We start from the raw sequence: 72,089 nt of genomic DNA, 5'->3' as shown, positions 1-72,089 counted from the left end.
TCAAAAATTCATAACTTTTGAACGGATTGTCCGATTTTTCTCAAACTTTCAATGATGTGTTTTACTAATATTGCTACATTCTCTCAATCCTTATGTTAATGAAGGTGAACTTGTCCTTTAAATTGACGCATACAGGTGTAGCAGCTCAATTAAAGATATCATAAGAGTCCAAGATCTAGACTAGATTTGAGGGTGTCCATAGTGTTGTACGCCTTTCACTGCTTATGCATGTGTGGTTTGGACATCATACAGTGCTTTGTGTAATGCCCAAAATCATTTTGAGAGTTTTTTTTTTTTTTTTTTTTTTTTTTTGGGGGGGGGGGGGGGGGGAGAGCACGTGTGAAGAGCAGCAAAGAAACTATTTCACAGTTAAAATCTGAGCATGTGCCGACATATGTCATGGCAGACCTTCTCTTGGAATTGACTTGCAACTGACATCATTAAAACTGGATATTAAAGGGGATGGCTAGTAATCAATCAGTGGGAATCGGTGGAAAGCTGGAGGATGATTGTTCCAATCCTTGTGGGATTCATTTAAGAGTACATTATACATTGTATATCTATTGTTGTGTGAAAACTATTTGCTTCAGAATGGTCTCATATTCAAGTAATGTGCAGTTTAATGTTTCCAGGTTAGCGTGCCTGGTCAGTGACGGGGCATTGATCTACACATTACTTGAATATGAGACCATTGTGAAGCAAATAATTTTCACACAACAGTAGATATATAATGTACTCTTAAATGAATCCCACAAGGATTGGAACAATCATCCCTCAGCATTCCCACTGATTCCCACTGATCGGTTACTAGCCATCCCCTTTAAGCCTTCATCAAAACCATGATGACAAACATTGGTCATACCTCGCTCTTTCATCCTCTTCCAAGACTGCTATAGATCAAGAAGAAAACACAAATTTTGCACAGTGATTACAAGGATCTAAGTTGCCTTTTATTGAATGACACATTTAGCGTTTGTTTTCCAGTATCATAGTGGTGTGCAGAACCAAACGACATAGTGTGGATGTCCTCTGAACTTAGTTTTAAGTCAGACTGCATTGTGAATCCAGCCAGGATTCCATAGTACCAGGAAGAGATTGGCAGGTGATGTGGAGAGAAAGCGAAGTCACTGTGAAGGTGCCAGCGAGTTTCCAAGGGTACAGCAAAGTTCCAGCTGATTGAATATGTACAGACACTATGGTGGTGACTAACGGTACCGCCTGAGACGCAGCAGGTTTCTGCGCTTCCAGGATGCCCGTCTGGACCCTCCGGTGGTCTGCTTGTAGAGGTGCCCCTTTCCCAGTCCTCGGCTCTTTTTGCCTGAAAAGAAAGAATGCCAAAGATGTTACAGTAACCATTTTATCTGTATTCCAGCAGGAAAGGGTGGCACATACCATGTGTAGTAGCGATTATACCATCGATGGAAGATATAAAAAGAAAATGAAATAAATGGAACATAACACACAATATACTGAGGGATAGAATGTACAAATTAAGAACCAAAAATGGGATTTCAAACTGCAATTCTGTCACATAGTGCAATGATGGAGACTGGAGAAAAGCTAGCCAAACAATTTGAACATCACTAAAAGCAAATTGGCTTTGATTTTCTCACCCCCCCCCCCCCCCCCCCCCGACATCATATAAACGTTTCCAAGTTGAATTTGTCATTAAATTCTTCAGGTTTATCTCATTATGGAATCACATGGTAAAGAAATCTCATCAAAACGGAAATCCCTTATAACCAACAGTCATAATCTTACACATTCTGTGCAAAAGCGCAAGTGCTGACAAGTTTGCAACTACCAAAATGATCTGGACCAGGTTTTACTTTACAGGACAATGTAATAAAGATTATAATCTTAAAAGAGGTATAGCAGGCACAGTCACAATCACTTGCAAAATAAAAACTGTATGATGTAAAACTTTGACAAAGACTGTCCCCTACATTGTAGATATTTGGGATAAAATCCCTAATATGCACCAAATCTCTGCAGATCATACAGCCTTTAGCACAACATGATGCGATGTTACAGTGAAGCCTTGGCATGGATGTTGTAAAAACTGTGAAATTTTGGGCATACAGTATAAAAACAGGTCAAAATAAATGATCTTTTCCTGCCAAAGGGAGCGTTTGGAAGTGTTTGCTATATCAGACTTTACCTGACATCAATCAACTCTGTACAGTACAAAACGGCAAGAAGACTTGCACTTACTAGCACTGGTGAGGCCGCGGCACTCGCGGTGCTTGTGCACCGGCTTGGTGATCCATTGGGTGTCTGGGTTGCGGCGGATGGCCTTGTGCATGGGGTCGACCAGGATGACCTCAAAGTACTTGTACGTGGAGTCCTCACAGATCCAGTAGCTGTTGAGGACGCGGAGGGCGCCGCACCGGCGACCGACACGCTCCTCCGCTGTGGCCTGCAGGGATTTTTGGTATTTCAACTGGTTGACTCCCTGGTTGGTGGGCTTGCCGTATGTGGCTCCCTTGGGCACGGGCCTTTTGCGGCCTCCACGGCGAAGGCGGATCCGGTAGATGACATAGCCTGCCAAACGAGTGCAACAACCATGGAAAACGTTATCTCTTCCTTCTTAGAGTACACACGCTTTTAACAACAAACATCTATGGTTATGACTGGAAAGGTTTCAACAGAGCAAGGGCTCTGCAACAATCAACTTAGCAAAAAAACAAAAAACAAACACCATGAACAGACAACACACTTTGCTGTTGTCTTGAACATTATAATACAGTGAAACCCTGTTATAACAAGATTCCGATTATAACGAGGACAATTTTGGTGCATCATGATAAAGAAAAACATAAGCAATTTGATCAGATATAACGAGGTTTCATTTCTTGACTTGCCGCTTTCAAACACCCGACAAACGGAACATTGAAAACCGAATTCACACTGTCCATGTCTCTTTCCTGTTTTGAAAAGTACCGTTCCTTCCATGTTTTCTTCTAACCATGCGATAAGACACAAAAAAATCTTTCGATGTTCCTACTAAGTTACATAATAAAATTGTTCGTTTTTCTTTATCGAAAGATACGGGTGCGTGATAGTAGGTCAGACCACATTGCAACGGAAAAAAAAAAATATCGCATTCGAAACTTTTCATGTAGCGACACTCGTGGCTAAAAATGGAAAATTGGAATGGCATGTGCAACTCATCATTATCCTTTTCATTTTTAGTTTCGACTTCCAGTTGTTTTGCTGGCTAGTAAATATGAGTGTGTATGATTAAAGCCGTAATGATTAATGAAATGAAATGCATGTTTATCTACGTCGTTGAGTCGGTGTTCAGAAAAACAAAAAAGATAAAAAAGAAACGCATTTAACAGTTTGAATAGATCTGGGTTTGTTCATTATCATTTAACACTGGATTTCACAGTGAAGATTCTTCTTTCTCTCCAAATAGTCCACGAGGTACAGATTACAGGTACAGGTACAGGTACAGATCTCGGCCGTCGACCGCGCGATCGCAATGAAAATTGGCACACACATTGCCTGTGATGTAATCTAAAGTACCACGAAGTAAAATTTTTTTAAAATTATCATTTATGCTAAATCATGCTAATTTATGCATAATGATGCATGAAATCAGACAATTTGGTATAAATCACTAAATAAAGCTCAAAATGAGCACATTTTTGTGCAAATATTCTTTTTAGTGTCCTGAGCAAATATAAGAGAAAAAAATTGCGCCATTAGAAAAAATTTCTTAAGTATTTTAGTAGGTGATCCAGAAAGTCCTCTTCCTATCAATTTCAAACTTATACCATATATGTATCGTCTCCCAAAGACGGCAATCGAACTAAAATCAAAGTGATCAGTCGACCGTGACGTCACTATGACGTCATTATATGAAAACACATTCTCAATCATATCTCACTAATGGAATGGAATTTTTCAATGAAATTTACGTCACATATATTTCAAGTCAAGCGCATTCTACTCATATTCTCAAAATTCATCTATACCTTAGAACGTGCGCGTACGCGCGCGTTGAAATATTTGTATGCTCAAATCGAGCTCAAATTTTTTTTGCATACGTTTCAGACCATTTGGAGCATTTTTTGAAAAATTGAAAAAAATTTACGGACGCGTACGCGCGCGCGCATATACGCACGCACAGCTCATATGCAATAGAAATTTCCCGTTTTTTCACACTTATCGCCTGCCTGAAATGTCAGGGAATATGTCTACCAAGTTTCAAGTCAATCCGACTCAATATGACGTCATACGGGCCCGTCAAAGTTGAAATTCCGCGCGCGCGTCAATGGCGATATACAGTGCAACAATGCCAAAAAACTGCCAATTTTAAATCCGATTTTACTCATCAGGATGGACGGTGACCCCCCATTTTCTTGACATATTCTGAAAGCTGATGAGTTGTACATATCATTTCATGGGTTGGCGATGCTGGAAAAATGATTAAAAGATATCAAATTTCTTAATAAAATAAAAAGAGTAAATTTTCAAAATGACGTCATCAAATTACAAGTTCACTCGATCGTATCTCACTTATCCTTTGCCAATTTTCACCTAGATTTCAGTATGTTGTAGCTTATTAAATGCTCTTTCATTAATATAATAACAACATTTTGATTAGATGACGGCATCACCTCGTAATATTGGATTGAAAGTAATCTTGTCAAATTTGACCAGTTTACGTGTTATCTTAATGGGAGTGCAGTTTTTCTGGAAATGAAAATTGACATGACTATCTTTTTCGAGCACTAGCTCACCTATGCTTCGGTGAATTTCTCTAACATTTTAATATGTTGTAGCTGAGACTTTGGGCTATTGTAAGTGTGCCCTTCATTTTTTCATGCGGTATCTGGATCACGTCCAAAACTTGGTTGAAATCAAAGCCTATCTTCGATATATTTTCATATTTCTTTCTTTTTCCAACTTTCTTTGCAATAACTCAAGAAAAACATACTCTATCACCACCATATTTTGCACATGTTTAGTTCATGTCACGTACATTATTTCATAAAATAACAACTACTTGATCAGACGCCATCTTGGGTATGTAAATTAGGGTCAAAGGTCATAAATGTTTCATCTTGTATCTTGGTGAATACATGTTCTATCTTCCCCATATTTTGCACACGTAAAGACCGCGTTACAAGGATCATTTCACAAAATAACCACTTTTTGCTCAGATGCCATCTTGTCTGTGCAGATCGGGGTCAAAGGTCATATGTACTTCTTTCTTTATCTTTGTTATGACGTGTTATCTCTATGGGAGGGAATTTTTCTAGATGTGAAAATTGACATGATTGTCTTTATCGAGCACTAGCTCACTTACCCTTCGGTGAATTTCTCCCAGATTTTAATATGTTGTAGCTGAGACTTTGCGCTATCGTACGTGTTCCCTTTGTTTTTCATATGGTGTCGGGATCACGTCCAAAAACGTGGTTGAAATTAAAGGTTATCTTCGATGTATTTTCATATTTCTTTCTTTTTCCAATTTTCTTTGCAATAACTCAAAAAAATAGCCCCTATCAACCCCATATTTTGCACATGTTTAGTTAATGTTACGTACATTATTTCATAAAATAACAACTACTTGATCAGACACCATCTTGGGTATGTAAACTAGGGTCAAAGGTCATAAATGTTTCATCCTGTATCTTGGTGAATACATGTCTTATCTTTCCCATATTTTGCACACGCAAAGACCATGCTACAAGAATCATTTCACAAAATAACTACTTTTTGCTCAGATGCCATCTTGGGGGTGCAAAGTGGGGTCAAAGGTCATACTTCATTCTGCATCTTTGATAGTGTATACGGAATTCGGTACCAAAGATGGCAGGTCTGACTCCCTTTTCAAAATGAGAATCCAAACATCACACGACCAATGTCCCTAATCTCAGGTGAAAACTCGAATCATTGATTTAAAAAAAAATCGGATCACCTAATTTGTCAGTCTTGACAAATTCCGAGTCTAGTTATTTTTTGAATTTATGTATTTCCTTGTTTTTTCGACTTTATGTTCTTCATTTTTTTTTTCAATGAAACTTGTCCATGACATTGTTCCGAACGAGAAAATATGTTATGAATTGATTTCAATCAATAAAACCCCAAAATAATCATGCTTTTATGAAATTTGCCTGTAAGCACAGTTTGCATTGAAATTGTACACGAATTCACGTTTTTGAGCAATTTTTGGTCTGACATGCACATACATATTTATGCGCAACTTCGGAACCGCGCGCCCGGGCATCGCAAATTTGGTGTCAAAAGATGCGGGAGACTTGAAAGAAAAAAGTCATGAAACATCGCGGCGATAGCTTTTCGCGTCAGCGATACATCGCGCGGAACGTCAAGGGGGGGGGGCCTCGGAGGGCCCCCCCGGCCTAGTTAGGGTTAATTTTGGAGGGTTTTTAAATTTTTTTTTTCTCTCTCTATGCCCATCGTTTCAATGTTTCGACATCATTGCTTCATATCAGTTGAGTAAGCGGTGAACAATTCAATCAGTTTGCAAAGTATCTGCCCGAGTTGGCACGCATCACTTCCAATAAAAAAATCACCTCCACATAAATGCTGGGGAGGGGGAACAAAAGGAAAAACAGAAAAGAATATGGAAGAGGAACAGGGAAGTGCACGGACATATGAACAACAAATGGACAAGTTTTTAGGCATAATGCCTACTGAATGCTAAATACACAAAAGTGTTTGCATTCACCTCAACATAACATGATACTGAAGGCAGAAACTTTACCAAATGTATGCAATAATTAACTATCTGCACTTACTTGAGCTAGTATTAAACCTCTCAGCAGATCAAAAGCATACTGAAACACACTGAAAAGCATACTTTGAAAATAAAGAAAAAGCATTCCTACATATCTTTACAATTAAAATAAACCACTGTAGCTGGCTACTTTGTCAACACCTAATGAGAAAGAAAAAAAGAAGAAGAAAAAGAAAAAAAAAAAGTAATAGAGTGAGCTTCACACACCTTGCTTGGCCCGGTAGCCCATGCTGCGGGCCTTGTCCGGCCTCATGGGGCGGGTGGCCCGGTGGATGGCCGACAGCTGGCGCAGCTGCCACGTCCTGGTGCGGATCAGGAAACGCATGACGTCACTCTGCTTCTTGCGCCATATTTCCGACATATATTTGTATGCGCCCATGATGCCTGGAATCAGTGGAGCACAAAAACCAGGAATGGGAAAATTATTACTAAATTAGAATGTACATTGGTAAATGAGATCAAAATATTGACAGCCGCGTAACCAGACAAAAAATAATGATGATACTAATGTAACTACTGTATGATACAAAAATTACAACCACAGCTACAACATCAATACAAAAATAAAAAAATAAAAAAAAAAAAAAATAATAATCACAAAAGGAGACCAAATGTCACATGTGAAGGCATACAGTGTAGAACAGAAATAGTTCTATAACTAGCATGATGTGCATGTTAGTCAATGTGACGAGGCATTCAATTTTTCTGCAAAAAAAAATCTCATACCGGTACACTTTTGTAAAGTTAAAAACAAATGATGGCAAAAACAGACGGATAGATATCTGGCTAAAGAAAAACAGATTGTATGATGATGGGAATAGATCAATTTTTAATTATACACATGTAACTTGTTTTTGTATCATAATATCTTAACTACCCGGTACCCTTAGTTCCTGGGAGTGACCATGTGCTGGCTGCAAAACAAATGGTTGCAGGTTTAATCCTGTAAAATCATGACATAAAACTGTCAGTGTGACCTTCAAAAAGCACAGTAACAATAACATACAAAACTGCTCATGGGTTTGTTGAAGAACCTTTAATGTTAAAAGAAGATTTTTGTATTATAACACAATAATGGAGGTGTTGCATGGACGCTGCTTGGATTTGTTGGAAGTTGGGAGTATGAGAAACCCTAAAGAAACAAACAAAAGCATATACAGTATTGTTACTAGATCTAACACACATAACTGTTACATCTACAGGGAGGCTTTTCTTTCAACTTACAAAATTATCGGGCTGGTTCGAGAGTAGAAACTCTGTGAATGTTGAGGTTTTTAAATACATTCTACAACTTACAAACAAAAGAGTAAAATGCAATGGAACAAGATTTTGCACTCGATGAATATTGAAACTTCAAAAGAGGTGCACTAGGCCTACGTGCCGTGTGTATTCCCCTTGATCTGTTGATGAATAACGTTAGAACCCCAGAGCGCTTCATATCATAGTTTCACACCATCGCATTCATGTCATGAGCATTCACCATATGTTTACTATTTGTATACTAACGTTAGAATCAAACAGTTAAGGTTAGCAATTTAAAATCTGGAACTCTAAGACAGTCTATTAAACAACTGTTAGTAGGGCTAACGTTAGAGAAGTATGGTAGCCCTACTACATATCGACCACCCTTTTTGAAACCGACCGCGTATAATATACATTGGTGCACAGAGCGCTTAGTACGCAATTCACTGCGCGCAGCGCAGAGCACATAAAAATGGATTGGCTTTGACCGTTGATGAGGATCATACCGTATGAGGATGGTGTGGGAAAACGCGAAAATTCACTCAGGGGTCGCACTTAACTTTTTTTAAACTAGCCAGGCGGACTAGAAATTTGTCTAGGCCTACTTAGAATCGATTTTGACACTGAAGCAATATTTTGGCTAGCCAGACGGACTAGTAACTTCAGAATTTTATGATTTTTAGCTAGTCCGATGTGATTTTGGGTGGCCAATGGCCAGCGGACCATCGCCAATTTCGAACCCTGTCACTGTTCATTAATGGTTTTAATCAAGGACAAAATTTCGAATGAATATTTTCACCGAATCATAAACTAATGTAATGTCTATGGAAGTTTCTAAAATTAGTAAAAAGCTTCGTACAACACGGTGTTCAATACAACTCGGTTTGCGTGCATTACCAATGCAAAAACAGCTTTACCGCGGGGAGCTGAAACGAGACCACGCAAGTTCGACAGCGATATTTTTGCACTGAAATTTCGAATCAAAAAGGGAACAACGGCATTTGATAGAGCTGGATTTTCTCAATCACGTAGGTCAAGTTTTTTACATGAATTTCAGTGTTAAATATTCTTATCAAGCAAGTAAAACATTAGGCGGTCGACGAGTAGTAGGTCCAACCACACTACCTGCCCAGCCAACTGTCACAGGCATCCCCACATTGATTGCGCGAATTTTTGTCTGTGTTCAGCTCAGTGGCAAGTGGAGTGCTTTATTTGCAGGTAGAAGGTGGAACATGCACATCCAGTTCATAAATCAGGCTATTGCATGTAAGCTTTCTAAATATAGCTCTTGCTGGTCCACAGGGGATCAAAACATAAAAAGTGAAAACAGGCCATATCTATTACTAAATGTACCATTTGAGGTGTGATTATAAATCACACTCGTCTGCACGAAAGACTGCGGTAAGACATGCACATTCGCACGTACAATACCCGGTTTGTAGCAGTCACTCGTACAACTGTTACGTATACGGAAACACGTCAAAATTTCTTTTGACTATCGCAGTAAAGGCTAAATATTACTTGTCAAATCATGAAATAATATTACTCCATTTATTTTTGACATGTTTCTCCCCTGTTGGGTGAAAGATTATAACAGTATTCATTGATTTTGAGGAGTTCATCTCACCGATTTGTGTGGTGAAACCACTGATACTAAGAAAAAGAGGACACAGGAGGGCGCTGTATAAATAAATAGTCTCGGCGCGGCTCGTTAGTACGTGAAGCGTACAGTGTGTGTTCAATTGACGACGTGGCTTCTGCCTAGCGTCTGCCTAACTTGGTTGGAAAGGAAAGTAAGCTTTCGACATGAAATTTTTGATTTCCACATGCCAACGATGTTGATTTCAAACTATGAAGACATAGCTGGACAGAGTGGGTGAAGGTATTGTAGTATTTCTAGTCAATTTATCAATCGTAGTTCTCAGCAGCTGCAGCAGTTTGAGTAGGGCCTATCCGCATTAAATTGTCAGCTTCCACCGTTTGTATGTCTTTAGTATGGTCCCACATACTGATAATAATGTTACCCCAGCAGATCCTGTACAGAGTACTGTACTAGATCTATTTAAACTGGCCATATATGGCTGCCGGCTGGCTGGCTGGATATGGATCTGGACAATTTATGTTGTCAAAGCTGATGAAGGGAAAGAGGATTGTATAGTACATCGAGCTGTAGACAGGTAGACAGGTACGGTATAATTGCTAACGTTAGAACCATTCATATTCATGATATTCTTCATGATTCTTGGCCACACCTAGACTCGAGAAATATAGACGAGTCAATAACGAATAATAGCATTTAGGACCTAATCATCACGTGTTTTTCATCGTCAATTACCACCAATAAGCGGCACATCCATGATGCAAATTTCAGAAATTGTGAATTCTTGATATTTTTGTGTTTAGGTCCTATGTGTGTGTGTTTCTGTCTCTATCTGCACGATCTGTGTGTGTGTTTGTGTATTCGTGTGAGTTTGAGGAACTGCATTTCGCAAATGACTTTGATCATTCAACCTGCCATAAATCATATTGATCATATCTCTTGATTTCTTTGAACTTTAGAAACAAAAGTCAAAGATATGTGATAGATGGCTAACTTTGCACTGTAAACTTAGTTTCCTATCTGCCTATTGCAGATTTTAGAGTCCATGTTTGTAATGATCACTGCGAAGAATGAGTTCAGTTGTTTTGACAAACAACATGAATTATGAAAGCCGAATACCGGTACAATATCGCTGCTTCTCGGTTACTGATTCAAATTTATTTGAATGATTAAAGTCATTTGTTATGCCTCCGCCACGAAGTGGTGCCGGAGGCATTATGTTTTCGGGTTTTCCGTCCGTCCTTCCATCCATCCTTCCGTCCGTCCATAATGAATTTTGTGGACAGGGTAAACTATCAAAACGTTTTGAGGTACCCTAATGAAACTTGCCATGTTTATGTGTATTAGGGGGTGAAGTTGTGCCTATCAACTTTTGGGTGCACATGCTCAAGGTCAAAGGTCAAGGTCAAATACATAAAATTTCACTATTTCCACCATATCTATGCAATGCCTGAAGATATTTTCTTGAAAATTAGTGTATACTACATGTATTAGGCGGTCCTACCCAATTAAGATTCTCTGGTAAAAGTTTGGGTCATGAGGTCAAAGGTCAAAGGTCAAAAAGTCAAGTAAAAATATTAAAACTTCACCTTTTTTCTCTGTACTACCTTGGAAATTGTTCAAGGTATCTTCATGGAACATAGTTATACATGTACTGACTGGCAGTGATTATCTAGAGAATTTAAGGTTCATGGGTCAAAGGTCATGGGTCAAAGGTCAAGGGCAATACTTCAAAATTTTATAATTTCTGTCATGTTTATGCAATGCCAGCAGGATTTTTTTTTTTTTTTTTTTTTTTTACGCTTGGTGTATGCATGTATAACCTAATAGAGATTCTCTGGAAAGTTTTTTTTTTTTTTCCTTTTGTTTTTGCCTCAAAGGTCAAAAGGTCAAAGATCAAGTGCTGAAATAAGTTTTTCCTCCATATCTAGGAAGTGGCTCAAGTTATCTTGAAATGTACTACATATTTATGCATGTTCTGCCTGACAGTGATTTATCTTATGAATTTTAGGGTCAAAGGCCAGATGAAAATGGTAACAAAAATTTACTATTCAATACATAAATTGCACTTTTTTCTATACCTTGAAAATTACTCAATGCATTTCCTAAACATATGAATGGGTCAAAGTCAAGTTAAATTCCTTAAATCCCAAATACATGCTCTCCTATTCATCCAATTAAACCTAGGTCAAGGAAGGTGAACATTCAACACATTTGTGACAAACTTGTCATTTTAATATTTTGCCAATTTTGTGAAAATGTAATCACACATTGTCCACATGTACTGTAGACCTATTAGGAGAATTATGCATTATGGCGGAGGCATACCAGTCGCCATAATGACATTTCTAGTTATTTCATATTTTTAAAATGATTTTTGTGCAATTTGTGCCGAATTTGAGAAAAAAACAATGAACAAACATGAATAAAAAAAAAAGAAGAAAATGTACATTCCATATGCTGGACATGGTGACTTTCCATGTACAATGTGAATGGTCTTGTTGGAGTATGATCTACATACTCTACAGATTATGTGCAATGAACAATGGAGAAGTTGAACTTTTACACAGAGTGTAAGCATCAAATTCTTGTCTTTTTCCTTTAAATTTCCTTACTGCAGGTCTTGGACAGCCATTGTGTCAGGATTGTCAGCGTATTATTGGCAAGCTATGAGAACTTAGAGAATGGCATACCTACACTTTGTGGTGTATAGCAGCTTTGGCTGCCTGGTAACACTTTGTGTGGCACTGACAGTCGTCGCTAAACGCCTCGGGGTCCAGCAACAGAATACTGGAAACAATCCGACATTTGTGCAATTTCAGAGGAAGTACTTCATGGCATACTTTCTGGCTCTCGCTGCCGACTGGCTTCAGGGGCCGTACCTCTACAAGTTGTACAGCCATTATGGTTTCCTCGAGTCGCAGATCACTGTGCTATACGTCTGTGGATTTGCAGCCAGTGTCATCTTTGGCGGCATGACCAGTACACTGGCGGACCGCTTTGGCCGGAAAAAACTCTGCATCACTTTTTGCATTGTGTACTCGGTGTCGTGTTTCATGAAGCTCTCGCGGAGCTACGGGCTACTGATTATAGGCAGGATTCTGGGCGGAATTTCCACATCCCTTCTCTTCACGGCCTTTGAGGCATGGTACGCCCACGAACACCTCGAAACCCACGACTTCCCTAAAGAGTGGCTCTCAGTCACATTCTCAAAGGCCACCCTCTGGAACGGCGTGCTCGCGGTCGCGGCAGGAATCATCGCCAATGTATTTGCGGGCTTTTTCGGATTCGGCCCCGTCGCTCCGTTTCTTCTCTCCATTCCCCTCCTGATGGTAGCTGGCGCCCTCGTTGCGATGGGTTGGCAAGAGAACTACAGCGATCAGCGCGTCAGCTGCTCAAAGACTTGCGGAGAGGGTATGAGGCATATTCTCAGCAGCCGCCGCATGTTGCTCATCGGGGCCATGCAGTCGCTATACGAGAGCGTCATGTACATATTCATCTTCATCTGGACACCCGTCCTCGATCCATTCCGCCTCCCGCTGGGGGTCATCTTCTCCAACTTCATGCTCTGCATCATGATCGGCTCGGCCGTCTACCAGATCCTTACCGCCTTCCGCCAGTCGGCCGCCGTCCTCGTCAATGTGGCCATCGTCATCGCCCTCGTGTCAACGCTCATCTGCGTGGGCTCCACAAAGCCGCTGCACGAGCACCCGACTGTGTCGTACGTGGCCTTCCTGTCGCTGGAGCTCGCCTGCGGCATCTACTTCCCCGCCATGGGCTTCCTGCGGGGGAAGATCCTCCCCGAGTCGCACCGAGCCGGGATCATGAACTGGTTCCGCGTGCCGCTCAATCTAATCGCCTGCATCGGCCTCATGGTGCTCCACGACGATCCCACCAAGGCTGGCACGAGGCACATATTCATCATTTGCTCCGTTCTTTTAGCGCTTGCCCTCTGCTGCGGCCTTAAGTTTCGAGTGCTGACCAGAGACAGTCCCGAACTCATTGAACATGACACTGAAATTGAGACTGCATAACTATTAACGCTATTTATTGATGAATAGATGCTATAGAAGAGATAGTATTGGGAATTGACAAGACCAGTTGAATTTTATATGATGCTCGGCATAATGAAAAATATTTGATATCATGTAGAGCAAGTGTTATAAATTGAGATATTTCTCATATTTCCTCCAACAAAAAATAAGATTTACATAAATGTTGTATAAGAATTACATTGTAATCTAGCTATTTGTATGTGTATATTAGGCCATTGTGCTGCATCTGGCAAATTACCATCATCCTTTTAAATATAAATCCATAACATCTATTCCAAATTACTCTGTGCTTTCAAAACATATTGATTCTTTATTGTCAAATCTGAATTCTCAGAAAAAAAAAAAAAGTTTGACAGTGACACAACTTTGCTATAAATAACGGTGTATCAGTCAGTACAGAGTTTTAACTTGGAGTCAGGATTCAACACTTTGGCAGTGGCGGATCCAGAGGGGGGCACAACCGGCATACGCCCCCCCCCCTTTATTTTCGTTAAAAACAAAAGAAAAAAAATGAAATGAAACCCGCAAGTGGCACCAAAAATAATTAGTCATGCCCCCCCCCCCCCCCCCCTTTATGGAATTCCTGGGTCCGCCCCTGCTTTGGAGTGAAGTTGATGTGTATTAGAACCTTCATGTTACAGGTGAATATTAAGATGTTCTGAGAATGTTGTTTTGCAATATCCATATATTGAACAAGATGCGGTTGCAGGATTTTAGGCAGTTGGTCCGAGGAAGGTTAATCAGGCAGCCCTGGGTGGAAGTCCTGCCCAGTACAGTTGAAACTTGTTACTGTACCAAGAGGTCAGATACAATAGGTTATGGCTTGTACCAACCTTTAGCAAGATTTTGTCTCCTCCTTTGGACAAGATGTTATACCAATAATGTCCCTCTTGACCAATGTATCTGATACAGTAAGTTCCAGTAAAGAGTTTCCTGACATTAATACAGCTTAGGGAAGGGGCAGTGCAACTTACTAACACTGAAGGTCTTCCTAGGTAAAGTCCGCCGTACTGTAAAACACAATATATTCGCGGCATGAACATTTCGCGAATTAGAGCCGACAACCTTTCTCGCGGCATGAAATTTTCGCGAATTGCCACTGGCGTCCAATGCACATTGTGTAGGCAAGAACTTTGGCGAGCATTTTAATTTCGCGAATGTAGCCACTCGCGAAATTTGTGAAATTAAAATGCATGCGAATATTCCTCATTTTACAGTATACATCTTATTGTCCCCATGATTAATGCACTAACACCGTATATTACATAGAGAATGTTTTGCATACTATAATTCCTGATATTGATGCGGCTTAGTGAAGGGGCAATGCAACTTACTATTACACTGAAGGCCTTCCTAGGTAAATTTGACCATATTATACATGTAGGAATTATCCCCATGATTAATGTACTAACCCCAGTTATTACAAAAAGAATGTTTTGCACACTATGGGGGAATAGATAGATTTGCAAGTGTCCTAATATAGATACTTTGCTTATCTGTAAGAGATGTTGTCAATCATAGGGAAGTGGGTAACAAAAGAAAAAGAAAAAGCTTTTACACTTGTATCTTTATTCAGAGTCTTTCATTAATTCCCAAGTAATGAGCCAATTTTTGAGAACTGAATTCACTGAAAGGATGTGCTCGATGATGTAATCTTCATAGCTAAATATTCTGTTCTGACCCACAAAGGTACGTCATTATACACGACCAAATAAAGCAGTTTGTTTTATTACATAATGTAATCACCCAAGACAGTTTGGCGAATCTATTTGTAGCACCCTGCTCAATTTCAGTGTAGGGTGGGAACATTGTTATAAAGAGGTCAGGTATTATACATGTACAGTGTATAACCCAATAACCCAACCTTCCTTGAACATGGTTGTTTTGAAGGACAAAGCTCTTCATATTTCTGTTTTTGGACCCTGATATAGTGCAAAATGTGATTAATTTGTAAGACAGTAAATGTCATGTTTTTGGTTCTTGTATTAGCAAGGTCCCACTGTAGCAGATTTACACCCATATTCAGATTGGCTGAGATGTTGTCGTAGCGCTGATTTTCTTCTGGGAAATACAGCATGTCCTATCCTTTTCAATGTTTACAGATCATGTCACCTGACCAGGTGTGATTACAGGTATTATTTTTTCGTTTCTTGGATATGTTTGTGTTTGTCTGTCTGTTCTCTTGTTTGTTTCTTAATGTTTGATATTTTGACACCTTGTTTGTCTAATAACCTGTTCAAGACAAGCAACTTCTCCAGTGAACTGTAACATGCATTTCCCATCTACACACCTGCCCAAGCATGCTGAGGAATAGTTTTCACTGGGGTAAATGCTCTACGATCTCTAAACAGGAATTCCTACCGAACTTTGTTTCACAGTGAACAACTCATGAGAGAAGTACCCTTTACAGTGAACATTCAACTGAACTTAATTTTCAAACTATTTCTTGAGCAGTTTACTGTCAACCTGCAAGTGTGCATGTACGGGTACAGCAGACTTTGCAGAGTACAGTATATCGTCTAAGCACTTCACGTGTGGTTCAGGTTAATGACACTTATAAAATTATAGATTGTACTTGTGATAAAGACATATTAATGTTTCCAAAGTAATACATGTGTCCCGTTTATGTATTGCATATGAGCGAGTGTTAACATAAATGGTAGATATTACAGTTGGTTGGTGTCTGTATGTTTGTGTGATGTTAGAGTAGAAGCTCATCTCTATTGGAAATTCACCTGAAATTGGTATTAAAGGGCGTGTACAGTTTATGGTTGAGGCGAGGATTCAGCTTTTTACATCCTTTTTAAAATTACATGCTCTTTCATATTTCATAAGAGGTTTCTCATTGTCTCACTTTAATAGAAATGTTGTAAACCTGAATCCCCACCTCAACCAGTAGTGTAGAGTATAGTCCATTTAAACTTTTGATCTCAATATAAGATATTTACCTCTAGAATTTTCAGCTGTCAACATCAGGATGTACCATGGACAGCTGAATATTATAGAGGTACTGTTTCTTGTACTGAGATCAAAATTTTAATACCAATTTCTGTGTGTGGTGTTGTTTGTATGAGGATGCATATCATTCGCTATACACTTGTACATAGAATGTTTACGAGTGCAATGGACAGAATATTTCATGAGGTGAAAGATGAAATGATCTGTGCCTCGTTGACTGGATCGATAATTTCATCTTTCACTGAATGAAATATTCTGTCCATTGCTCAAAAGTAAAACATTATTTGTTTTATATAACACCTTAAATTGGATCCTTGTCATTTGATGTTTTACGAATTTAGACACTATCACAATCATTGTCACCTGGCAAAACTTCATGAACTGTCATCAATTTGCTCTCAGAGCAAGTGCTTTGTATCTACCATTTTGACAAAAGAAAAAATAAATAAAAATAAAAGTGAAAAGGAAGTAACATTTTTTTTCCAGGATATTTCTATACTCTATGACTATTCCTGGAAGGTGTATAGTGTGATGACATTCAGTGCATTGTACAAGCTGTTATTTTTGCGTACAGATATTTTTGCGAATGGGGAGATCATGGACATGTTTGCGCGATGTTTTTGCAAATTGCCACCAAGGGTATCATACCTGCTCTATGAACACCCTTGTGCATGGCAACATTTTTACATGTTTTCTCAATAAATTTGCATTCCAACATTCGGGAAAATTAAACACTCTTGAAAATAACGGTTTATACAGTGTTCTTTATGTATTCATACATCGTACAACAAAAAGGCATGTACATTTTACACTCTAAAAACAATTAAATACATGTATGAATGAGCCGTAAGCACACAAAGAAAAGTGGAGATGAGTAAAACAGAGTGAAGGTAATATTTGCAGATAAATGATTTTCTCTTTATTCCAAATTCAGATGCTTGTCTAATAACAAAGACAACTGATGTACAATGTATTAGGAACATATGCTCACCACTCTGTATACCTGCAACCTTAACAATGAGCTTCCTAGGAATATTGAAATTCTGTGGTTGTGCATGTACATGTATTAGGGATATAAAAAAACAAGAGAGAGAGAAAAGAATGTAACTCGAATGGGGCCTGTAAAATTGTGTTGTTATAGAGGAGGCTCCAATGACATCAATAAGCAATGCTGAGGGGCAAAAATTGCATATGGGGAGGGGCAATACGTGTGGGCAAAACAGTTCACAGCCTACAGGAGAAACTCTGTATGATAGGTAAAAAAGAGAAATGCAAATAACGCCACACACCGCCCAAGAAATAGTTCTGGGCATTGCTACACGATATCTTGCTGAAGTAGCCGCTAAAGTCCTTTCACTGATGGGCATCAAACTTGTACCTGGCCCATTGCCTTTGGCTTCACATCTCCTTGACTGACTTTATCCAGGATGCTAGTACTGTTGTGCCTTTTCTTCCTGTGGAAAAAAGAAACGAACAAATAAGCATGATTATAATACCAGGATACAGAATAATGGGGGGGGGGGGCAGAATCCGCCCCCCATCGACGTTTCTGTAACGCAAGAGATCCTCGTCACGAGGCTTCTTGGCTTTCTTCGTTTAAGTCTCGTGCAACTTTTGAGACCAAATTTGCAACGTCCGCGCATCCTTTTTCGAAGCCACGCCCATTTTTGTATTGGCATGTCGCCCCAAAACGGGCACAAGTTTGTGATCTTGTGTACATTTCCTATGGAAAACAGTGCTCTGTCATGAAAGTCATAAAAACCTGATTATTTTTACACTCAATCCCTTTCATTGATTAATTTTATGCTAATTATGATAAAAAAGTGGTCAGTGACAATTTCCAATAAAAAACAAAGAAAAAAAAAAGAATTTAAATGAGTTTTGGAAGTTTTTGTGATGTACAATTGTTGTACATGCTGAAATAGATTTACAGACCAAAAAGTAGACTCTCAACGCTTTTAGTTACTCTAAAATATGACCTTCAGCTTAATTTTCATAATTAATTAATTGAAATAATGGCTTCCAAAAATTTTACGCTGCATTCTTGTAGATTATGACGTGGGTGTCACTCGTGCCAAATTTCATCACGATCGCATCACCAATGGCCGAGATCTTGGGGGGGGGGGGGGGGGGAGCGGAATCCGCCCCCCTTTGGTGTTAGCATAGCCAAAAAAGTGCGGCCTGATTAGGGCTAATTTGCAAAGTTCTGCACTGAGGTAGTAGTACTCAGTAATTCATTACTGCATGAGATTTTTTTTTTTTTTTTTTTTTCTGCTATATAGGACGAAAGTGGTGCATATTGTAAAATTTCCCCCTCCTCCCGTTTTACCATAGCCAAAAAAATCCTGGCCTGATTAGGGTTTAATAAATATAAAGTGTACAGAGACTCCAACCCCAAGCACCTTCTGATCTGGAGATTCTCCCGCCTGAAACCCCTAGCAAACGAGACTCCAACTTGATGTGCGATTCGTGAAGTTCCTTGTGGCCAGGGTCCAGCCCTAGGGTTTTAGATGTTATCTCATGCTATCTTAGGCTTATTTTTCAACATACGATGACACTAAGTTAGATATCATTTCAAGTGGGAGATATTAAATCTCAAGAGGGAGAACAGGAGATTTTGCAAAAATGGGCTTTCGGCGGGAGATCTCCCGTCGAAAGCGGGAGAGTTGGAGTCTCTGAGTGTATAACAAAACTAAAGTTGGGTGAAAGAAAGCCAGTCCGACCATTTGCACCTCTGCAAACCAATTCAAAGAGGAGTTGCAAAAGATTTAGCCCCATTACAAGGATGCATAATGTTTTTCGATCACACGTAGCTAATTTTATGATACATACAGTGTAATTTTACATCGCATACAATGTATCATTAAACCAAAAGTATGATAATACACCCTTTTGGTGGACTGTACTGGAAAGGAAGAAGAAGATCTCTCCAGCAAGGGGGGGGGGGGGGGGTTGGTGGGGAAACATCTCGAGTTTGAGTTTGAGACACAAAGCTTAAGTGGAAGAAAAGGAGATTTTGCAAAACTGGTCTTAAATCGGAAGTTTTCAGACACAAAATGCGAAATTACAGACGGGGCGAAAATCAAGACTCTGATCACGGTATGAATGTGACCTACATGTTCATGTGTATACATTTCTCTGTCAGTACAGTACTCCTAGATTGCAAATTTAACCACTCACGGAATCGTCGAGAAGTCCCGAATCGCGAAATTTAGACTCGCTACATAATCATCGCTTGGGCGACAAGACCTCGTATCTACAAAATGTCAAATGTTCAGGAGAGCAAAAAAAATATGGTAGTCAAAGCACTACCGGTATATCAAATGGGAGAGCATTACCTTTGACATGACGTGTTGGCTTCATTTTTGGGGGGGGAAAGACAGCTGTGATTTGGGCAGGACATTACTCACCTGATTATCTGACCATTAATCAAAAAAGTCTTTTTCACCAAAATTTCAGATACAAGATCTTGTCACCACAGCAACGATAGTGTAGACAGTATTCTACATACACCAATGCTATTCCTGTATTACTATCTTCAAGGGAAAAATCACTTTACCTTGAGGAGGGAGGGAAGCTCTGAGAGCGCCGACGTGAATGACGGCACCAGCGACTCCAGGTGGTCAGCTGACACCTGGTGTCGCTTGATGTTCTCCTTCCCAGCATTCCTCATCATCTGCTTGAACTTGGTCACCTGATGAGGGCGACAAACAGAAATCCAATAATTTTGAGTAAGTAGTAACATTGGCATCTCTCTCTCTCTCTCTCTTTACGTCTGACAAAAATTCAATAAATTTCACATTCGAATGGCTTTCTCTTGTGCTGTTCGATCTACAACTGTATATCTACTCACGTTAACCCCTTGAGGACGGACTGATTTTGCTACAACGCGCATTTACCATAGACACCTGCCCGAGTATACTCAGGACTCGTCCTCAATGGGTTAATAATGAATTACACAAGCTTACAGACATACTCAAATTTCATGCTTATGATTTCAATTTTCAATTTCAAAATTTCAACATAATTTTCATCACTAGTGTTAACCCATATCGGGCCATCTACGGGATATTCCATAGTTCGTCCGAACGCCGCAGGGGCAACATACGGAATATCCCGTAGTGAATAAAATGACATATAAATGACGTCATTTACTTCCGCCGAGTACTATGACTGTACTATGCATTGAATGGCAGCATGTTATATACCATATTAAAGAGATTTTTTTTCCTCTTTCAAATGATACATAACTTGTCTATGTCTTTTTCATTGCTTGCTAATGAAGAGCGAATGTTTGGAGAATTGTCTGTTTATCGGGGAGTGTGCGCGAACGGTGCTGGGCCACTTGGGTTAATTGAATAATTATTCTTCAGCATTTGTTGCTACAAAGAGTAGCAGGATTTTTCTCCCAATCAATGAGGAAACACATCCATCAGGCTCCAAATAACAAGTTTATTAACCCGTTGAGGATGAGTCCCGAGTATACTCGGGCAAGCGTCTATGGGAAATGCATGTTGTAGCAAAATCAGTCCGCCCTCAACGGGTTAACCTAAAAATTAAACCACTAGCTATTGCAAAGAACCAGAAGGATTCATTCTAATGCGTTCTATGATTTGAGCATAAAAGAAAATGAAGCAATCAATTTCATGATACTGATTTTTTTTTTTTTTATCTTTAACATTTTACTGGAGATAGAACTACATGTATCTGAATTTGACAACACCATGTAATTGAAGTCTACAATGTGATACCAATAACTCAAAACCCCTATGAATTGCAGTAACGCCCTTCTGGTTCTCAGCTGACGATATTCCCCGAGGATACAATAGCGAGCTTTCAGTGAACCTTTTCTGACTGAATGCATCTTAACACTTTATTCAAGACACTGTCTTCAAGCATTGGTCATTACAATGAAGTAAAAGTCTCTCGAAAACCTTCAAGTTCAATATCAAAAGCATTCTCCCTTTAAATATACAGTCAAACCTGTCTATAGCGACTACCTGTCTATAGTGGCCAACTGCCGTATGCAATCACTAAAAAAACAATATTCCCTCCAAGAGAAAAAGCATGTTTAATAATGCCTCCAGCACCACTTTGTGGCGGAGGCATAAAAACATGTCTATAATGGCCATCTGTCTATAAAGGTCACTTTTTTTTTGTCTCCCTCGGGTGGCCACTTTCGAAGGGTTTGACTGCATACTGTGTATATTATAAAAAAGTTTGTAAACAAGTAAACAGTTAACTATGAATGAACAGTGGAGAAATTCAGAACAACCTTGAGACGTAATGTGCTGGTTAATAACTTTTCTTTGATGCTGTAACAATGCTGATGTTCCACAAAAGTTTAGTATTAAACAGAGTCTAATAGGAAGGGATACCAGCGATGTTGAAAATACGCCACTCTCAACTCACCTCCTTCTTGCGGACGAAAGAGAATGCTGTGCCTCCGCGCCCCGCCCTGGCGGTTCTGCCCACCCTGTGGATGTACGTGCGGAGGTGGGGCGGCAGGTCGTATGATATGACACACTTCACATTCTCAACGTCCATCCCTCTCGCCATGGCATCGGAGCAGACGAGACTAACAATTTTTAATTCAAAAAAATATACAACAGTAATTTCATAGTTCCTACAGTAATTTCAGTACTTTGTACACAGTATCACATTGACCACAACACAAATGATCGTAAATTGGGCACGGTTACACATGCCAGTAACTAGTGGTCTGACAGACAGGTTAGACCAGTAGAAAAAAAAAAAAACAAAACAAAACAGGTTAGTGTGCAGCCCTCCTTTAGAGTGCACTAAATATTGACAATAATGATATAAATAATAGTATTAAAAAAAAAAAAAAAAAAATTAATAATAAAATAATAATAATAATAATAATAATAATAATAATAATAATAATAATAATAATAATAATTCATCAATAATAATAATAATAATAACATTAGTAATAACATTAACACTGACATTAATACTGTATTAATATCAATACAAGTCTTCTTTGTCCAGGGTAGCTTCTTCGGTGTTGCCACTGTTCTACCAGAGAGCCCTGCCAATATTGATTGGCATTTGAGCCCCAAACTTAGTATTTGAAGTGAAACTCATAAAGACAAGTTTCATATTCAAAATGAATAGAAGGAGATATATTCTTCAATAACTGTAGACTATAATGACAGCCTACCTGGTAAGTTTGATAACTGCATCTATGACAATACTCACTCAAATTCGTAAGCATTTGATAGTGTTATCTTTACTACCTCATCCATCCTCAATAAAAAAACAAAAACAATGAAATAAACAAGAAAGAGGAAAAGTCATAAAAACTGCTGAGTAATTTTTTTTCGTTTTTTATGAAGACTTTAAAAACTGAAAAAAAAAAAAAACATTATCTGCAGATGACCACAAATTATAATCGAACAAAGAAAGATATTAAAGATATATGGAGAGTAAAACAAACTCATATTAAAAGGTATGAATCCTGTGCATCCTCCAACTTCTAATCAGGTGACAAGATTTGTCTTTTTCCTTTCATATTTGTTTGTTCTTCCTTTTCAGGAGCACTGATGAATTCTACTAGAACTTGTAGGCTCACATTTGAATCTTCCCAGCCTTGAAACGTTTCAGGATGTCCTGCCGCTCAGCATGACCGAGGTTGGACGAAAATTCTGCAACATCCACGGAAGCCATCAATTTTAGAAGCAAGTATAACCTGCCACAAAAAGAAGAGGAAGAAAAAAAAAATCAATAAAAATAATATATGTCATACATACACGTCATACAGTATACATCCCTACATACATACGTATACATACATTCACATGCACAGTAAATCATTTCTTGTATACCAAGATATGCAATGTTTTGCACAGTGGCTTCATTTCATGTGAATTTACCAATTTGTCTGATATTCACAAAAGTATCAAAATGACACATATTATTGCCTCTACCTGAGCCACTGAGCCACAATGCCACATAGCCTTTTGTCAAGGCCCTCTCGCTGTATGGTGAAGACAACTCGGCTGAGTGGGGGTGCGCGAGGGCCTTTTGAGATCTACTTCACATCCTTTTGTTAGCCCTTTGAACTACCGACTTTTGCTCCATGATTTCTGGAGGAAAATTCGACCAATCAATGTGTCTGTCTGCAGAAGCCGAATTTGCACACAGCGAATGCATGCTACGGACCTCAAATGGTGGTCAGTGATGCATGCGAACAGGCTGGACAACGCCAAGACGAAGGATGTTGGGAGCACGCCATTCCATTGATAGACCCGATAACCCATTAATATGACTATCATTAGGGTTCATGGGTCATGAATAATAATGAGTGAGGCACATGTCAAAAGGCCCTCGTGCTGTAGCACTCGGCTGGTCTCGCTTTGGTCGCCCGTTACAGCAAGAGGGCCTTTAGGCTTGTTACCTTTTACAACTCAGTCAAGTTTGAAGAGAATACTGAATACTGATGAAAGAGCTTACTGACAAGTTATCAAAGCTAAGTGCCATGGGACATAAAGGGTTAATGGATCACCTGTGAGTGGCCTCCACTGTGTTGGTAAAGCACAAGACCTGTTTGAAGTACAGGTGGAGAAGAAGATGACAGAGCACCAGAGGTTTGTCCCCGGCAGTGCACTGGATGAAGTATTCCTGGGTCAGGGAGGAAAGCAACAGAGAAGCAATCAGTGGAACTGTTCGGCAACATTTGAAGTTTGTGAAAAAAGCTTGAGCTGCATGGCCTTACTTGCGACCACTGTCTTGATACTGTCTGAACAACAACAACAAAATGTTGCTTCAAAAGAATAAAAATAATTGACCTTAATTATCTACCTCTTTGTGTTCCATGTTCACACGCCCGACTCAGTCGACAATGTGCCAACTTCGCATATTCTGCTCAAATGCACAAACCCGCTCAAACCGATCGATAAATTGCCAGATGCGACAGAACGATGTACGCATTTCTTGCAATTCTATTCCTGTCACATGTAGCTTTCATTTTATGTTGTGATTTGCAAGTAAATTCTAGGTTTTTGTCACTGTTTTGTGTGCAAAAGTGAACAGTTAACAGTTTGATCAAAAACAATGTTGTTACAATAGCATCTGTACTGCAGGTACTTCAGACACAAAATGAGCCTAAGTGTTGAAAACAAAAGCACAATTTCTCATTCATTTGCCAAATCACGCATTCTTGCAAGTTTAACAGATATCTTGTATTCACTGAGTTATTGTGGTTACAAATGAACAATTGAAATTCACCATAATTGCTTTGATGCCATTACAAACTTAAACGCATGTGTAACTATATTTTCTACTACAGAGCTATCACAAGGGTGGTGAGTTGGCTCAGTCGGGAGCGCATCTGCCTCCAACCCAAGTGACCCGGGTTCGAACCTGAGTCTGGACTGAGCAATGTTGTGTGTAATCATAGGGTCCCCTCCAGCAAGAGGCCAAACACTCTGTCCCTCAGATAGGATATAAAATGGAGGTCCCGTTTGTGAGAGAGTTACAACTCATGCACGTAAAAGATTCCGCTTCATTCATTCATCGCAAAGAGCAAGGCGTTTAACACAGCGAAGTGGTCCCACCTCACATCCAACTGGACCCCAAGGAAGGCCAGCTTAGTGTAGCTGAATATGGGCTATGCAGCCCTCATCTCAGATGGAAATTGAACAAAACAAAAACATTTGGGTACACTCACAGACAAGCCAACTGGAGTGGTGTACTTCCCAACAAAGTCTGCTTCTCCCTCTGCAAACTCCTCCTTGCCATCAGAAACTTCTGTGTCTTCCACACCTGTCCCCGCCCCCTGCTGGTTGCCAGGGGGACCGTGGAGTGGGCGGAGTCCCGAGCCTTCCCTGGTGGTGATGAGTCTCGGCTGGAAGAGTCGCAGCTGGGTCAGCTTCTCTGGGTTCTGTGACAGTGTGGCAGAGAAGAGGAGCTTCTGAAGCTGTATACAGGAGAGAAAATATTTTAATCAAGACATTAATATGTTGTAGGAAACAAAAACGTGAAGATGTCGTATATTTCCTCTTCTTCTTTCTTTCTTTTCCTAACTTTGAAGACTAAAAGCTCTATGAGCATCTTTTTGATGGATTGTTGTGCTATAGAAGTATACACTATTATTGTTATTAAAGTAAATTATCCTTTGCATACTGAAATATGTAAACTACAGAGCAGGAGTCTTCTTACATAATGTCAAAAAAAAACAAAACTGAAACAACAGCAGCAAAGGGAATTTGTGAATTATAAGGAAAACTTGGAATGAGTATAATGCCTTGCTTTACACAATACCTGCACATAGCCATCCTCCAAACCATTCACATGCATGAATACAATGTAAATAGAAATGGGACTTTGGCACAGCAAAATTTGCATGTCGTTATAAGTCCACAATCATAAGCAACATAGTTATGAAGAATTGAGGGGGGATATTGACATACAGAAGACACTCTTACAGCTGACTTGATCTTTCTAAAAGTTCCCTGTAAGTGTCAAGAGTTTTGTTCTTGCTTTTGAATGAATAAAGATTAATATCTTCAACAACAACAACAAAAAAACACAAACATACAAGCAAACAAACAAACAAACAAACAAACGAACAAACAAACAACAATAACAAAAGGGCTGAGTACAAACTGCAACTTGCAGGTATTACTTTCAACTACACTACGTTATTTCCAAGTTAAAATTTAAATTAACTGTCCATAGAAATACTCACAGGTAGCTGGTGTAATGATGATCTGTTGAAAAGAATCACACACAAAAAAGGAAACTTTAAATTGTTATATACATATTACCATCATGAGATCTTACAACCATTGTAACTGCATAAAATGCCTGTGGCATTATGAGGAGTTTTGATCAAGAAGATTCAACAGCACCACAGCTCTTTAAAGAAATAAAAAGTGAGAACCAGTATCATAACAAAAATGTCATGGTCATAATGACTTCCAACATATACTCATATCATCATAACACTATTTTTTGGTGTTCATACATAAGTAAGATATAATATAATGCAAGATGTAATCTGAATTTCTTGCTTTGATGTTGTTGTTGTTGTTTTTTTCTCATTACATACAATCTTGAAAAATCACTCTATTCATTACTTTTCCTTCCTAAAATTTTCCTTTACTTACTTTGAGGCCCATATCAAAATTCCTCCTTTCTAATATACAGCGAAGTTAACCTCCTCATTTTAGGCCTAGGCAATTCTCCATGATTAAAAGGACTCTGTGAATGCAAAAGTCAATATCTATACAAAGCTATTTTGAGGTAATAAATCACAATTTTTTCACAAGAGTCTGTAAGTGCTGACATAAAGCTAGACGCATGCTCATTTTATAATTGGTAATTCAGAATCAGCAACAGATGTTGCAAATAAAGTAAAAAAAAAAAATAATAATGATTCAATATTGTGCATAAAGCAAACCATGATAGTTAATAGGAACCTATCATTTACACTTCAAACATACCATTGTCTGAATTTCCCTTAATTTTGTTCTCTTAACTACAATGTTTCAATCTAATTTTACAGGGCTCGCTTCTTGCTCAGCACCCCCATGCTGTTGCTATTCACTCTTTTCCTTCTTTTTTTAATTCCTTTGTTGTTCCTTATCTTGTTTGATGTTGCCTCCCTATAAGCCAGTTCGGGGTTCCACTTTGACCATGAGCAGAAAAAGGTCATCTGTACCCGCAGAGCATGTTGGTTTTTTATTCACTGAGATAAGCATCTGTGATGTAATGATTATTCAAGTGATCATTATGAGTGGTGCTTGCCAGCACATCCACCTGCCAGCAAAAGTGGTATTTGACAATATCAATAGAAAAAGATTGTTGATGCATTCAATGCAAAATAATGAAATGGATGCTTTCCAAAGTGCTAATTGATGGATCATTCTGGTCACCTGGTCTACGCAAGTTCATTCTTTGTTTGAACATGACTGATGAATTCCATAAATTGTTGCGTGGGGTAAGCTAAAATACCTTCTCTCACTTGAAAACTCGTGGAGTGCCTAATCAACTGAGAAAGAAGAAAGGTCATTTGTACCGATGTGCCCATGAGCTAACCCCGAACTGGCTTATTCACTCTTATCCTTCTTAGGTTATCCCCCCTTCCCCCTCCTGGTCCCCTGGATCATCACTGACCCTCCTCTGCCTTTTGTCTGTCTGCCCTCCTGCTCTAATCCCCCTCCCTTTACCTGCTGGGCTCCTTGCCTGTGACCTCCCACCCTCTCCTTTGTTTTCTTTGTTATGTGTCCCTAGCCTGTCAATGACTGTTCTTGTTGTGTGAGGTCTTTATTATGTGATTACTTTCCCTGCCTGTTTGTCATTTTGCCTCTATACAGAAGAAAATTCTGCTAGGATAGAATGCTCAGGCCCCTTTTGACTCAATTTTACAGCAAATTGAAAAGTGCTGCAATAAGAAACATTCTTCCTTTAGAAAAAGAAAAGCATTAAAAGTTCATGAATCAGAATTCACTCTTTGAAAGAGCCATCCAATATTTTGTTGTCATTTATTGTCGATCCCTCATAAGTGGCCACGCACTATGGTCTCACCTCTTCACAGTCAGTGGACCTGGCTGCTCTCTGTGGCCAGCATGCCTAGAGTGGATCGTTCCATTATGGGAGGCAGGGGTGTCTCCCCCATAGGCCGACTTCTCCACCTGTGCGATCCAGTCTTGGGAAATGTGGTCCATCATCCGATCAGCCTCATCAATCACCTTTTCAAGAATTGCAGAACAATAAACTACCAAGTGCTCTCAAAATAAAAAAATAAAAAATAAAAATGCTCAAATAAAGTGCTCTCAAAACAAAAAAATAAAGAATAAAAATGCTCCAAGAAAAAAAAAAATGTAAAAATTATTTGACACTAAATCTGAAGAAATTTTGTAAGGAGAAAACCCAATTCATACCTTCCTGAAAAGGTATCAAGCTATCTATTACTTTTCACATCCATAATAGTCACAATGTTTATCTGCAAAGGCAGCCACACATTGGATTTTGACATAATGTAGTCACAATTCAGATATTCTTTTCACATTCGGGTCCGGGGTAATTGTCCAGGAGGAAATTGCCCTAGAACCCATACATATACAATGTAGGTTGGGTGCTACAAATACCCTTACCAGGAATCTGAGATGCTTCAGTGAAAAGCCTGGCGTTTGGTTGAGATTGTCGACGAGTCTTCCAGGTGTGGCGACTACAATGTCAGCGGCTGAACGCAACTCACCATCACTGTCAGAACATATTCCATGATACAAGGAGAGAGAGAGAGAAAACAGACAGACATACAGATAAGATAGACAGACAGACAGACAGGCAGACAGAGATTACAGAAAGGAAGAAGGAAGGTTCAATGTCATGTGATATTATACTTTCTCATTTAATAGCATTCAGTAAAATTATGCAAACCTGATGTGATAGTATGTTACCTAAACACTCAAGCATAAGAGCATAGTTGTACTTCCTTTCAACAGCCATAGTGACCCAAAATTAGATATCAAGAGGATTGGGCTCTAGCAGATATCGTCGCCGGTCACACAAACCGAGGAATCACTCGATTTTGGGTCAAATTTTCGATTTTGAGATTTTCAATCATTTCGATAGGAGACATTCCATACTAAATATTCTGAAATTCTCAGTGTGTAATTCGGTGTAATTTTTACGTAGTTATCACTTTTGTAGAAGTATGTAATTCCATGTGTGAAAATTATTTGTTTTCCCCATAGACGCGTGTGTTAAACAATCAGGCGATTCGACGGTTCAGTGACCGCGCGTACTAGTACACGCGGTCACCGAACCGACAAATCAGTGCGCATTGACTTGCGTGTAGTTTTTGAGATTCAACAGTTCATTGACCGCGCGCACATTGCGCGTACTATGTAATACATGCGTTGACAATGACAACGCTCAATGTACATGTACATATGGACACACATGGAAAATGACAATGTTCTTTGCAGACCGAAAATACATGCATGCAGCTCTTTGACGATTTCCCACTTATTTGTTAACAATACAATTCGATAAAAACTTCACAAGTTAGAGCAAGAATTGAAGTCTGATGTACTACAAAAATAATTGGAAATTATAGACATGAAAGTGTAGCAACCATAAGTCAAAAATGGGTTAACTTCAAACACGATTTTCTCAAATTGTCATTCTTACGCAAACCTGAGGGATTCGTCGGTTCGTGTGACCGGCGACGATATGTTAACCTGTATCCTACAGGAGCCTGGTGACCTGTGTATAAAGTCTATGGGGATTTCAGAATTTAGTATGAAATGGGTTAATTGGTGAACAAAGCACAGTAAAGATAGAAAATGGATGATATCTGTATTAAAATACTAATAGAAGTAGATATTATTGACAAGAATTTAAACTTGTTTGGAAGTTATTTAATACCAGTTAGCTACAGAAACTTTTTGACATCTTTTTCTCACAATTCTTCAGAACTGAGCACCTCGGCAACCCAAATATACAGGCAAATTGTAGCATCTGGACTGACACAGCATCAGCTACACCTACACCTAGTGTGTATGTCCTACACTACATACTGAACACCTAGCTGCCACACATCTACACCAGACCTTCCCGTAAAACACATCTTTTGCCTCTATGTGTACTTTACACCATCTGTGTACATCTTACCTCTCCTTCACCAATAGACTTTGCTCGTGGGCAAAGGTTTTGGTTCCTCCAATGAGAACCGACTTCAGCGACGTGTTCTGACACAGGGATGCCATGACCTTGTGGACTTGGGTCGCAAGGTCGCGGGTCGGCAGCACAATCAGAGCACGGACTTGTGGAACAACCCGGTCAAGCAGGGCCTATACGTTATACCAGGCAATGGAAAACACAGGGTATGTATATATGACAGAAAAAAATGCAGCGTAAAATTCCAGGCAACAGGCAGTATTTGAGAAAACCAATCAGCAGATATGATGGTTCTCTCATTAAATCAACTTCCCTTCAAATGCCAACCATGGTACATTCAAAACGAATGATGACCACAAGCCTGCTAAGTGATTAATTGCTTGTTAGCAAATAAGTGCACCAAAGAGAACTGTGATGAAATCCTGCCATAAAGACTAGGAATTTGGACCAAAAATGTCCGTAACCATACAATTCTCAGTTCCATACCAGGCTACTCACAAGAACATGCTGAGTGAGTGTTTTTCAAAATCATTATGGGTGGGGAATTTTGAAATATATTCTGAGTCAGGCCAATCTTTACAATGAAATGTCTCCCCATGCTACATGACTCGCTTTCTCATGATGCCAATGATATACGTGTAAACTGTATACTCTATATAATGTATGTGCTGGAGGTGTTTTTTTTTTCCCCTTCTAAATTTGCAGAGCAACAAGACAGATATCATAAAAGTCATGTAGAATTAAGCCTATTGAAAAAAACAAACAAACAAACAAAAAACATAAATCTACTGACATGTATGATTGTATCCAGAGAACACAATTTTTAATCAAGTACAAGAAGTGTTTGCATTAGAAAAAGGCACATGAAACTTTTGTCTGATTTCACTTCTACATCAAAGCATGAGGCCAATCTGACGAGGAAGGAATGTATACCACAAATATGTTCTGGTAACTTTTCCTGAACTATGCTCACAAAGGTCAAAAGGGGAGTTGGCAGCAGACAGTTCCATTACCTGAACAATGGGAATCGCGTATGCCAGTGTCTTCCCACTCCCTGTCGGTGCAGAGACGCACACGTCTCGCGGTCTGAACCCCGCACATCCCGCATGAAGGCCGTACTTCAGGGTCTCCAAAATCACTGGTATGACATGGTGTTGAACTAAGAGAAGAGGAAAATATTATGACCAAAGATGAATAACAATCTGATGTTTTGATAATAATAGTGGCTACTTGTATAGTGCACAGGTCCATTTTTCAGTGCTCATGGCCCTTCAAAAATGAAAAGATATATCACTTTTTACTTGCTATGAAGTTGAATGCATATAAAATGAGAAAATAATGATAGAGTCTTCAATCTTGGCACAGAAAAATACTTTTCACTACATTCAACTTGTCTTCACTTAATTCTTATCTCATTCTACTATGACTGGTGCAGCAACTCAAAATATCTCACATTTCAATAAACTATCCATCAAGTGCAAACAATATTTGAAGAGAATGCAGATAACTTTGTAGGTCAAGTACAAGAATATGGGGTATAAATGCTAATTACAAATTTTCTCCACATTATTTCAGTTGGAATCAATAAGGATAATCTTCTAGCCATCCAAAGACAGCAGAGTCTTTTTCATTTCATACAACTCTTCATATTATTGACCATGGGGTAATGAACTGCAAATCACACCATTAGCTTAGTCACACTACCAGAGAAAGAGAGAAAATCAAATAAAGAAGCAGACAGAGGCACTTTCATTGGCACTCTGTATCAGTATAATCATGTGCTTGAAGTGCACTTGAAGTAAACATTGCTTGTGATCCATGGACAGACACCTACTGATTTCACAAGTATGGTTTTGGGGACTGTATTTGATAAAAATTACATTAAATGTAAAAATAACAAAATGATCAGGGAAATCACTTAAGAAATACATGTGCAATGGCTACATGAGTAAATGCATGAATACCAAAATAAGTGAAAAGATACAATGCAAATTGTAAACTGACCTGGAAATAACTTTTCTATTTTCAGCGATGAAAGGGTTGATACTAGTCTCTTGTCCAGACCTTCAACTTCAATCACATTCACGCTGTTTTCTGCCAGGTTCCGCTCAATGACCAAGGGGTTGGCAAGCCAGTGTGGGAGACTTTCTCGCACTTTCTAAAAGTTGAGAAAACAAAATGTGAAAGACTAAAGAAAGATGCGAAAAAGCACTGAGGACAGTTTGGGAAGAATGAACACATAAAGGCACAAAAACTACAGATTTTACTCCAAATTTCTGCTTTAATCTTTTTGTTATGCTACATACTGCATAATGACAACAATCTTGACAGTCTGTAGGTTTGGTTTAGTTTCCTCTGAAACGAGTGTCAAAAAGCCTGTCCTGCAATCAACAATTGGTGCTTAAAATATTTTGAAACCTTGCAGAAAATTAGGTGCCACTCTACACACACAGACAAACAGACAAACAAAGAAACACACAACTAAAGTGGTTATAGCCATGAGGAACATCTCAACACACGTACACAGTTGTATGCAGTATGAAATACCAAAGGATGCTGAAAATGTTGAGGATATCAAGTGCAAGGATCTCATTTCAGGCTTACAGAGTACCTTGACACAGTGGACTCCCATTATAATGAAGTCCCCGGGACCGGCAGTTTTCTTTCGTTATATTGAAAATTTTGTTATAGCTAAACAAATACACAATAATAATACATAGAGTGGATAATGTTGCAGCCCTAGTGCACTGTATTCATCTCATGTGTATGAGCAGGATCAATTACATTTGGGCAATTCCATGGGAATGTGGACATGGCACTAAAATTTCAAGTTTATTATATTGCAAAAGAATTACTCATTATATATTACCCATATATTGAAGTTGAAGAAACTCAAAGAATTACATCAATCGGTCAAATATTTCCCGAGAAACAGCTACAAATGTTCAAGACAATTTTTCAGTCGTCCAAATTGCTAAAATGCATGCTTAACCCTATTCTAACTGGGCTATTTGAGACCAAGTTTTTACTGAGGGGGGGTCAATTTGACCCCCCCCCCTTCAGATCTCGGCCGCCAATCGCGCGATCACCGCAAAATTTTGCCTGAAGATAGAACTGGATGTCAACTACAAGATTACATGGTCATACAATAGAAAATTATTGCCTTTCTATTTTTAATAAATTAATTATGCAAATTTGTGCATGAAATCATATTTTCACCTATAACTCAATCAAAAAGACTGGAGGATTGTTAAATTTTTGTGTCAGAATTCCTCAAGACACATCAAACAATTTGCATGCAAAAAAATAGCACAATCGAAATCAATTTCTTTTGTTATTTATTGTTTTGTTAATTTCTTATGTATTTTATTGTTTTTTCGACCTTTTGTTTTCTATTGTTCTTTGGCCAAAATTTGTTGCAGGCACTTTTTCAGGCTTATCTACACTAGAATTGATTAATTTTAATGGTTAAAAGTTGAAATAATCTAATTTATATCAGTTTATCCCAAAAACACAATTTGCATTGGATTTGCACACGATATCATGAATTTGAGCTGTTTTTTGGTTGACATGCATATGCAAAACATTACGTAACTTCAACACGGTGCACCCGGACGTCGCGAATTTGGTCTCAAAATATGCGGGAGACTTCAATGAAAAAAGTCGTGAAACGACGCGGCAAAATCTTTGCGCGTTGCGAAATCGTGGCGTGAAATGTCGAAGGGGGGGTCAATTTGACCCCCCCCCCCCCCCCGTTAGAATAGGGTTAACTTAATATACATTTTTTTTAAAGAAAAATTCTGCTAGCATTTCAGTTAATTCATTTTAAAGAAGCAAATTGGTTCTACTTCAGTCTCCCATGAGAAAATTTCTATGCCACCTTCAAAAAATTTTTATCACCACCTGAAAGTTCAGCCCTTGAGCCATGTAACGCGAGTTACCGAAACAAGAAATATTTTTCATTCTGAAGGAAGCAGTGGAGGTAATTTGTTGGGAATCATAATTTTCTAAATTCATCACACCCTGATACTGTACACAGGATGTTGACTTGAATAAACACTGTCATCACATTAAAAAATGTCAATGAAAAGTGTAACGCGAGTTACCGGTATGTAACGCGAGTTACCGACTATAAACACAAGTTTCCACCAACGTAAGCAAATTTTAACACTTAATTGAGCTATATCATGGTGAAAACAATCAAATCTAGTGTTATACACACTATGCTGGACTGAAACAAAGGAGAGTAGCCTAATAAACTGTGATTGTATAATACTAGCATCAAGGCCACTGATCACATGCCACATTGAGGGTCTAGCCAGGCTTTCACTGCATGTGTACATGTACATCCAGCAGTGAACGAGGTTAACCTAAAATTTATCTTCTGAAATTCCTGCATTGAAAATGACGCCTGTCCGGAGATCAGGAGGTTGTGGGTTCGATTCCGGCCTGCTCAAGTATGTGTGCCCATGATTTTTTATCATGGCTACTAATAAAACACTGATCAATTCAGTTTTTATTATGTTGATGTAGGGCAATTTGTCAATTAGTTGCAATAATAACATCTCAACGAAAGAATTTCATGAATTTGAATAATTATGCAGTACCCGCTGCATGATATAAGGATTAGAACCAACACTTCATGTCGGGCGGAAGTTCGGTGGTCTAGTTCCGAGATGATGCCGTCCGGAGATCAGGAAGTCTTAGTAATAGTTCGAATACTGCTCGAGTATGCACGCCCATGACTTTTTTTTTTTTATCATGGCTACTACTAAAACACTGATCAATTGAGTGCTTATTTAAGTTGATGTAGGGTAATAAGCCAGTTCGTAATTTCATTGTAGCTCATGTACACATTGGTACAAATGACCTTTCTTTTCTCTCATTTGGTTCGGCACTTCACTCTTTTTCAAAGCGGCATAATGCATAAAACTTGCCCGACATAACAATTTATGGAATTCATGTTAAAAAAAAGAATGAACTTGCATTTGGATCAGGGGATCAGAATACTCCCATCAGTTTATAATTTAGCAAGCATCCATTTCATTGTTTTGTATTGAATGCAGTAACAGCTTATTTCCTTTTATATTGCAAAATACCATTCTTGCTGTCACGTGGATGTGCTGGCAAGCATCATTTAGATGAGGACCATATGAATAATCATCGCATCACAGATGCTTATATCAGTGAATTTACAAACCAAAATGCCTGTTGGTACAAATGAACTTTTTCTGCTCATGCACAAAGTGGAATTACGAACTGGTCTATTTGTCAATCAGTTGCAAAGAAATTAGAGTTTTCAAAAAGACAGGATTTTAATTTTTGAAAGATTGTAGGCTTTTTTGTAAACTTGTCAATAGGGTTTGATACTTTTATGTTTTGTTTTTAAAAGAATTTCAACATCTTTCATTTTTACACTCTGAAAATTATGTACTTATACACCTAAATCATCTGGGTATATATAGGGTCTCTTTGAGGAGTGAAGCTCTTTTTAGTCTTAAACACATTCTTCTCTATCAATTGGGTTGATTAGTAAAATATTTGTTTAACATTTATTCATTTTACTATGTAATAAGCATCTCTCAAAATATTCAACACAAGATTCAGTGCCATCAGAACAGTTGTATGTCATCAATTTGTGTCACCCTGTGTTAGTGGACATAATGTAACGCGAGTTACCGTAACGCGAGTTACCGATATAAAGGCTCCCTACATTTTACCAGGTCATTGTTGCTCAACTTTGATAGTGTTAATTCATGAGTCCTAACCCACTATCAATTCAAGGTAGGAAAACTTTTATCAGGATTGTCTAGTATGAGGAGACTTTCCAAAAAGAGGCCTTTATAGAATTGAACATGTCCTTTTTGTGTAACGCGAGTTACCAAAATTAAATGATTCAAGAATCCCAACATGTTTGTCCTTTATTTTTCTTTTTGGATTCATTTAGTTGGTGTATGTCTACTTAACCAATGATGAAAAAAGTAACTTGTGGATCCTTCCAATTACAAAGATATTGGCACATTATCCCATAAATGTACCCATTATTTGTAACGCGAGTTACCGTGGAATTGCCCATTTTGTATTCTCTGATAAAATGCAAAAGACTGAAGTGGGAAGGGAACAACAAATTAAAACAGAGAGTCGAGGTTGGAGAACCTAGACAGAAGCTGATGGGGGAAAAAAAATGGCTGGTGCGGCTGGGTCAAGGGGTGAGAACTGAAAGGGTGAATGTTGCAAAGAAGATGAGGGTGAAAGAGGGAGGTAGAGGTGTACAAAATGAATGTGGAGCTGAAAGCTGCAGCACGGAGAGCATGGAGAGCTTTAATTATGGATTCCAGGGACAGCGGAGGTGTATCCACCCTGGTGATCCAGCCTGGCACGAATAAAGCCTACAGGGGAAAAAAAGAAAAGAAAAAAAGACGGATGCTTCATTTCTTGAGCCACTTACCCGCTTTTGATTTCTCCGTTCGTACTCTCCCAGTACGGGAAAGCCTGTTCCTTCATTGTCATCTACTGCATCACTCTCAGAACAACTGACATCTTCATCTTCTACATCTTTGTCTTCTTCATTCTTTATTCTCTCTGCATTATCATCACTCGCCATTTCCACCTCATTTCCAACATCTGATTTCCCTTCTTCATTCTCATTTCCACCACCATGCATTTTTGTGCCACTGCCTTGCAACGTCCTTGTCAATTCACTGATCTCCTGGGTGGAGGCCGTCATAGAGTTGCTGTCCGCAGCCACTGACAAATCTTTTCTTTTCTTCATTTTCTTTCTCATTTTGTCTTTCTTTTTCATGGAAGTGTCTGCCCCTGAAGTCCTCAAGCTATGCGTACTGGATTTTTCAACATTTGCATCTTCTTTGACAGACATCACTTCTTTCTTGTCATCTGACGGACATGGCACTTCTTTGCTTCCAGTGCTAGTGTCACCCTTTAAAACCTTGCCTTTCTTTTTTGAAAGGGATAGAGCTTGCACCCCCTCGCCATCTTTGGCTTTCCTCTTCAGGGACTTCTTGGAGGACTTGGTGTCTGGTCTGTCTGTTGCAGTGAAGAAATCTTTGGTAGCGTTATTCCTAGCTTTCTCCGGAGATACATTATGGCTGTCTATCTCTGGGGGCTTCTTCCTTTTCTCTTTCGAATGAGGTGCAGTCTTCGGTGTAGCAGCATCAGACAGACGCTGTTTTTCTCTGCTCCTTGCCCTAGCATTCAGCCTGTCTAGGATGGTCTGGGCAGACTGCTCACTGGGCTGAGGGGAAGAGTCCCCAAGGTACCTGAGCGAAAGTAAGAAAAGAAAAAAAAAAAGTCTGAGTGTACAGGTACAATTGCAAAGACAGCATATAAAGTTTACATTTAAAATGTATTTCTTGGTAATGTCCCAGGAATCATTCAAGACAAGTTCCACATGCCATCCATGATTCTACTAAACTAGTGACTGATAATGTACAATGTATAGTGTAGAAGTTTTTGGCTCAACTGATCACTTGAAAAAAGATATGCGACATAAATTTGAATAATAACCTGTTAAGTAAATTTATCTGATAATTCAACAGCTAAATAATAGCACTTTGGCAGATTGTGAAGTCAGCATTCTATTCTCCGTCACAACTTCAATTCAAAAGAGTGAGATGTTATTTCCAATACAATGCCAATGTGAATGACAATGCTACATGTAGGCCTACCGCTACCGTAAACCAAAATAATTTTGTATTATATTCTATAGCTTGTTTAGAAATATAACTCAATTTATAGAGCAACACGAAAAAGTCGGCAGCATCACCGATCGATCACATCCTAGTAGTAGTACACCAACATAAAGTTAAACTTTATTTATTAAAAATCGGTTTACGCTTACTGACGCAATATATAACGTATGGGACTATGAGGATGTGTCCCACGCGTGCATAAGGCAGGGTCGGAATCCAACATTGTCAATATTTTTAGTGTTGGTTGACATTATAAGAAATAATAAAAAAAAAAAAACTTGCTTTATCTGACTGAGGAATAAGATTACCTGTTGACAGTGAATAATGACATCTTCGACAATCGACTTGAACCAAGAAAACAGCGGACCACGCGTGCTTATTAGCTACATGGGCGCTGCCATTTTGCTTAATGACGTCAAATAATATCAGCCAATCACACTGTGACAAATATGATATTGCGTAAGATCGCAAACGTCGTTCTCTCCCAATTCCGTCAGCTGTCAAGTGAAGTAACAGAATGCCGACTCAGGTCTGCTCATGCCGTAAAGATATTTCGATTGTTTAGATACGCGATGATTAAAAGAACATGGATGACAGTGGGGACAAAGCACCGAAGGATGCAGTTCTGACTATCCACGTAACTCCGAGCGCGTTTGGTGTGATTTTCTTCCTATTCGGCGGAATCGTTAGTGCAATATTGGTTTCCAACTTGGAGGTGATATTTCCAACACGAAACTTCATTAGTGGGACCACGGAGTTGTCGAAATTGCCGAACTCTGAAGTGCAGAAATTTGATTATGGAATTCGAAACTGGCCAGTGTCATCTCCTTCACAGAAAACATCTCTTTCACAAGGTAAGAAAATTATAAAGGGGGCGAAGTAATCCCTTCATTAGATCCATTCTTGTAGAATTTACATTCATTGACTGCAGCTGCATGAGGATTGAGGTTGATTTCCCCCCCCCCCCCCTTTACCTACTTTTGGTAAATTTTTACGTTACGCTTTAAAGTTACATTTTCCAGATAGATTTACAGTAGACAGAAAATCATCTGCCCGGATCCCGCAGGAGTCTTGTATTATTATTATTTTTTTTTTTTTAAGTTTTTAGGCCTTTATTGAATTTACTTCATTATATCGGGTAAATTACAGAATACCGGCAACCAATCACGGAGAGCGCCGAAATTCAATTTTGTGATAAGTGAACAACTTTAAAACTAAATTGTATTGATTTATTACGTTGTCTTTTTTTCTGAAGTTCTATTCTCTCTCTTTACCCTTAACACCATGCAAGAGTTCAATATTGTTAATAAAAAGCAAACAAAACAGATAAAATGCTTATAACTATCAAAAACAGAAACTTGGTTCCATTGAATTCTCAATCAAATTTAATAGTTTACTAAGATCAAGAAATTTCAAAACACTACAAAACAAAAATTCAAAGACAGAACTGAGGTAAAAACTGTTTGTTTTTTTTCTTTTTGAAAAGCTAGGTGAACATGATATATTTGATACCAGGGACATGCAAAGTATTTCTTTGTTTAAAGCATTCATTTATAGTAACATGAATCTCACACTTGCGCTCAATACAGTAAAATTTATTGTGCATTATAGATCTCGTAGGCGAAGTGCAGGCAGCAGTCCACCAAGCGCTGGAAGCAAAGTACCAAGGAAAGAAGGCCAAAGCCCACAAACTCTTCCAGCATGCACTGGCGCTGGACCCACACCACGCCGATGCCCTCAACGAGTATGGAGAGTTCGTGGAAGAGGACGACATCGTGCACGCAAACCACCTCTACTCGTGTGCGCTGGTCGTCAATGAATCTCACTCAAGGGCTCTCATGAACAAGTAAATTCTTGCAACATCCATATACAAATAATGAATGTTTATGAGTGCAATGGACAGAATATTTCGTGAGGTGAAAGATGAAATGATCCATTCAACGAGGCGAAGCCGAGTTGAATGGATCTACATTTCATCTTTCACCGAATGAAATATTCTGTCCATAGCACAAATGAAAAACATTTATTATTTGTTTTATATAACGCCTAAATTAGATCATTGTCATTTGATGTTTTATCAATAAAGTACCAAGAGAGAATCTGAGATTGCGAGAGTGTTCACTGAGCGCTTTACCCTTAGCCTAGCGCCTAGCGCGCTGTCGCATACACACACTGCAAACGCATAGTGTGCCGGGCTCTCAGCGAGCGTGCAATGGAGCAAATCGTATGGATCCAAAATTGCACGGTAAATGGAGCCGCAATTGCACGGGTGATGACGTCATAGTGAAATGGGCCGAATGACCAATGTCAAACAACAAATCAAATGACAGGGATCTCTTCAGGCGTTATATAATATATACTATAACTTGTTCTATTCCTCATTTTTCTATGCACTGAATTTTGTCAGTCTCTCATTTCATTTTTATGCCTCCGCCACGAAGTGGTGCCGGAGGCATTATGTTTTCGGGTTGTCCGTCCGTCCGTACGTCCGTACGTACGTCCGTCCGCTTTCGTTTACGCGATAACTTGAATAATATTTACTGGAATTTTACCAAACTTGGTCCAAGTATGAAGTATGATGGGGCAATTATTTGATTAGATTTTGGGTGAAATCGGCTGAAGGTCAAAGGTCAAAGGTCAAGGTCAAATCATGAAATTGTATCCGTTTACGCGATAACTCAAGACTGGATGGAGCAAATTTCACCAAACTTTGTTGGAGGATGATGTATGATGGGACAATTACTTGATTAGTTTTTCAGTGAAATCGGACAGAGGTCAAAGGTCAAAGATCAAGGTCAAATCCTAAAATTTATCTGTTTATGTGATAACTCAGAACTGGATGAAGCAGCTTTCACCAAACTTGGTCCAAGGATGATGTATGATGGGACAATTAGTTGAGTAGATTTTAGTGACATTGGCAAGAGGTCAAAGGTCAAAAGGTCAAGGTCAAATGCTACAAATGTTGCAATTTCCCCCATATCTATGCAATGCCCGAAGGTATTTTCTTGAAACTTGGTGTGGACATGTACTACTGCGTAAAGATTCTCCAGAGAGAGTTTCATGTCATAAGGTCAAAGGTCAAAAGGTCAAAGGTTAGGTGAAAATGTTGCAATATTACTTTTCTCTCAAATGCTTCAATGTATCTTCGTGGAACTTGGTACATATATGCATGTACTGTCTGGCAGGGATTATCTAGGGAATTTAGGGGTCATGGGTCAATAGTCAGGGGTCAAAGGTCAAGGTCAACTCCTCAAAATTTTACTATTTCCCTCATATACTAGTATATGCAATGCTTGCATTATTAGTTTCAAAACTTAATACATGCATTACCTAATGGAGATTCTCCGGGAAATTTCCTGCCAGAAGGTCAAAGGTTAAGGGTCAAAGGCCAGGTTTCAATGCCCCCCCCCCCCAAAAAAAAAAAAAAAATCTATTTTGTACCGTCATCACACTCTTTCTTCGTACCTTAAAAATTACTCATTGCATAAACTTTCCCAAAATTCCCCAAATATGTGTACCTGCACTCTTAGAAAATTATAGCAAACCCAGTTCAAGACATTTCTGACAAACCTGTCATTTCAATATTTTGCCAGTTATGTGAAACTGTCATGGATCACACATTGTGAAGACATTGTACTATACGCCTATTGGGAGAATCATGCATTATGCGGAGGCATCAGTCGCCATAGCGACATTTCTAGTTTTTTTTAATTTCTACCATGCATTTTTAGTCCCCACTAGAAGTCGCAATTTTCACATTCTATGAACATTGCTGTACAATCAGCTCTACTCCAGAATAGACACATGTGAAAGTTACAGTTTCTGTATCCATTGTATGAGTTATGACTGATGTCTGCCATACCATTGTATGTATATATGTCATTAATAATTGAAGAGTTTGTTTGCAAAAACCGACAAGTCCATACTAATTTTTGAAGATTTTGAAGTACGGCCTCTGTCATAAAGTACAAAATAATACCTTTTAAATGATATATTGGTCACTACATATAATGGTATATTTTTGAAGTTATGATCAAAAGAAGCAAAAATTTTCTTATTATTCTCTTTATTTTTCATGACCTTTAATCGCAAATATCTCCATTAAGCATATATGGACTTATCGGTTTCTGCAAACAAACTCTTCAATTTTTTTTTTTTTTTTTTTTTTTTTTTTGCTCTCTGTGAATTACTTGTGTTCAGAAATGATAAATTTTATTACTCAATAATGAGCTTGTATCATGGATTCATTACTTTTTCTCACACTGCAATTTTGTGCTCCATATGTATTAAGATCAACATTGATGAGTTTGATTCCTGAAGCTATTGTACTGTAGCATGATCCAAGAATCGACTTGCACCACATGATCTCTTCATTAAAATGGTTTACTAGTAGCTCTTGCAGTACTATTAAAGCAATAGAGTCCTGCACTCTATGAATTGGTATACAGTGTATAAATTATTATTTTTTTTTTTAATCTGTGACATAATTCTGCAGGGAAAGGACATCTGCAGCTGTTGCTGAAAACGACAAACGTTTGTTTGCCCGTGTCGACGAAAAACGAGAGTTGCTTGGCCAACAGATGCCGGAGCACAGTCGGGCTCTCCAGCGGGCCCGGGCCGAGTTCTACTACCTGCAGATCTACCACACGACGGCCATCGAGGGCAACACCCTGTCGCTGGAGCAGATGCGCAGCATCCTGGAAACTGGGTTCGCCGTCGGCGGGAAGAGCGTCCTTGAGCACAACGAGGTGCTGGGGATGAACGCCGCCCTGCGGTATATCAACGAGACCCTTATGCACCGCTTCGGCGCCATCTCGCTGGACGACATCCTCAACATCCACCGCCGCGTCCTCGGCTTTGTGGACCCCATTGACTCAGGCACGCTGCGCACCACGCAGGTGTTCGTTGGCGGCTACGTGCCGCCACCATCCAGTGAGGTTGAAGACCTGATGGAGGAGTACATCACGTGGTTGAACTCGGAGGAGGCCTCGGCGCTGCATCCTGTGGAGTTTGCAGCGGTGGCGCACTACAAATTCATCTTCATCCACCCGTTCCTCGATGGGAATGGAAGGACTTCACGGTTGCTCATGAACCTTATCCTTCTCAAGGGGGGCTACCCGCCTGTCATCATCAAACTCTCTCAGAGGCAGGAGTACTACGAGACAATCAAACAGGCCAACATGGGCGATATACGGCCATTCATTCGATTTATATGCCGGTGCCTCGACGACATGATTGATGCGTACCTGTGGGTTACCTCAGACTCCTCAAGTAATCTTTTTGAAATTGAGGAAGGGAGACGATTGGTGACGGAAACATGACACATGGCAACGTAGTTTGAGTTTAGAGACACTTCTGAATTTGTCAATGTTGAACAAGAGATATTCATATTTATTTCCTTATATTTTTTATCTAACAGAAGATTACATAAAAATATACCCACGGGTCATTGGCTTACAAATAACAGCCAAAGTTAATCATGTGTCTTGGGAGAAAATGAATGGGAATAGTGCAAAGATTAATTGTTACAGCCTGGCTCCAAACACACAAAAAGTCACAGATTATGATTCTCATTATTTTTCTCCAAAACGGTAATTTGGGGTGACTGAATCAAATTTTTTAAAGTTTGTAAAATCTCTTAAAAGAGTAATCTTTTCTCCACCTACTGTCTAAATTTGGCAGCTGAAAGCAAAACAAATTTTCCCAAGTTACCATTTTAGACCTTTGAGATTACTCTTTCAAGCTATACACTCAAATGCTGGAAATGACTACATTTGTACTGTACTGTATTTGCACATCCGTAAGCCCATTGCCACATATCGGTAATCTGGATAAAGTCACACACTTTGAAGGCAGGGAAACTGGTAAATGGTAGATGATTTGTCTAGAAACTGATCATTGGATAATCAGACGATTAATATCAGTCCAGATTTTATGGGACGAATGTCATAGAAATGAAAATATTTTGATATTCATAGATTGACCTTCCTCGCATTTAGATTTATCAAGGTTCTAGAGAATGGAGTCACAACTGTCGTATTTCCTTTGAAGTCACGTTTGATGCCGCCACTCGAAAGTATTTGAAGCATGTGGCAAACTGGATCTGCCGCGCAGATAGGAAGACAATTGACTCATGTCTCATTGCATAATCATCAGCCACTTTTAACGAAAACATGTCGTTGTGATGGTAATTACTTTTCACCATCCCTACTTATAAAAGATAGGTGGTATATACTGGTAAAGACACGGGTATGTGCGAATAGAAATTGCGCAAAAAATGATGAAATAAAAATGAAAATTACTCGACTGGCCATGCCGGGCCACTAATCTGATGTGTCTATTAATATATACATGTGTAATTATACTCGAATATTATTCCATATCAGTTTTATTTGGAGGAATCAAGTGGAAAAGCGATAAAACCGGCTTTCCAGGAGAGTACAGTTTTAAACACTTTCACATGATACAGCTCTGATTTACACTTTTGCTTTATCATTAAGTGAGATTTTGTTTCATTTAATAGATAAACAAGCAAAATATAGCCAACATTAAGTTAATGTTCAAAATGAATCTTCAGATTGCTCAGCAAGACGGCGGCATCAAACCCTGTCATCAAAGGCACAGATGCAACTGTGGAATTCTTTTGTACATCAATAGAAAAGTGACAACTGTTTGAATAATTGCAGCCAGTTGGAACTCCATCTCTTAAACCTCCTTGGATCTCCTTGAGGCCAACATATGGCTAATTTTCTGGTACACATTTTCAGGGCAGGCTTCTGGAAATGGATGATGGGCAATTTATCTTTATCACTGTAACGTATAGGGGCCTACTATATAATATCTAAACATATGACAATTTAATTTGATGACTTCACAAGACTCTAGGGGACAATCCACACACAAAGTATTTAATCACTTTTGGTGCTCTCTGTCTGTAACTTCTTGCTATGTCTGTGGCAATTGAGTAATATGGAGAATATGTCTTTGTAGAGAGAAAAATGTAGGGATTATGCATTGATAGATTCTAGCCATCTTCGGGAAACCTCTCATTTTTCCCTTTTTTTTTTTTTCATTTTGTGAGGAAAGAAAAAAAAGAAAGAAAGAGGTTCTCTATCTTCTGTCATATCTTGCCAAAATATTCGATTTCGAACACAAAAGGGATTGTATAGTTCTGGTTGAGACCTAACTTCAGGTTTCTAAAATTTTTGTTGAGATGGTGAGAAACCTCGTACGAAATATGAAAGAGCATGTAATTCCAAGAGAGATTCAGTGTTTATGAGATGAAAATTGGTTGTGACATGGCTAAGATGCCATGGTACCCACCTTTTATTAGGATTGCTTTTTTCCCCTTTGTTTTAAAGGGATTTCCCAGCCATTCCAAAACCAATTTTCATGTAATGAATTTTGAATTCCTCTTTATTTAGAATGGTATGCTCTGTATTATTTCATAAGTGGTTTGTTGGTATCTCTCACAGTGTGAAACGCCCAATCCTCATCTCCACCAATATACATCTACCATCCCTTTTTGTGGAAGCCTGATACTCTGTCAATGCATTACTGCACTTTGAATGTCACTGTGGTGTAGTACTTGGCCTTTGATACTTGCCAGGCCTGTCTTTAATTTCGAAATGTTACCATGGTTACTACTGCAAATCCTCTCAGTTGTTCTAATCAGAGGTACTATTGGACTCTTGTGATACCAAACTCCATTGGACCAATGATGCTGATATGCTATGTTGAAATTGTGTTTTATCAGGGTTTACAAAGCAATACCCATGTTGCATAATACAGAAAGTCTGATCTGCAATGTAACATATATTACAAGGGTCTAGAGAAATTACTGTGTTATAGCGGGACTTACTTTGTTGTATCAGTATTCTGTGTTTTGAGATTACACTACAACTGTATGTTCCAACTGTTGGGTAGAAAACAGATTGAAAGGCACAATGTACCTTTTTTTTATGCTGCATTCATGTTACTTTTGCAGGGAATGTTCTATCATACATCCCTAAATGTATCATATTAAGTGAAAGAAAATGTTTCCGAAAGCAAACATTTGAGTCCACATTTTCTCTGGGTGCAAGATGGCAATGAAAATGTCGTACAAAATTACAACTGTACTTCTGAAGACTATAAATTGTTCCAAATGACCAACCAGAGTGAGCATAAAAGATGCATACCAAAGACATTGAATTCTAATAGTGCTGATTATTTATAGAGTCTTGAGTTTTTACACAATCAGTGGAGAGAAAAGTACTTGTTCAAACAACTGTCTTAGGTTGCACTCTTTAATATTTGTTTTGTTTTACTTTTGATTTGTCTTCTTTGTTGTTTGAAATGCTGGTTTTTGTTCTTGTCTCGTTGAGGCTGTTCTGCTTTGTTCCATTATGGTTTGTTGGCAATTTTCACAAACTAAAGTCTGCATGTTAGTTTTGGTATTGTACCACAATTCTGTCAGAAATAGAATGCTCAGGAGCAATCTATCATAATGTATTCAATATGTCAGGGTCTTTTGAGCTACCATACAGAACGCATAACAGACCAACCTCGGAAGTGATGATTTTACTCTTTGAATTTCTTATTTCATCAATGATGTCTTGGCACATCCTCCCCTCCCTCTTGGTGACAGATATACTGTAGGCATAGTCAACATTGATTAGGCCAAGAGTTGATAATTTTCACCTTTGTCACTTGATACACTCGAGTCTATATAAAAAATAATGGTTTTTGTGTCGTGCCAAGGCTATTGTACGCTGTATATCAAATTGTTTTATTAGAACAGAATATTGTACAGAAATTTTTATTGCACCCAAAGCATATACAGCTGTATTTAGTAGTGAATGTATTTATTCTTTGCACCTGGAAAGGAGAGTACTATATTTTTGTCATGAAGTTATACATGTCCTGAGTTCCATGATTAAAAGCAAAATGTAATTCAACACAGAAAGTACATACAAGTGCAGTTTTTGTAGAGTTTGGTCTTAAATAAAGTTGTTTATTCTGCATCCTTTTTGACATGATTGGATTGAGCGTTTGTCAGTGAGCAGCTCCCAAGGGTAGAATTGTAACACACTGAAAAATTCTAAGTCACAGATAGTACATGTGTTTGAATCATTTAACAACTATATATATATATTTTAAGAGAAATTTAGGAAAGATTTATGGGTCGGTCAATTGGACACGTGCAGGGACATGACACACAGTTCCTGACTTGACCTTATTCAAGTAGTATACATGTGGTTGTGTTCTTATGGCTTCTTTCCTGAGAACGTATAGAACTTCAACATTCTGCACATTGCACACTTGGCTCAGGGTAATTAAAATTTGATGAAGTGATCTGTCGTTCTGCTTTCTTGAGTTTACTATTAAACATGTTAAAGGAGAAAGAAACCCAAATACAAATGTAAATCGAGGAAATGCAGCAACATGTAACACTATTTAACGGGAAAGTATGAAGAAAATTGATAAATAGATTCAAAATCAATGAAAAATGTAAAGTTTTGTTGCAACAACTGCTGGATGAGAAGACTACAACACTTTGTGAAATCACATATGGACAAGATTATAAAAGTGATTATAAAGAAAATTCAAGATATTTTCACTTTTTTTTGACAAAACAACAGAGCACTTGATCTTACCTCTTTCAGAAAGCAGGGGAATATTACTATGTCAGTAACAAGTCAAGTGAAAGTGTACTTTTCATTAGATAACTGGAAAGGCACACTGAGAGCACAGACCTCCACCAAGCAGCTACTTTCCACTGATGATCTTGCTTTACCATAGAGATCAGTGATTTCCACCCATATCGCCAGATTTCCCAAATTAAAAGCCTTTGTTTCGTCATAAACCCTCAGCTGCGTGGCGCTTTTCGCCCTAGCAGAAACTAGAGCACGCACTTTAGTGTGCGTCTGAAAACCTCAAATATGCGCAGCTTGAACTCCCAAGTTCATTGACCCTACCTACCAAAATATTAAAAAAATCCTTCACAAAATCCATAAAAATTTCTGGAAACTACCAAAATTTAATCATGTGTTCTTTGTGTCATTTTCAACCTTTCCTGCAAGTTTCACTCAAATCTGTGGACAATTGAATTTTTTTGAGTTATTTTGCACACAGACAAACATACAAACAAACCAACGGTAATGAAACCATAACCTCCTCCCTTGGCAGAGGTAATAATGATAATAATAAAAAAAAAGGAATGATAACAACACTACATTTTGTGGTTCTTGTATTTTCTTTTTGCATTATTCTCACATCATTGCCCATACATGACGTCAGGAGCTGCAGTAGTCTTCTCATACCATGATGACTGCACTGATACTTTGAAAATTCATAACTTTTTAATGGACTGTCAAATTTTCCTAAAACTTGGCTGATGTGTTCATCTAGTAATTATTGCTGCATTCACTCAACCTATGTTAACCCTATTCCAACTGAAATTGACCCCCCCCCCACGACATTTCGTGCCACGATTCCGCAGTGCGCAAAGATTATGCCACCTCGTTTCATTACTTTTTTCATTTAAGTCTCCCGCATACTTTGAGTCCAAATTTGCGACGTCCGGGTACACCGTTCTGAAGTTACGTAATGTTTTGCATATATGCGTGTCAACCAGAAAACAGCTCAAATTCATGATATTGTGTGCAAATCCAATGCAAATTGTGTGTTGTTGTTGTTGTTGTTGTTGTTTTTTTTTGGGGGGGGGAATTGATATGCCATTGAACCCTATAGGACAAGTACGTGTCAAGCACTTGACTTATTAAAGCTTTTTCATCAGCATTTATCGAACCACCAAACCTTGAACTAACTGCAGAGTTGTAGTGAGCCCACTCTAGGAGTACATTGTAGCATACATGTCATGTACTATTTGGTCCAACAGGAAGGCTGTGACACAACATGGGTTATAGGGATTAGGTACATGTGGTCTCTATTCAATTATAATTACTTTCCCCCACAACTGTGCCAATCAGTGAAGTAGACCACTATACAAGGTTCTGTAAGCTATAATTCGTCATGTGCATACAGCCCTGGATCCATGCCTCATACAATGTACTTGAATACAAGGTATGGTGTACTACATATACAATTGCACCACTGCTTCAAAGCCTCCAGGTCCACTTTTATGGACTCATCAACAAGTTCTATCACGAGACCCAGGAAGAAGGTGCATATCCCTTCATATGTTGCTGAGGACACAACTTTGAAAGCTGCCGCTTTACACCTCTAGGCATGCATAGCTTCAAAGCTCTCATATACAAACAAAGTCTTCAAATGTTGGTATTCCTTGGACACAATTACCATCCATACAGCAGACGGACAGACAGTGCCTACACACAAACGCTGTCCTCTCCAGAGTGAACGTACATTAGTCTCCTCCAAGCTTGCCTGTCTTCAATCCTCTTATCACCGCTCAGTTAAAGCATCACAAGCAGATGATGCGGACTTTTACGTCACAGACCATCCACAGCCAATACATCAGGTGCCTTCCTGGGCAATTCTCACCACATTCCACGTCACGTATCATTCATTTCTCTCAAAGTTCTCCAGTTCGCCACAGCACCGTACCCCTCACCAGTTCATTCTGGCGTATTGTCCGCTAAAGCAGCTACATAGTCGCTGCACAATTCACTTCTTCTTTTTGTGGCGGGGCCGCTTCGGTTGCCGTAGGAACGGATTGTCGATGGCGTCTGGGTCGACCCGCTTCTTCTGCGCCCCGCCCTGCGACCCTTCCTCCTCCAGCTTGGGCTTGGTGTCCCCATCGGCAGCGTCCTTCTTCTCCTCCGCGTCTTCCAGGAGCTTCTGTTCGCTGTCATCCGCCTCTCCCGTCTCCTCCTCCTCTTTCTCCTGGAGGATGTCATGCTGGGGTGGGAGGAGGGCATCCAGGTAAGGCATGGGGCAAGGGGTGCAGGCAATCACTGGTGGAGGGAGGCAGTGGGGAGTGGTAGAGGGGTAAAGAGAGTGATACACAGTGAGAGTAATGAGCCTTTTGAGCACCAAGCAGTTAGGTACTCTCTTTTTTTTCTTCTTCTTCTTCTTATTCTTTCTTTAGGCAGTGCTTCCATGAAGCTTGAAGTGCTGCAACGCATACAACACAATAACTAGAATGTACGTTAGTGCAAGAGTACACAGCTGGCAAACCTGCCCCTCCCTACCCAAAAAAACAACAACAAACAAACAAACAAACAAACAAACAAAAATATATATGGAAGAATGTCTTTGCAGATTCTCAAAGCTGCTAAGACCCTTGTTCAGTCTAAACACATAATAAACTGAATCATTTCAAAATGTTATACATCAATGTCTTCCGGCACAATCTGAAAATAGGATAAATGTAGCATCACTAAACATATGACTTCGTAAGCATCACAGTTCAAAGGTCAACATTTTGATACAGGTCAGGACCCATGTCTCCCAATATATATATTTTAATGTATTATAAATTCTCAATGTTGTAATTTGTCTCCAACTGCATTTATACGTATCATCTTTTCATGTCATTGGGTTAATGAAAAATAATAATGATACAGTGGTAATAAAAACAGTAGGATAATGGTAATGAAATAACAATATTTTTTTGGGGAGTATGCTAGCTACCCAACCTGCTGTGTTCAAGTACACAAACCCCTCAGTCCACCAGTAAGTACACAATGTACACAATGCAATACGTAAATTAAATCAATATAGACAACAAACTTTGAACATGTCACTTCGCAAACGAGTAACACACACTGTGTCCAGTGGCCAGAAATACTTACGTGGAAACAGGTTGCTGTCACCGGGGAAGAGGGTCTGAGTGTCGCCCGTCTTCGCGATAAACCGTGTCAGGGCGCGCTCAACATCGCGGCGCTGCGAGGCGGCTTTCTCCCTCACCGTCTTGTATTCGTTGTCTTGCAGCTTGAAAGTCTGTTTCCCAGAAACACATATTCAGAAAGAAAAAAGAAAATTGAAGAACAAATGAAAGTCACTCAAATGGCACCTGGCTTGAAAGGTATTATCCTATTTTCGCATTCTTATTCTAGATCCGTTATGCTACATACTGATGTCTTGCAGCTTGAAAGTCTATTTCAAGAAACATGTATTCAGAAAGAAAAAAAGGAAAATTGAGAAACAAATGAAAGTCACTCAAATCGAAGCTGGCTTGAAAGGTATATTTTCGCATTATCATTCTAGATCTGTTGTGCTACAGTATATGAGTGTTCTGAATGGCACAATGCGATAGAGTCATCTTTAATGAAACATTGGAAAGGAAAACAACAAACTTCTATGTCTCTGTCCCTTTCTTTCACATTCCTTCCCCTCCCTCAATATAAAAATGGTACAAAAACAAAAACAAATTAATTCCATTCTTCCTTGGTTCATGGATAAATACACAAGTCACACTTACAACTTCATTGTATACTTTTGATACTGTTCTTCCAAAACTGATACTCAAAGCAAAAACAACATGATAACAAGTAAAATAGCATTTACAGCAATTGACCCTATATGTACCACATTTGTTGCCTGTCCACAGGTAATGTATGTGTGTAGAATTTGTGCACATTTCACTTTTTAGCAAGGAACAGGGTGGTCCACAACTTGAAATTTGGTGCACAGCACGGAGCATGTTGCAGCGACATGCTCAAAACCCTCTTTGACCACCCTGATAGATTGGGTCAATCTGGTTTTTGTTTTGTGTTGTTTTATATTAAATTTCATAAAAGACAACAAGCATTGTACAATTACGACTCTAGGGCATAATCGATGAGGAATTCTTCTAGTCTGAAAATCTGCATCCCTTTTACAAAGATGACTTTGTTTGTTTTGGGGCTTTGATTATGGCTTTGATTTGACAATAAGAAATTTGAAGAAGAGAAAAAATTGGAAAATTTTGTATATATTTTTTGTTTTCTGGTGTACAAGACTGAACTAATGTAAGCACCAAAGATAGTAGATAACAAGATACGAAGGCGCGCGATAAAAATGGACACAAAATGGCTACCCTACATGACGATACAAAAGAGAGCTAAGTACAAACTCAGTACACTTAGGAACATCACTCATTTCAAAAGGTAGTGGTATTTTTATTATCTTAAAAAGATTTAAAAATTATAGTCGTAGCTTTTTTTTGATTAAGGGGATTAATCTGAAGAACAAGATTTTAAATTAATAAGGATTATTTCGTGGAGGTAAAAATTTGGCAACAACATGATCTCACAATCAAAGACGCTTGATAAACAACAACAACATCTTCAACGACAGCGCGTCTCAGGCAAAGACACACATCACCTGAGACGCGCTGTTCCTGAAGCCGCTGCTGTTGTTTATCAAGCGTCAAGGCAGCGCGTCTCAGGTGATGTGCGTATAGGCTCGAGGACCGCGCGCTGTCCATTTGTTTTGTACAGGATTAGCGCGCACTTTCGTGTCTTATTAGTTAAGCGTCTTTGGTAAGCACACAGAGAAATCTTTTGGATTATCATGGGCTGTATACATCTAGATTTATTGTTATTATTTCAATTTTAATATGAAAAGATTTTTATCGTACCGGTGTCCTTATGTAGGTGTGAGCGTCCGGAAACACAGGCAGATGGTCTAGGATGTAAGATGGGTGCTTCACCCTCTGACCAACCTGGAGACCCGAGGGGTCAGAGGTCGGCCTCAGCTTGTCCTCTGCTCTCAAGAACATTTTACATAACAAATAGTAAAACACCATTAGATCAACAACTTACTGAAGGGCTGCTCGTTGATTTCAAGCATTCATCATGGTGAAACTTCAATTGAAAAATCAATGATTGCAGCTTAAATTTATATCAATTTCAAATGTCTGCAAGTCTATTCTGGACTGAGAATTCATCACAGAACCATGTGCACAAGTTTGTAGGCATAGCCACAAACATGACAGTCTCTTTCTGAAAGACACATATTTCCAATGGTTCCCTGTGGCTGACAGCCCCTTACCAATGCCACTTGTGTGTAAAGGCAATATTATTTATCCCATGAATAAAGTTGTAACATGGTGTACCATAGCACCAAGCCAGAGCAAACCTGGAAATTAATGTACGTGTAAGTAATGAGTAACTCAGCATTTTCCACAACTCCTGGACTGGAATCTTGTCACTTGACGTTCAAACCAGTACATCTGCTTGTTTGTTTGTACAATGTTTGTTTGTATGTTTTGTTTGTTTGCTTGTTTTTTTTTTCTTCTTCTTCTTCTTCTTCTTTTTTTTTTTTTTTTGGGGGGGGGGGGAGGAGGTGGTAAGGGGAGGGGACTGATAAATATTTGAAGTGAGTAAATAATTCATTAGAAAGACCTGCAGTACAAGTACCTGTGTAGTTTTTCCAAGATTAATCAAAGGTACCCTGTAAGGCAGGTAATGCATTGCTTGATTGTTTCTTTCTTTTTGAGATTTACCACAGGCAATACAATAACAGAGGATTGTACATTCATCTAAAATATACAAGGGCTTATTGATTTAGGAATATTTGCTGATTTCCTGTATCAAAAAGTAAGTTGTGCGTTGATTTATTTTCTAAGCCCTGTGCATCTTACCTACAACCTGTAGCTTGAGGCCTGCTATGCTTGCCATACAATGTACACGTATGTTTTACCGAATACAAAAATGGACCATGTAAAATTCTTGATGGGCCATGGTGGAAACACCCTGTGTGCCACATTATTCTGAGATACCAATGTAGTCAAACTTTGAGAAAACATTCTCTTTTTCAAATCTATGTAACTTTTACAGATTTCTGTTGAACTGGACATGTAGTGTACAAAGTTGTAAAGAAAATAGCAAGCTTTGCTTTGATGTAAATTGTATGTTAAATCTTTGATTATTTTTCTTTCAAATGACCAGTAGCTACATTTTGAAAGCATGGGTTTTGCACACAATACAGTGGAAAAAACTTAGAATTTACATGCAAAAGAGAACATCTGAGAGGAATGGAATCGCGAAAAACACTTTCATTGTCTTGTGCCATTTGGTGATTTATCGATCAGTTTGGGCGGGTTTGTGCATTTGAGCAGAATATGAGAAGTTGGCATGCCATCGACTGAGTCGGGCATGCGAACATCGGACATAAAGAGTTAATAGAGAGTAGACTTACGTTTAGGGATCATTATCTTCGGTTTCATTCTCGCATACTTCATGAGGCCAGAGACATCTGAGCCCATCTGGGATATTGCCATGGCGATGTCCGTTACCATGGGGAGTGTTCTGCAGGCGAGTTCGCTGTAAGCCCTGCTGCTCTGTGCTAGTTCGGTTATGTCTGTGTAGAAGACAGGGAAAAGACACACGTATTCATAAAGTGCATGGAGTTGATGGGACGGTGTACAGACAAGCTGGAATCGTGAAGCTATCACATCAGCAGGTAAAGAACTGGTCATTGGTCAACTGGATCAAACTTTATCTAGAGTTCATCGGGCAAACTTGGTAAAAGGAGATTATTGGGACAAAGTACACTGTATCTTTACCCTCTAGACCAGACCTGATTACTTATATAATCATGACTAAGAAAAAGAAATAAATAAGATGAGACAAAGTTAAAGGGATTGTACAGTTTTGGTTGAGACCTAATTTCAGGTTTCTAACATTTTTTGATGAGATAATGAGAAACCTCTTATGAAATATGAAAGAGCATGTAATTCTATGAGAAAATTCAGCGATTATTTGATGAAAATTGGTTTTGAAATGGCTGAGATATCCAAAAAAGAGCGATTCTAATAAAGTGTGGGACCCACACTTTATTACGATCGCTTTGTTTTACTTTGTTTTTGGATGTTTCAGTCATTCCAAACCCGATTTTCATCAAATAAACTTTGAATTCCTCTTAAAATGGTATGCTCTGTACTATATCATAAGTGTTTTCTTGGTATCTCGCAAAAAGTTAAAAGCCCAATTCTCATGTCCACCAATACTGTACTATCCCTTTAATTCAACTACTCATTTACCACCCCCCCCCCCCAAAAAAAAAGTAGAAAATCTTTTCAAATCAGGTATATTATCCTACATATATTTCTTTATTAATACTGACTTTTCCACATAACAGGCAGGCATGAAAATTGGTTAAAAACATTTAAGACCTTACACGACATGCATTTCCTAATATGCTAAAACAACAATGTAGTCTGTGAGCCAAAAAACAAACAAACAAAATAATAACAATATAATCACATTCACTCCTTTGCACAAATTCTGGCATGAAGTGCATTTCACAGTGGGTAACTTAAAATAAGCCTCTGCAAGCTTGACTGAAGAATAACCAATACTTGACCAGTACGTCCAGCCAGAGAGTACTGACCAAGACACTGGCACAATATAACATCAGCTGCATACTATCACAGACAAAATTAAGGTTAGCTTGTGCAAGTAATACTGAATGTACAGGGTTTTACTATACAGTACTGTATATATACGGGTGTATTTCAACTTGTCCACTGCACATTTAGGTATTGGAAGGGCTGCATTTTTTTTTTACTTACATTGTACATCTTATTTGCCAATTGTGTCTACTTGCCCAATCAACAGGTTTTACAGTTGCTTAGGACAGATGGGCAAGTGAGTTTGTTATCATGATGGACAGCCTAATTATGCTTTCAAAGAAAATTGCATATTCAGGTTGTCAGGCTTTAGAGGGCAAAAAAGTAATCAAAACAATGAAAACAGAAAAAATACAGATTATTAAAGTGTACTGTTGAAAATTTTGAGAAAAATAGACAGAAAACATGAACTTTGAAAGTTAAGGGCGTAAGTCGTTAGTAGGCAATGTAGATGTGTTCCACTTGATTTGTACACAAAAATTGTGAAATATTTTTTTTTTTTTTTAACCTTTGGCGAGCAAAATTTTCTTTAAACTCTTTCTCGAGGTGTATACATTGTAAAAGCAATACATTTTTTTTTTTTTATTTCCCCTTCAGCAGTTAAGCTCTGACTATGTAAAAATAGGAATATAAAAAACATTAGTGAAATTTTGTATACAAATGAAAACCTGACTATTTTTGTTTTCATTTAAAGCAGATAGTGGTATGGACACTGGACTGACTTTTGATTGAAAGGTGGCTATACAAAAGAGGACAATTCAGAAGAACTTATCCCCATATGTGACTCACAGCTCTGCAACATTTCAGTCAGTGTTTCAAGACAGTCTTTGTCGGCAGCAGTAAATCCAGCCTCCAGGCTGATTGCGGCCACGGCAACATAGAGGCCCCTGCGTTGTGCCGCAGCAAGGGGCGAGTTCTCTGTGGTCGTCATGGCAACTCAACCTTGGACTGTTCAGCAAGACAGCTGTGACATTAGAAAAAAAACCAGAAATAGATTATCAGACAAGTGTCCAATCAATTCATAATCATACCATGAGCTCCAGTACAGCTGCAGTTGGCCCATCTCAGAAAAATGCTATCTTATATACAGGTCTACTCTAGACAGCAGAGACTCCAACTCTCCCGTTTTCGACGGGAGATCTCCCGCCGAAAACCTATTTTTGCAAAATCTCCCGTTCTCCCGTTTGAGATCTAATTTCTCCCGCCCTGGCTCTTTGTCTCCCGTTGGAAGGGATTTCTTACTTATTTCTATCGTATGTTGAAAAAATAAGCCTTAGATAGCACAAGAGAGCATCTAGAACCCTAGGAACTTCGCGCTTCGCACACATCAAGTTGGAGTCTCCCGTTTGCTAGGGGTTTCAGGCGGGAGAATCTCCAGATCAGAAGGTGCTTTGGGTTGGAGTCTCTGAGACAGATGTACACTTTGTACCATAAAGGAATGCAAGAATAGGTGGATTAAAAGTGTACTGTTTATTTTCCACTGTAGCTAATTTGTAGGTTATCTACTGTTTATTTTTCCACTGTAGCTAATTTGTAGGTTATCATTTTTATGGCTACTCAGGCTAGGTTAGCAAAATTTGTCAGCGCACATTGTGTCATAGATCTATAAACACATCGAATCTCCCAAACTGAATTCTGAATGTAGTTTATGTACAGTACCGGTATTTTCTGTGTCACTACGTCACAGATTGCTGTAGAGATGTACAACTACCATCTCTACTGAGTGAAATGTGCATGCAGCAATACCTGCCTTGAAGTTGAACCGGGCCATGTAAGTTCATTTTAGACTATCTTGTTAGAGGTCATTTTTTGGAAGTTTAACTGGGATAGGGTGCTGGACAGGTGCATTATGTGTGTAGTCAATGGCCGACCTAACCCTAGCCTTTTGGCAAGGCCTCGTGGCTAAAAGAGAGACTATCTGCGAGAGAGCGGGTGAACACAGGACCGAGCGGCGCAGCCCCCGAGGCCTTTTGAAACCTGACATGAATTTCTTATCTTGAGCTTTCTTTCTCGCCGATTCTGCTACCAAAATGTATGGGTAGCAGCCAATCAGCGACCGCATTGCTCACCACACTGTTGCATCAATCTTGAGCCACGAGGCCTTGTCAAAAGGCTAACCTAACCCCGGCGCGGGTTGCTGTAGTCAGTGGTAGTTGGTGCGGTTCACTTATCAATGCTTATGGCAGCTGCAGACCATGTTTAATATTTGCATCGGGAGCTACGGGAGCATTAAGAAACAATAAGTGAAAGATGTCAGCATTAAAAATCATGGCTGCCCCGTTTACAGTACATGTGTGCCCAATTCTACGATGATTTAAAGTAGGGCTTAGACCGTCTATACCTAGAGGTATAGAGTCTAGTTACAGGCCTAAAGTTCTAACGTAACTCTGTTACCGATTACAATTTGCATTACCAGCAATACACAGGACCCAACGAGTGGGTCTACACTATTGAACCCAGACTACAAACACGACTATGACTACAGACTGCACTGCTGTCTAACCCCAGCTAGGTAAGTAATGTGCTACAATTATGAAGCATGATCATAGGATATAGTGAAAACAACTAGGCTAACGTCATCTAGAGAGTATAAATGCGATTTTAACGTCTTTAACTTACATGATCCTGCAGCTGTGATAGCGTCTTCCGTCAAATTTGATTTTTGGCACAAGGGCGCCGCCATGCGTTGAGCACTGGCAGACAGGCGCTTACATGAAGATGACGCACGATAATTTACTACAATATTGCATTTAAAAACAAAGCGGGGTGAGAGAGGGAGGGGTGCAGGGGGATGAATTTCCTCTTCTTCCCCAGAAATTTATAACTTTGTTTAAAAAGCAGGTGCTTTTTTTTTTATTGTCAAAATAATTAGGCCTATATGCATCGAACACGTGGGCATTTATCCACAAACTCGCAACCTCATTTTCATGCCCTCATTGAAAACTTAATTCTTATGATGATGACGATGACGATTATAACGGTATGTGACACAATATATGTTTCTCACTCATTAAGTTAAGATGAAATATAAGCTGAGCACCCAACTTCCTCCAAAAGACAAAGACAAAAAAAAGAAAGAAAAAAAAAGTTGCCTTGCCGGATAGTCTTTTAAAGCCCCACCCATTTACACCTTAATCGCTCACAATGGTGGTCTCCTGCATTCAACTAGCTCTGATATTTACTGGAATTTTTTTAATGTTTTTGAACAACATCATGGCTTTAACATGTTCATCTCTTGCTGTAATGTTATTGAATAAAATGAATTGAATTGAAGAAATTTTATGTTATCATTATAATTGCACTAGTTTTGTATATTCTTTGTGTATTATTGGGACACCCCTCCCCCCGAGACTTTTCAAACTCTGTCTTGTCCGAGGTATACGGTGCTAATACAAAACAACAACAACGAAATAGGTCCAAGCTATAATGCCGAAAAGTGAATGGATACATGGCATCAATTATCACGAGTATGTCGTCAAGGAATATTTCTTGTTTTTGTACAATCTGTTTTCTACAAAAACTACGATTTATCTGGCCTTCATAAAATATTTCCGTTTCACATATAAATTCATTAATGATAATAATAATAAAACATTACGGGGGAGACGTAAATTATTTTCAGTTATTGAGTTTTCCTGGAGACTAAAGACAAAATCAATTCTTAAACACTTTGGCCCGAATTCACGAAGGTGGTACAAATGAAACCATGGTTTAAGCCATGGACAAAAACCATCGAGCGCCAAGTGTCGCATGGAATATTTCGTTACAAAATCAGTCATTTCGTCGATGAAATGATTATTTTGTAATGAAATGACAACACTTTGTAACTAAATGAACATTTCGTCCACGAAGTGATAATTTCGTTAACGAAACGGTCATTTTGTCGACGAAATGACCAATTTCGTAACGAAATATTCCGTGCGACACTTGGCGCTCCATGGTTTCATTTGGACCACCTTCGTGAATTCGGGCCTTTGGGGTAAGTTCATTTTTCTCTCTCTCTCTCTTTCTATCTGTCTTCTCTCATTTCCCGCTTATTTCCTTTCTATTTGTATATTTTTTTTCTCTATCTCTTTAATCGTTCACGGATTAAACTACCACATCATTATAGAGAGCAATATGTGTATGAACATTGATTATTCTGATAGGTGTGTGGGGTTTTAATCCCACAGAAATTACAGTTCTTGCCGACAATGCAATGGGATAAAATTATTTTCTTCCCTTTAAAGTCGTTTGCTGCTGTTTGACCTCTGCTGTAATCATTTTAAATGTTTTCAGTCTCTTCAAAGAGAACAGTGTCTTTCTCATCTGTAAGTTTGCAAAAAGAAGCAGCAAATATAAGAATAAAATGTTTTTCTTAAAATTCCACTCTAAAACTGGAGTATTGTTGTTTCACTATCCATGCATACTTATGTTGAAACAATATTGAGCGCGTACATATTGACATTTTGAATAAAAATCACCAAGTTATCATCATTTTCTAAATTTCTAAGGAAAGGACATTATCACAAGTAGCGGAAAAAGTAATTGCATTGGATTATAATAATTGAAATCGTCGCAAAACAAGACACATTCTTAAGACATCATCAAAATTATTGCATAATACCTTAGATAATTACCTTTTCTTCTTCTGAAGTTGTTTAAATCGATATGATTTCTGCACAAAATAAACCCTTCAAAAAAGTTTGGAAATCTGAGTTTGATCAATCATATCTCAGCTTTCCTTAGAAATAATTTACTTGTGCTTAACACCACACAAAGATTGTTTAATTCTATTTAAAATGATACCACACTTGTTATGAATATCGTATACATGGAGGTGCAGTGCTTACAAATATGAGGTAAAGTCAGAATTGAAAAGCTGCAAAATGGCCAAATTTTCAATTTTTGACGTCCGTAATGCAGTTTCTCGTGATGAGTGAGTTCCCAATTTTTTCTTTGGTGTTCATTTACTGTAACATCAGCATTTTTATGGAGTGAAACATGTATGCGTTCAACCAAACAGATAAACACACACACACACACACACACACACACTAACACAAACCATTTCATCTCACAGAACCTCGTCACATTAACCGCAACAAAAACATAAAGAGGTGAAATGGCATGGTCTTGATTTTATTGGAGTTTCATCTTTAGTTTGTCTTCATTTTGTCGTTATTTTGTGTTTACTTTATGTTTACTTTGTCTTTATATTGTCAATGGATATGATCGGGGCTCAGCATCTGGTGGACGAGCCAAGTGCTTGCACCACCGCCTGGCACCGTGTTCTCATGCTGTTGATTAGCGTCAACCAGTATCTGACGGAGTCCTGCCTGTGTCGTTGCATCTGCGACCTTCTTCCCCACAGCTCAACCAAGTTGATTCCAAAAATGTTCTATGGGCTTGAGGTCGGGGCTGCATGAAGGCCAGCCCATTTCTAATGATGCCCTCTCTCTAGAGAGAGAAAGTTGCCCACATGTCTCGCTCTATGTGGTTTTGCGTTGTCATCTTTTTGAAGCATCTCAGCTTCAATTTGCCCGTACGTGTCCGTGTTGGAAACAGATGACGTACTGATCAAGGAAGGCTTATGCGAGGCGCTAGATCTCTCCCTCGTACATCCGAATATCCCCAGTAACCGGGGGGCCAAAAGCTAAAAACAGAGGTCGAGTTGCACTCTCTCTACAAACTAAGTAGACCATGCTTATTTTCAAGTTTTTATTGTAACAAACAACATTCCACTGGTCTACCTCAAAAAATTTGTTGCGAAAGCCTCCAAATCCAAGATGGCGTCCAAGATGGCCGCCATATTTACTGAATTTGTTATTTAAATGATAGAATTCGATAGAAACATTAGATTTCAACAAATGAGATGTCATATGAAAGAGAATAAAATTATCTACAAGTTGATACCATTTTTCTGGGTTATTGTTATAACTGGATTGAGATTTTAAGGAAAAAACACTCATTTTTTGATATTTTTCTGAAAAAAGGAAAATCATGAAAATGCTTGATTCAGCATAAATCAAAGAAAGACTGAAGGATTATCTTGAAACGTTTCAAGAATTTTGTTTGACATATAATTAATATTTGGAGAAAATTAAAAGACAGTACCATTTTCGGTTCAGGAGTTATAATGTCTCAAACTTGAAAACTCACTACGTAAAAATGGCCACTTTAGTTGTGACCAAGACCTTGTTGGTCATAAAAAAGTCTGCGCGCGCCAAGACTACTACACGCACCACTGGCACTGGCGCTTGTAGCAGTGCCAGTGGTGCGTGTAGTAGTCTTGGCAAATGCAGACTTTTTCTTTGACAAACAAGGGTTTGTGCCTGCAAACTAACTTTTCATACCAAGTGGTAGCTCAGGTGATACTGATCGCTATCATTTCAAAGTAGATTGTTCTGAAGCAGATGAGATGAAGCAAAAAAACACATTTCAAATAGAGGTAATAGCTTGAAACTTGGCACCAATCTCGTTGTAGATAGTTTAAGACAGAATTTAGATCAACCGCTGAAAAAAAAAATCAAGATGACAGCCATCAAAGTTGACATAGTGTACTGCGCCAAATTAAATGTATTATTTCGATTTTGATACAATTTTGTCTGTTGCGCTATCTTAAACCGTCTTAAGTTTTTATGGACATATTTTTAAAACCAGTGATATTCTACTCTCCGAAAAAAAAAAACCCAAATCGAGTGGAAGTTTTTAAGTTTGATGTGAGGATTGAATAACAGAAAACGGTGAATTCATAGTGAAATTGGAGTGACTTTTGAGTGAAAATGTTCATTTTCACTCATTTTAGAGTGACCTTAGGCAGGGCCTCACACTAACTTTTATTTTTGGTGGCCCAAAGGCAAATATCCGACCGTTTTCGTTGGCCCGATCAGGCCACCAAATTCTTCATTTCTGACATTTTGTTGGCCCGACGTGCGTTTTTGGTGGCCCTGGGCCACCGGACCACCGTTAGTGTCGAGCCCTGCCTTAGGGATCACTCGTCACTCTTCGAGTGATCCACGAGGTCACTCTAAAATGAATGAAAATGAACATTTTCACTCTCGAGAGATCCTTATGTCTAATATGGGAAAGCATCTAGACATACCAATGGCATAAGTTCAGATCAATTGTGACACTATAACCCACATGAAATCAGCCTAAAAACAATGTAAGAAAATCTGATAACAGTAAATACAGTTTCAGCATGCTTATTTGTAAATGTGAATATACAGCACGAATAATAAATTTGGACAATTTTATTCGAACAATATACTGAAAAGTAATTTCGCACAAGACATTTAAGAGCAAAGTTGAGAAATTGCCGCCTTGTTGGATTTGTTTTGTTTTGTTTTGTTTTGTTTTGTTTTTTTTTTTTTGGGGGGGGGGTTCGGATTAGAAGGGCTTTCAAAGACATCTGCGGATCAGACATTATTACACATATACCATCATCATTCACGTTTCTACAACAGCAGAATAACATACAAGTAAAAAAGCATATCTTTGATACAGAAGCATTTCTTTTTTTTTTTTTTTATCAAAGATTGGGCCTTACCCAAACACTGGAATGAGCTCCACCCCCCCCCCCCAAAAAAAAAAGACCCTCAATATGGTTTACACTAGTGCAATATCGTTCGGATGTACAGAAACATGTAATAGACAGCAATATAAGAAGATTTAAAAATATATCAAATTATAAGTTACAGTGTATAAGTTGAGATTTAACTTTTACGCAACACACTAAAAGTATTGTTTACCATTGGGAGAAATATCACATTCGATTTATATATGCAGGTTAGTTGTATCACAAAACATTCTACCATGTAAAAAAAATATATAATAAAGCCTAAACCATACGGAGATAACACCATTTCTTTTCAAGAAACCATAATCATGATAATTGTTAACAATTTAGTATATAAAACAACATTCTTATCAGATCTATTTAGTATATCTAACAATATTTAGCATTAATTATACTGATTTAAGTTTGTACATTAGTTGTTCTATCCCTAAGTCACAGTTTAGAACTAGTTTCAGACATTATAAGTAAAGCTGGGTTTTTGTTTTACGTGCACTAATGGTAAATAATGCCTTGAATGACAACCTTGATTAATTACCGCCATCTTGAATTTTGTGTGGATACTATGTTTATCGCTAAATATTACACATTGGCAAAATTTGTGTCAAATTCCAAGCTCCTATCTCTTTTGGAAAATACTTCCTGTTCAATCTTATCTGCCTCAGAACAATCTACTATGATGAAATGCCACAGTATAGCGACACCTATATACCACTTGGCATGAAAAGTTAGTTTGCAGGTACTTGCAAGTCACTAAATCATAACAATATTGCATGTGACCATGTAAACACATTGTATGCAAAATTTATAATGCATAGATATAATATTTTCAAGTCTTAGATTTTAACTTGTCAACAGTGTATGATATTGCCTATAATTCCAGAAATATGTATTATGTCTCAATCTCAGTAAATCTCAAGCTCAATCGCAGGTTTCAAAACAATTCTTCAGTTTTTCTTTGATAAATATCAAATCATGCTTTTTTACATTTCTTCCTTTTTTTCAAAACAATATAAAAATATGTATTCCCTCCCCCCCCCCCAAAAAAAAGAGAAGCAAACAACCCCCCCCCCAATTTATCACAATACACAGCTAAAGTGGTATCAACTTTTATGAAGTTTTGCTCTCCTTCATATGACATCAAATTTGTTGCAATCCAATGTCTCTATCAAATTTTATGTTTGAAATGTTAAATTCAATAAAAATGGCGGCCCTATTGGACCGCATCTGTACTTTGGAGGTTTTTGCAACAAATCTATTGAGGTGTGCTTACGGAACATTGCTTAGTATACTAAATTATTATATGTATGATCTTGTTTATAGAGAGAGTGGAACTCGAAAAGTAAGCACGATCTTGGATTTGACCCTCTGTGACGTCCTTGGGAACAGATGCGTGCAAATATATATTATGTAAAATTGGATTTCAAGTTTGAGACATTATAACTCCTGATCCAAATACAATACTGACCCCTAATTTCTCCAAATATTGATGATATCATGGGAAAGATGTCAATTTCTGCATGGTTTTCATAAACATTTTTAATTTTATTTGTTTTTTACTTTTTAGAGAAATATTCATGGTGCATTCTGAAAAATGTCTCCATAAAAACCTAAGATGGTTTGAAATACCATTAAAATGTTCAGAATATATAAAAACCATATAAATAGACAGCAAAACAGACAAAATTGTATAAAAATCAAAATGATACATTTACTTTGGCGCAATACACACTATGTCAGCTCTGATGGCCTGCAATATTGAATTTTTTGAGTGATTGATCCAAATTTTGTTTTAAACTTTCTATAGCAAGGTTAGTGTTTGAAGCTTCTACCTCTATTTGAAAGATATTTTTTGCTTCATCTCATCTGCTTCAAAACAATCTACTTTGAAATAATAGCAATCAGCGTCACCTGAGCTACCACTTGGTATGAAAAGTTAGTTTGCAGGCACAAACACTTGTTTGTCAAAGAAAAAGTCTGCGTTTGCCAAGACTACTACACGCACCATGCACTGCCAGTGCCAGTGGTGCGTGTAGTAGTCTTTGCGCGCGCAGGCTTTTTTCACGACCAACAAGGTCTTGTCACAACTAAAGTGGCCATTTTTACGTAGTGAGTTTTCAAGTTTGAGACATTATTACTCCTGAACCAAAGATGGTACTGACCCCTAATTTTCTCCAAATATTAATTATATGTCAAACAAAATTTTTGAAACGTTTCAAGATAATCCTTCCGTCTTTCTTTGATTTATGCTGAATCAAGCATTTTTATGATTTTCCTTTTTTTCAGAAAAATATCAAAAAATGAGTGTTTTTTCCTTAAAATCTCAATCCACTTATAACAATAACCCACAAAAATGGTATCAACTTGTAGATAATTTTATTCTCTTTCATATGACATCAAATTTGTTGAAGTTTGATGTTTCAATCAAATTCTATCATGCAAATAACAAATTCAGTAAATATGGCGGCCATCTTGGACGCCATCTTGGATTTGGAGGCTTTCGCAACAAATTTTTTGAGGTAGACCAGTGGAATGTAGTTTGTTACAATAAAAACTTGAAAATAAGCATGGTCTACTTAGTTTGTAGAGAGAGTGCAACTCACTCCTTAAGTAAGCGACTTTTTGGGGTTTGGCCCTCCGGTTAAGAGCCGTTTCCACTTCCGGGTTTGTGCGATCGCGATCGCAATCAACAAGATATTTGATATCGATAGCAAAAAAAATAATAAAAAAACATGGGGTCGGCGGAATTTTTAGGGTCGGGCGGGTTACGCCAATGCAACAATTTTTTTTTTTTTTTTTTTTTTTTTTTTGGGGGGGCCCTAAGTTGTAGGCCTACTGAAGTACTTTTACTATCACAATTCGTACTCCCCGCCTATGATAAAATTATTAGGACGTCTTCAAGATGTCGAAGCAAACAAACAAACAAACAAACAAAACGGGCAGAATTGGACTATGTATGAAACATGACATGTCAAGTAGCGATTGTTTGTCAGGGAAAAGTACAACCCACTTAAAAACAAATGTGATTTCAAAAAAAAAAAAAAATACAGACATAAAGAAACTTCTCTTGTCCCTGTAACGAGGGTAGTGATGAAGTGGGTAATCCCATGTCCGAGCTCCACACCCAGTAGTCATTACAGCCAACGAGTTAGGTATTAAAATATATGATATAACTCCATGAGACACGCAGCCCATAAATCATAGCCCGCGAGCTCGGCACAAGGAAATAAAAAGGCTCACCTTGTTCACACTGAGCAAACAAGGCGCATGGTCGTAATGAGAGGCCCACGAGACCGACACCAAAATATCTCCAAGCTTGAGAAGCAATATAATAGGAAAGGAAAAAAAAAGGGGGGGGGGCACGAAACCGACACTCTTAATAAAAAGTCCCGTGGTGTAATGCCAGTCTCGTTGGCTTTTTCCTGTCTTGGGTGCCTCCTGGGCATTATTTGCAAACAGCAGTCTGCAGTGTCAGACTTTATTTGCTTATATGTCGTGGTCTCTATAATGGGCCGGGGCCGTATACAGCTGGTAGGCCTAAATTACTTCATGTCAGGCTCACTTTCTGTAGTCTCTAATAATAGCCAGTGGGTTGTATGTCTCCTGGGTTGTATACCTCTGGGATGTCGAAATCATGACGTACACCCCTATTGGAGTAAATGTAAAAAAAAAAAAAAAAAAAAAAAAAAAAAAAAAATCACACTGATAATCTTAGCAACAAAATGTCATGCCATTTGCGTAATTGGCATAATCATACAATAGAAATCGTTTAGTAATAATGTAGCGTGATACATTGCATCAAATCTACTTTGCTACAATTCGTCATGTATATCTGTATATCACAGACGCTTAACTAGTATTGTGAGCATGCGGGATGGGAAATGGATATTCGAAGGATTCCGACGGTAATAATGTACCGTGATAGATTATATCAATTTTGATTTGTTACAATACGACATGTATATCACAGACGCTTATATTGTGAGTTTAATCATGCGAAATAGGAAATGGATAATTATTCGAAGGGTTAGTTTAGCGATTCACTTCCGTCAGTTTCAGGAATGAACGACTTGTTCTTCCTTGGTCAGCTTTATGTTATCTAGATCAATGGTTCCTCCATAAGCGGAGCTGATCACGGCCTCTATGGTCACCACCAGTACTTGCTCGGCAACATGAAGCGATGAATGAATCTGGAAGAAAAAATCAGAATGAGAAACGCAGTAAACACACACACACAAAAAGCAAGAAATTGCCTATGACGTGCAGCAAATATGTTAATAATACAGATAAAACCTATTAGAACTCAAGAGTTTTATTGTCCTTTACGCTCAAAAGCAATTTCTTTCAGCAATTTTTTGGAGCATAAAATACAACGACTACAACAACAGCAAATAACAACAACAACAACAAAGACAAAAAAAAAAACCAAGTCAAGAAGGAAAATAAGACAGTTCGAATATAGAACTGACGTTGTTGTTATGCATGCATGTGATGCGAGATATTATTACCGAAGCGGTATACCAAAAGCTGCTGTGTAGTAGGTTCATCAACTGGCTGTCCTTCTCTTGAAATGTAGATTTTAAGCACGTTTGGTGTCGAGCCCACTACTTTATAATTAAGTCTCAGACGTATACCCACAATTATATCCCGAGTCACCCACACGGGAGGGCTTTTCAGTCGCGCTCTGTTCTCCGACTGAGAGGATGAAAGCATAACGTACAGATACTGCTGGTACATTGAAGCTCCTTTGATTAAAAAAAAAAAAAAAAAAGGAACAGAAATGATAAAGATAATATTTACTATCAGAGAATATGAAATAGCTTCTTTTTTTTTTTCTTCTTCAAGTCGACTCGTTCCTCTTCCGACAAATTCTGGATTGCTTTGTACACTTTCTTTTTCCTATAGTAAATCGTGTAACATGCATATAACATTATACTTAAAGTTAATTTCAATGAATCGTAAATCATAAGCTGGCAAAATGACCTTTTCTTCGAAGGCATGGCAGAACTGTCATGAAATGAATAGTCATTTATGTACAATAATGTCGTTGTTGAAAGTCTACAAATTGTAGATCTGAAGAAGTACTGTTTTGATAAGCTGCCGGAGCTCGGTCCTTCTTCAGATCCACAATTTGTCAACTGACATCATTTTTTTTCCCCCAATGGACGTCCCCATGTTTGCAGCATATCCATATTCAAATTTCATGACAATATTACTCAGAATAACAGTAGGGAGTTTAGCAAGGAGGTAAAATCATGGCATAGTGGTTAAGACTCTTGAACGCTGTTAAATATATTGACCGATTCGGGTTCGTTGAGGGCAGCAGACATTTTATGGCACTGGGCGCAGCCATGACTCAAATTGCGGTGTCTCAGCCGACCCCCCCCCCCCCCCTGCTCTCCCCCACCCCACGGGCAACATGTTTATCGCGCACTTGTAACAAAGGTTCGCGCACTAAGCAAGCATTCGCGCACTCAGTACGAGATGCCCATTGGCTAAAACAACCACGCATCAGTTTTTCATTCTGCGCGCGTAAGAGGGGTGGGGAGAGAGGAGGGGGGGGGGGGGTCGGCTGAGACACCGCAGTAATGGCGCTGCCCATGCCAAAAATACACATAGCGCGTCACATAATCGGTCAATAGATAGGAGAACCCGGATTCGATTCCTGCCTACTGCTGCTTACGTCCTTGGGAAAGATTTTCTTTTTTCTATACCCATGCACCATGTCCCAAGTGAGCAAGGTGTATATTAGGGTACCTGGCAACTCGAGATCAATAATGATAACACTACACACAGGCATTAGAGGGTCGTTTGGTTAAAGAGGCCCTCAAGGCTAAAGAAGACCATTATGCTCATCATTATCTTTACTGTTATAGTTATTTGTAGTAGTATGGTTTGTCATATGTTATCATTAGTATTATTTTTATTTTTATTATTTTTATTATTATTATTATTAGTAGTAGTAGTAGTAGTAGTAGTAGTAGCAGTATCATCATTTCATTTCATTATTAGTATTATTATTATTATACTCATCATCATCATCATCATCATCATCATCATAATTATGACCATCATTATTTTAATTTAATGTCCCAGTAAGCAGTGTGAGGAGTTTCTGATACCTGTTGTCGCGTCCTGACTCACACCACCTGTAGCAAAGCTCCAGTCCAGGTCATCGGTGTCGTCCTGGGTCCAACCGCAGAGACCATTGTTGAAGTTACAATCGAATTCTCCTATAAAACAGGTGAACGAAGCAGCTACCAATAATACCAGTACTATAATATGAAAGCAAAATCTGTTCTTGATGTTGAGATCTCTGCAAGCCGTAATTCCAACTGTTGCTGTCACCTCTGGAATTAACGAGATTTAAACTTTGCGCAAGGACTTACGGTTTTATATATATTTAATCTACAGGCATGTATACAATATCAAGCTTATATTACAAAGGCTTATCCTAACATAACAAGCTGATAGCGACAACTCAGCCATCAAATTAGTGTTGTCCCCCGGAACAGGTTCATCTAATTGTTGTTCTGTTGGAATTAGGCACCCCAAGTGAAAATGCGACAAGAATTTGAAAAAATAATAATAATAATGATCAAGTCAGGTGGTTGCTTGACGTGGTCCTTTCATCCCAAAGCAGGAAGTGAAATAGTGGGAAAATTTCCCCAGACTAAGAGAAATAGGAGGAATCGATGATTCATACAAAATGCTGAACAAATGTACGCAAGTATAAAGCTATATCTCATTTAGGTAAATTAGGTCTATGTCAAAAGAGTCCGACAAGCTAGGGGCGAACGCAAAAACACATGAATTCGATCCACACTCATTAGTATCACAGTTGACAGTGTTGTTCTCCACCCCCTCCTCTCGTGGAGGAGGGAGTGGTGGATAAGGTGGGTTTAGGGGGAAGTTGCCCCCTCCTCATGAAAATATTGAGCAAACATAATTATCACCCATCCCCATAATTACTGTGGAAATTATTTCGCTTAAATATTCGTTAGAAAACTCTCCAATTTTTCAATCAAAACGTGCACCAGATTGTTAAATTTCAATTCTGAAAATGCAAAATCTTCTTTGATCGTGGGAGAAGGATATCCCTCTAGCATCCTCCCCGTTTATTCCACAGATTTGTACTCTTTTTATCGGCAAATTTCCCAATATTCCATTAAAAGTGTGCGTCAAGTCTGTCACTTCAGTTGCAAAATAATAATAACAATAATAATGATAATAATAATAATAATAATAATAATAATAATAATAATAATAATAATAATAATAATAATAATAATAATCCAAAAGGTCCCTCTTGTCAGAGGTGAAAAAGTTACCTCATGTGTGAGGGTGATAATAATCTTCTCCAACATCCTTTCCGGCTTGAACTCCCTCCACCCATAGATGACAGACTTAGGCCTACTACAGCGGCTGACGCAAATGTCCGGATATTCCACCAAAGTTTGTGCGCAAGCATATTGAATTTCTATTCTAAAACTGCAAAGTCTCCCTAAATTGGAGGGGGGGGGGGGAACTTATCCACTTCCGACCCTTCCCTTACTTGGCTCTCTTCGATAATTAGCTCCGTCGTAGAAGTAATCATAGGGTTACCCTCTTCTACACCCTTCGTAATCTAATGCAGCCCTATACAATAAATGTATTTTAATTTAGTGCACAGTAATGGCCCACACGCACAAAAAAAAGCTGCAACTTAGTCATTTAAATTTCTGTAAATTGTGTGACTTCCCTTTCTATATATAATATATAAAAAAGACCTAAGATAAAACACCAAAAGTGTGCACCAGATGGCTAAATTCCAGGTCTGACATGGAAGATCTCTCTCGATTGGAAGGGGGAATATTCCTTTGTTTCCACCCCCCCCCCCCCCTTCGCTTGGTGCTGTCGCATAGATATTTCAATCAATGTGTTACCTCTTATAGCTCCCCTTCCCCCCCCCCCCCCCTCCCCCAAGAAAGAGCATGGAAAGATATTGACCCCCCGCTTGTGGGCCTTATTTGCATGTATGATATTTTCGAGCTCAGGGCTATATGTGACTCGTGGGAGTCAGGCTCGTGGGATGACCATAATAGCACTCCCTAAGCATTTCCGAGGTGTCTTGCACAATAACTTATTGTGACCCAGCAACACAAAAGGAAACAAAGAGTCTCCAGAGACGGATTTCTAGTTAAATGATATATTTTGACAGGACAGATTCTAAGCTTTAAAATGATGTATAACTCAATTCAAATGAACTCTTCTAACCTATGTAAATATTGGAAAGAACACGTACACTCTTGAAAAGTGTCAACTGAGTAGTACAGCGAGTCTATTCAAGCGCTTAATCTTTACCAAACCGTGCTAACTGTGCGATGAATAAAAAAAAAAAAAACAAGATGCAAACCACCTCAGCAACAACAACGAAGGGATTATAAGATAAGGCTGAAATCGAGCATGCTCTAATATTAACAATGTAATTCCATGATTAATGCCAACTTTCAAAGCAGTAGCATTATTCTTCCAAAAGTTAATGAGTTGAAACTGGAGAGTGTGCAAAGGATTTTCAAAAAAATGAAAAGGGGCCTCCAAGACATACCTGCATGATCTCATTTAAAAGGGTTGGAAAAAACGTGCTGAAAACACATTTTCCTATTCATTTTATGATCCCAACCTTGGAAATAATGTGGAAGAATCATATCTCTTTCAGAAAATAGGAAAACCTCAATACTGCCTTGGTTGGCGCGTTTCACCTTTTTGGAGTCCGAAATGTAAAATCAAGGTGAGCGACGTCTTGTTGGTTGTGTGATGCACGATCACAATATTATTACTACTAGTATCCCATAGGACCCGCATCATGTTTCCGTCTCTCGTAAGATCTGAACCATCAAAATCAATGAAAGAATTCTACTGTCTGCTGTCTTGAGCCTTAAAGGAGACCTCCGGATGATTTTCAGATTTTTACATTTGATCAACTATAAATTAGTTATACTGAGGACAGAGTTTCAGAATTTGTGATGATCGGGATGAAGAATAAGAATATTTTCAAAATTTTGGAACAAACTGCAATGAACAAGGATGATGACATGGCAGAGTCACCAAAAGAATGCATTAGTTGGGGCTCAAGGAAGCAGAACAAGAGAAGAAGGCATGCATAGATTATACACAGGTGAACTCGCAAGCAAGCGGTATTGTAATGGAATTACACTGCTACATTTCTGAAATATGTGAACCTCCTATGTCATCATC

At 38.6% G+C, this 72,089-nt stretch overlaps 5 protein-coding genes across 6 annotated transcripts; 2 read left to right on the top strand and 3 right to left on the bottom strand.

The window, feature by feature from the left end:
* Nucleotides 1–928: 928 nt before the first annotated feature.
* LOC140226328 (large ribosomal subunit protein eL15-like) lies at nt 929–9,721 on the bottom strand. The gene is made up of 4 exons (XM_072306822.1): nt 9,642–9,721; nt 6,980–7,156; nt 2,215–2,544; nt 929–1,318 (listed from the first exon to the last, which is right to left on the bottom strand). Exons 2-4 carry the CDS (start codon nt 7,149–7,151, stop codon nt 1,206–1,208), a joined length of 615 nt encoding a protein of 204 aa, XP_072162923.1. The 5' UTR covers nt 7,152–7,156; nt 9,642–9,721; the 3' UTR covers nt 929–1,205.
* Nucleotides 9,722–12,245: 2,524 nt separating this feature from the next.
* LOC140226327 (molybdate-anion transporter-like) lies at nt 12,246–14,121 on the top strand. The gene has a single exon (XM_072306821.1). The coding sequence runs from the start codon at nt 12,299–12,301 to the stop codon at nt 13,646–13,648; it is 1,350 nt and encodes a 449-aa protein (XP_072162922.1). The 5' UTR covers nt 12,246–12,298; the 3' UTR covers nt 13,649–14,121.
* Nucleotides 14,122–17,428: 3,307 nt separating this feature from the next.
* Nucleotides 17,429–38,394, bottom strand: LOC140226325 (ATP-dependent RNA helicase DDX51-like). 2 transcript variants are annotated; one of them, XM_072306818.1, is made up of 14 exons: nt 38,301–38,394; nt 36,732–37,560; nt 32,288–32,441; nt 31,297–31,442; nt 30,278–30,456; nt 28,753–28,861; nt 28,184–28,347; nt 26,343–26,364; nt 25,323–25,571; nt 24,159–24,274; nt 23,226–23,342; nt 22,040–22,205; nt 20,187–20,321; nt 17,429–18,081 (listed from the first exon to the last, which is right to left on the bottom strand). In XM_072306818.1, exons 1-14 carry the CDS (start codon nt 38,321–38,323, stop codon nt 18,058–18,060), a joined length of 2,433 nt encoding a protein of 810 aa, XP_072162919.1. In that variant the 5' UTR covers nt 38,324–38,394; the 3' UTR covers nt 17,429–18,057. The 2 variants fall into 2 exon arrangements, with proteins under 2 accessions (XP_072162919.1, XP_072162920.1); XM_072306819.1 differs by lacking the exon at nt 23,226–23,342.
* Nucleotides 38,383–43,433, top strand: LOC140226326 (protein adenylyltransferase FICD-like). Its single transcript, XM_072306820.1, has 3 exons — nt 38,383–38,846; nt 39,604–39,838; nt 42,488–43,433. The coding sequence occupies exons 1-3, from the start codon at nt 38,579–38,581 to the stop codon at nt 43,311–43,313; spliced, it is 1,329 nt and encodes a 442-aa protein (XP_072162921.1). The 5' UTR covers nt 38,383–38,578; the 3' UTR covers nt 43,314–43,433.
* A 3,540-nt stretch (nt 43,434–46,973) lies between these two features.
* LOC140226568 (transcription initiation factor TFIID subunit 8-like) lies at nt 46,974–56,255 on the bottom strand. Its single transcript, XM_072307024.1, has 5 exons — nt 56,084–56,255; nt 54,082–54,243; nt 52,520–52,644; nt 50,751–50,898; nt 46,974–49,910 (listed from the first exon to the last, which is right to left on the bottom strand). The coding sequence occupies exons 1-5, from the start codon at nt 56,223–56,225 to the stop codon at nt 49,621–49,623; spliced, it is 867 nt and encodes a 288-aa protein (XP_072163125.1). The 5' UTR covers nt 56,226–56,255; the 3' UTR covers nt 46,974–49,620.
* Nucleotides 56,256–72,089: the final 15,834 nt, after the last annotated feature.

This window comes from Diadema setosum, chromosome 3 (genome assembly GCF_964275005.1).
Source record: "Diadema setosum chromosome 3, eeDiaSeto1, whole genome shotgun sequence".
Lineage (NCBI taxonomy): Eukaryota > Metazoa > Echinodermata > Echinoidea > Diadematoida > Diadematidae > Diadema > Diadema setosum.
The sequence above is the reverse complement of the archived record's forward strand: the minus strand, read 5'-3'. Positions and strand labels throughout refer to the sequence as shown.

Bases quoted from the DNA above. Each gene is read 5' to 3' on its own strand.
- LOC140226325 (XM_072306818.1), bottom strand. From the start codon at position 38,323: ATGTCATTATTCACTGTCAACAG. The intron at 32,442-36,731 runs GTAAGTGGCTCA...CTCAACTTTTAG, and splicing joins AACGGAGAAATCAAAAGCGG to AAAGTGCGAGAAAGTCTCCC. The intron at 28,862-30,277 runs GTAAGATGTACA...ATGTTCTGACAG, and splicing joins AGTCTATTGGTGAAGGAGAG to TGATGGTGAGTTGCGTTCAG.
- LOC140226328 (XM_072306822.1), bottom strand. From the start codon at position 7,151: ATGGGCGCATACAAATATATGTCGGAAATATGGCGCAAGAAGCAGAGT. The intron at 2,545-6,979 runs GTGTGTGAAGCT...CTCGTTTGGCAG, and splicing joins GGGCTACCGGGCCAAGCAAG to GCTATGTCATCTACCGGATC. The intron at 1,319-2,214 runs GTAAGTGCAAGT...CTTTCTTTTCAG, and splicing joins CCGCGGCCTCACCAGTGCTA to GCAAAAAGAGCCGAGGACTG.
- LOC140226327 (XM_072306821.1), top strand. From the start codon at position 12,299: ATGGCATACCTACACTTTGTGGTGTATAGCAGCTTTGGCTGCCTGGTA.
- LOC140226568 (XM_072307024.1), bottom strand. From the start codon at position 56,225: ATGACGACCACAGAGAACTCGCCCCTTGCTGCGGCACAACGCAGGGGC. The intron at 52,645-54,081 runs GTAAGTCTACTC...TCTTGAGAGCAG, and splicing joins GAAGATAATGATCCCTAAAC to AGGACAAGCTGAGGCCGACC. The intron at 49,911-50,750 runs GTAAGTATTTCT...TCCCTCCACCAG, and splicing joins TGACAGCAACCTGTTTCCAC to TGATTGCCTGCACCCCTTGC.
- LOC140226326 (XM_072306820.1), top strand. From the start codon at position 38,579: ATGGATGACAGTGGGGACAAAGCACCGAAGGATGCAGTTCTGACTATC. The intron at 38,847-39,603 runs GTAAGAAAATTA...TGTGCATTATAG, and splicing joins GAAAACATCTCTTTCACAAG to ATCTCGTAGGCGAAGTGCAG. The intron at 39,839-42,487 runs GTAAATTCTTGC...ATAATTCTGCAG, and splicing joins TCAAGGGCTCTCATGAACAA to GGAAAGGACATCTGCAGCTG.